Source organism: Humulus lupulus, chromosome 2 (genome assembly GCF_963169125.1).
Source record: "Humulus lupulus chromosome 2, drHumLupu1.1, whole genome shotgun sequence".
Classification (NCBI taxonomy): domain Eukaryota; kingdom Viridiplantae; phylum Streptophyta; class Magnoliopsida; order Rosales; family Cannabaceae; genus Humulus; species Humulus lupulus.
In genome coordinates, this window is record NC_084794.1 from 290,284,414 (window position 1) to 290,356,502 (window position 72,089).

Consider the following 72,089-nt stretch of genomic DNA (forward strand, 5'->3'; position numbering starts at 1 on the left):
TACCCTAGGTGATATATCGGCTCCAGTGGCCTATTTTGAATCTTCGTAGAATCCGAGCTTGAAACGACCCTTAACCTCTTAACTTGCTTTTGAACGTTTTTGACCAAGTTCTGAGCATCTGTTGAACGAATATTCAAACATTTTTCATTTAATATTCATTTATTTATTCAATCAAAAATGAGATATTTCACTCCTTGAACTCTATAAATCGGACCCTTCACTCAACCATTTTATTCATTCTTTAAGCACAGTTTAGAGCCTCCAACCTGCTTATATTATTCTAGAAAGATACACTTGGGTTTTGGCATAAAAACTTTATCATCTTAAGCTTTATCAACACTTCGGTAGTGAGATATAGTGTGATTTCGATATCGAGGTGTAGAATATTTCTAGTTCATCCAAGGTAATACTATTCATAAGTTCTATTCTTTATGATTCCTTAGTTTTCCTTAAGTTTCTTTCAGATCCTAACTTCTGTGTATGGTTTTGATGCTTAGGTGTTTAAGTTCTTAATTTAAGGTTCTTCTCGGTAAGTTTCTTCTTTGATGGTTTAGTTTTCTTTTCATCTCTTTTCTTTAGAAACTCACCAATCTTTATGTTTTGTTTTAGGAGTTCCAATCCCGCTCTTGTCTCCAATATTCCAGTTTTTGGTAAGGAAAATTAGGTAGTGTAGTATTATGATATAGTTTATGTAGTTTATGATATAGTTTATGTTTGTATGATCTAACATTTCAGGTACAATAAAGGGGTAAGTGTGTCTGGACCTAAGGGGTAAGTGTGTCTGGACCTAAGGGGTTTGTATGATCTAACATGACTTATGACTTATGACCAATGATTTATGACTTAGATTATGATTTAGAATTATGACTTAAGCTACGATATGATCTAGAGGTTTGTGTTTATATGACTCTTGTGAATTTATGTTATGTTTGATTATATTACTAACTCTTGTTTGTATTTTCCTTATTGGGTCTAGAAGCTCACTCCTTATGATGTTGTTATCTCAGGAGATTAAGGATAGAAAGGCCGCTGGCGAGTGGAACCTAAGACCTTCGTGAGGTACTCGTGGGGATCATATAGTCGAGGAAGATCAAGCGGGCCTATTTAATTATTTTTTATTAAAGCATGTTATTTTTTTTAAGTTTAATTTAGATGTTGCTCATTTTTATGTTAAAGACAATTATTTTATTTTTGTAAAACCATGGATCCTTTACTTCAAAAAAATTAACAATTAAAATAAGTAATATCTGATTATATCGAGAATTTTAATGAGATATTTGGGATATTGTTTATCATAAAATATCCTCAAAATATCTCTCAACAAATCCCAAAAATAGGGACATTAGTCATTTCATAATTGCTTATAATTACTATTATTAATCTATTTAATTAATAATAATATAATAACTCATAAACATAATAATAAAAAAACTCATACCATATTATTATTATTATTATTATTATTATTATTATAATAATAATAATAACAATAATGCTAAATAAATAAATAATGACATAGATTAAAGTTATTATTTATGCTGATTTCTAGAACTTGTTTGTTGAAAGAGAGAATGAAGCAATGACAAAATTTTCATAAAATGAAAAATATTTGTGTCAATATTAATTATTGATAAAAATTTATTGCATGAGAGACTACATATATATGCATGCACCACAATCTATGAAAAGTTCTCTTTAATGTTTTCAGAGATTGATATCTCTTCTATATAATAAGTGTGTAGAAAACAAAAATTCTTAGTTGTAACGATTTTTTTTAATGTTAACTTTAACAGAATATTCTTATATTTAAGATAACATATTCTTATATTTAACGGTAGTTTGTACACATTTAAACTTAAATAAAATAAAAGAAATAATTAAAAATTTTAAAATAGGACATTTTTGAGATATTTTGTAATGATAATTATTTAAAAATAATAAATAATTAAACAAATTAAAATAGGATATTTTTAAGATATTTTACAATAATAATTATTTTAAAATAATAAATAATTAAACAAAATAAAATATAATATGATATTTTTTAAATATTTTACAATAATAATTATTTAAAAATAATAAAATCATTCGTTTTATAACTTAAATAAAATTTAATTAAACTTAAGCTCACTTATTAGAATAATATCATATTAAACATATAATATAATCTATTGTGAATTAGCAACTGTTATACCCAAAAATTGGAGAATGCATCCTAGGAGGCTAAGGAGAATGCATCTAGGAGAGTGCCTCCTAGGAGAGCTAAGGGGAGTGGTCCTAGGAGACTCCAAGGAGGATGTGGTCCTAGGAGACCCCAAGGAGGGTGTGGTCCTAGGAGACCCCAAGGAGGGTGTGGTCCTAGGAGACCCCAAGGGTGTGTAGGAGGCAAGCCTCCCAAGGTTTTCTAAGTGTTGGCTCGAACGTGTCCAAGGTAAATAGCTAAGGAGGAGGAGTCTCATGCAAGAGAATGGAGACTTAGACTTTCATAAGGAAAGTCTATACAATGTTCGATCGGACATGTTTAGGAGATGCTAAAGAAGGTTGCCTCAATGTTGTCCAAGGTGAGGTTCCCTCAATATTGTCCAAGGTGAGGTTCCCTCAATATTGTCCAAGGTGAGGTTCCCTCAATGTTGTTCAAGGTGAGGTGCCAAGGAAGTTGCCTCGGACCACCTTGGTCCGAGGAGAAGCTAAGGAGATTGGTTCAAGGAGGGACATGGCATGCTGGAGGAGAGTACATGTTCGAGGAGAACCATGCACGTTCAGCCCACCCAAAGCATGTCCTACCACCATGCATATCCTACCACCATGCATGTTTAACCAGCACTTGCATGGGTAGTGAGTAGGAGGTGGACCAACTAGCTAGAGGAGACTAAGTCAGATACAACTTCAACAACATGCGCGGGAATCTCTCATTCTTCCCACAAATAGGGAGTTTGTTACATTTTGAATGTTGAATGTTTATTTGTAATATAAATATAATAAATATAGTAAAATATCCCTATTATAAGGGGATATCAGTTGAGGATCCCATCTCTATAAATAGAGAGCTGATGGGATGAGAAGAGGGTCCCTTCTGCTTATTCTTTCTAGAGAGATAAAATTGGGTCTGTCTATTCTAGAGAGAGAAAGTGCTGAAATTAGAGAGAATTCTTGTATTTTCACAATTTATACTGAAGAAACTCAGTTGGCATAGTCCATCTGATCTTGAGTATAGATTTATAAATCACAACTCTAAGTGGATTAGGCTATTACCGACAATCGGGGCTGAACCACTATAAAAATTCTGTGTTATTTACTTTTCTTGTTTATACCGTCTGTTGTCGTTTACATTCTCTTGAAGGTTCGTCGTATTTGACGTTCTCACGTCGTTGGCTAAAAACGCAGTCAACAGCAACAAATTGCTTTTTTTTTTAAAAAAACTAGCAAGAAATTTAAATTTAAAATCTACTTATAATATTTAATATTACATTAAACATATAATATATAATCTCTTGTTGTCACTCCCAAGTTCAAAAACTAGAACAAACATAAACTTAAAAAAAAAATTATTTAATTAAAATAGGATATTTATTTCAAAATTTATATGACATTAATATAAATTTAATAAAATTAAGTAATAAATTCTATAAATAAAACTAACTAAAGTGCATATTGCACGTTACTTGTTGCTTGTTGCTTGTTGCTTGTTTCTAGTATATATATAATAGTGTTTATATGGATAATAAAAGTTGTATATAGTTGCTTGTTTCTAGTATATATATAATAGTGTTTATATGGATAATAAAAGTTTTATATATATATATAGTTAGAATAAATCTAAAAGGGTAAAAATCGATTTTCATACTAAAAAAAACATATTTATTGAAATATACTCTACTAGAAAATTTTACAAGAAGAGACAATGAAATATACTTTAGTGGAATAAATGCATTTGTTTTATTGGAGGCATAAATATTTATATATTAAGTAGAATTGGTGAAGCAAGAATCGATCACATAAGGTGAAGTTGTTAAGACCATTTGTAAATAATATCAGCAGTTGTTTGATTTGAACCCTCTTTGAAGCCATAAATTCCATCATTATGAGCCCTCCAAACACACTTTGAGGCGCATCTGAATGAATCTCTACTTGCTCTAAAAATGTCATACGATCCTGTTCCACCAACCCAGGTAAGACCACAGAAATACAAAGTAGTACCTGCAAAATTGATTCGGAATTTAAACTCGTAATCTTGATTGTTGGCCACAACATGAGCACCTAAATCATCATCAGCGGACTTGCAATGAACTGTAAGTTGGTTTTGATTGTCCAAATTGTTGAAGATTTGAACCGTCGTTTTATATACGAATACGCCTCCGATTTTTTCATCACCGCTAGAATTTTCATTGTTGTCATTTTTTGTAGAGGGAAGATTCGCTCTCGCTTCTCCTTCTATTGCTAATGATGAAATCATAATCAGTAGTAGTAAGGAAATCAATGACATAGCTTTTTTCTCAAACAGCTCCATCTTTCCTGTATTTGGCAGTAATCAATATTTTGAAATGTACACAAGAATATATTATTTGTGAGTTCTTTTCTGTACATATATATACACAATATCTTGGTATTATGACGTGATGAGGTGGTTTTAAAATGATAAGAAGATAATCACAAAATGATTATTGGTTGAGTCTTTATAAATGTATTGACAATTAGGATATGGAATAACCGGGGTGGTTTTTCTCCACAGTTGCAACAAATTTTTAATTTATATATAGTATGTATGTTAAGTATATGCAAACTATATATTTATGATTAGGTACTTTTTCGGTTTTTACTTTTATTTTTATAATTATTTAAATTAGTTATTTATGATGTAATTATCTAAATTTTAAGAGATAATTATTTTCAGTTATTGTTTTTTATAATTTATTAAAAGTAATTTTATTTTATCAAGCAATATTTATGGGAAAGTTTATGATACTACTTTTATTATTATTTTACCAATGCAATTTTATTTTATTTAATAGTATAAGTTATGTGGGGATATCTATATAAATATATATATATATAAATCTAGGGAACTTTTTAAAAATATAGCTTTCTAGCCATCAATGTGCAAAAATATGAGAATTAAACTTTCCTTAATTTGTATGGGAAAATTTAATTAACAAAATCTTAGTTTATGGGAAAACTAATCCCATATTGGAAATCAAAATTAAACAAAAAAAATCTGCAAAATGAGGGGTACTATGGTAATTAACATAGGAAAAACTCCTTCAGCCAAGCCACACCTTCTCTTTTATTTTGCTCTAGCCACCACCTCCATGTCCTCCACCCGCCTGCCTCACCATCTCCACCTTCATCTCCGGCCACCCACCCTCACCACCTGTGATTCACCTTAGGCGCGCACCTCCATAAAACCCAGCCAAGAACAGCCAGCCGCACCATCGACGAGCACAGCCTCAATTCCCACATCTCTGCGTGATTCCATTCACGAGCCCCCAAATCCAAAACAACGGGTATAGGCTGAGGTGAGGGATGTGCTGGTCGTGGTCGGAGGCGAGGGAGAAGGGTGGCGCATGGGCTGAGTGCGATTCGTGGTGCTCGGAGCTGCACAAAACGATGGGGGTGGCTGGGGATGCAACGAGGTTTTGCGCGCAGGGGATGGGGATTTTTGGTTGTGGTCGGGGACGAAGGAGGATGTATCACCCACATTATTTTGATATAATATAGCCAATAATCGCATGATTGCATTGCATTACATATCATACAATATGTATAATTTGAGCATATGCATATTCTTATAAGTGTTTTCATGTATAAGTATAAAAGTTGTGTATGTGATGTCTATATGTATGCTCAATATTATTAACCTTGTGGCATTTGAGTTGTATTTTATGGGTGTTTGATGTGCTCAAGATATAAGAAAGTATGAAAAATATGGACAAGGCATGGAATTAAGTGAGGAAAGTGAGATATAGAAGGCAAAAGATGTTAAGTGGTGAAAAATAGTACAATGTCGATTACTAGTATTTCGGTGTAAAATTGAGTATTAGTGGATTTACCAAATATAATTGAGTTATTATTAAGGTCTCATTGATGAGAAAAAAATTGTTTTAGAACCATTAGATCAAGTCTTGATGGGAGGTATACATAATCAGTGGTATTGATGCAAAGTCAAAACGAGCTTAGCATAAGTGCGCTATGCTCGATCGGGTAAGCATAACTATTGGGTATGAACTCATATGGACCTAAGGTTTGGTGTGAGTGTTTTACACATAAGGATAATAGGCCTATGATATTATTAAGTCGAAATTATTGAAGTGATAAGGTTTTCATAAGTCAAAAGGTGAAATGATGAGGTGAAAGGTGTCAAATTTTGATACAATAAGGCCAAATCATTAAAAATAAAGAATTTTCATCAACCTTATCACTTTGCACGACCATTACTCTGAAAAACAGAGAGAAAAGAAAAGAAAACCAAAAACCATTTCTTGGCTGGTTTGAAGAAATTCTAAGGAGATCCAAGTGAAATCAAAGCCAAAGAAGTGGATTAAGCTTAGTTCTAGCCTTTTTATGGTAAGTTCTTGTACTTGGAAGTTAAACTATGTTTTTGAATTTTGCTGAAATCTTTATCTATGGTGCTTTATCTCTTGTTAAGATATTTCTTGGTGATTTGCAAGTGGTTTGAGGTTTAGAAAAGCTAGAAGAGATTGTTTTCGCCGAAAAGTTGCTCGGTAAGTGAAATTTTGTGTTTGATGAGGTTTTGGGGTTCTTGGAGTACAAACTGATTTTTGGTTATTTGATTGAGTTTATAAGAGAGGATATATGTCTGTAAATGTTTGAATATATGTGGAGACTCATTTAATTTGGGTGATGATCTAGGAGATTAGAATTTTATCAAAATTGGTATATGATAACTTTTTGATGAATCATGTTGGTATTTGGGATATATGGTTATGGCAGGTTATTTGATGTTGATTATTGGTTGATTTTGATATTTGAGGATAGCTAAAATTAAGGGGAAACTCTGTCAAAATTTCTCCAAATGTCTAAGATAAATTTAACGCTCGATCTAGGTGGTTTAAGGCATTTTAGGCATGAATTGGAAATGAAATTTGATATGATGTTTTATGGGTATTTTTAAATGAGAGTTCAATGTATTACTGCCATCATTATGATGAGAAATCCATGTCATTTTCAGGATAAGCACATCAACACCTAAGACACCACTTGTTACACGGTGAATTATATTTTGGACAGAATGTAAGTGAAGTACTCAACTGCATTACAAGAATTACATGTTATGTGAAAGTATGCATTATATGAATATTTTGTGAGTAAGTGGTATTAACATACATTGACACTTCATCATAAATTTGTAGGCATGGCCTAATAGTGATATGGTAAATTATTATATGATATAAGACCATGCATGATATTATGATGATTAATTTTATGATGCCTTTGCAAGTTTTGTGCAACATAAAAGAAAGTTGTAATAAGAAGTTTAAGTTCAGTGCCACTATTTTGAAAAGGAAAATGAAAGTGTTAATAAGTGTAAATGGAGGCCTATAGTAGGCTTATAGTGGCTGCCCAATAATTTGGGCTAGGTTTTAGTGAACCAATTATATTGTTTGCCATGTTTCCGTTTTTATTTCTCCTCCATATGAGTTATTGTTATATGTATTGACACCACAGTGTGTGGCCGCCTTAACTCTTAAGCCCGACGGGGCAACGATGGCATAAGGTTTTTAATGTGCCCTACTATGGTGATGGCTAGCCGGAGGAGAAACCATGGGATTTTATATGATATGTGTAACAAGCCCTGCAGACATTGGCCTAATCAAACAGTGTGCACAATTTTAAGGGGCCCAAAATTTAAAAAGAAGTTGTATATGTCCTTTGACATTGAGTAATCATTAGCATTGCATGCATTACTTTGCTTACTGAGTTTTAGATATGAATTTCATAAAGCCATATGTGATATGGTTGTTAGAGATATGATTTTAACCCCAATAATGTGTTTTGGGAGTTACAAAATCATTTGGGAGGGTGTGGAACCGTTTGGAAAAATAGCACATTTTTTAGTGTTGAAAATGGTCGGTGGCCGCGGCCATTGAATGTTGGTGGCCACGGCCTGTGGGACAGAGGCTAGTGGCCATGGCCACTAATGTCTCTAGTCGCGGCCACAGGCCAAAAACTGACCAATTTTTCAGTTTTTTCAATCTTTGTTGAACGGCTCAAAAAACCCAAATAACTCCCAAACCTCCTTTTTAATTCCATATTAATCCAATTAAACATTGGTAATAGCCATGGGGGTTGGTGGAATTTGAAATTCAAAGGGTGTCTCTAAACTCTATAAATAGGAGCCTATAGCTCACTTGTTAGACACAACATTTCTATCCATTAGAGCACTTGGCTAGAAACACCTTGAGGCTTGATAATTCCATAAAGAACTTCCTATAATCTGTGAGAGATCCCTTAATGCTTGAGTTAGGAGAAAATAAGCTTTTGGACAAAGGTTTCAAACCTTGTTCAAGTTGGTGATCCCCAACACTCTTCACTTTGGTAGTGTGAGTGTGAGTTGTTTATCTTTTGTTTCTTGTTCCTTTCTTTCATTCTATTGCTTTTCATCTTTATATTGTTCTTCTCTATTTACTTGTATTTCTTGTTCAAGAGTTGTAATCTTTTCTTTTCTTTTGTTTCAAACACTTTACTTTATTTGTAACATTTTCCTTAGAGTTGTATTTTACTATTCTCTTCTTCTTTATCATCTTCTTCATTTTCTTTGTTTATTTGTAATTTTCAGTTATAGAGTTGTAACTCTTTTTAATCAATCATTATTTATTTGTAATATATTGCATAGAGTTGTAATTTATTATTATTTTCATTGAGGCAAAATACATATTTTCCTAACAGTAGCAGTAGGTAGTAGTAGTAGTAGCAGTAGCAGAAGAAGCAGTAGTAGCAATAGCAGTAGTAGTAACAGTAGCAGTAACAGTAACAGTAGCAGTAGCAGTAGCAGCAACAGTAGCAGTAGCAGTAGCAACAACAGTAGAAGTAGCAGTAGCAGCAGCAGTAGTTTTCGTGGATATTAGTCTAAGACAGGGTTTTGTTGGAAACTCATAGAAATAGTTATGGATTTTATAAGTTTAACCTATGGTTTAGAAATATTAATTTTATCGTAAGGTTTGATTTATGAATATAGTCCTAAGAATATTTTTATTATAACCTAAGGTTTAGATAGTTTAAATAAGAGCGTGACACTTGTCACATATTTATTTATTAAGGATTTAAGTATTTTTTATGAATAGTTTAATTAAAAGAAAGATCTAGAAGCTCTAGAACCTTCCATTATCTGTTAGGATCACGTTTTACTCAGTCAAAATAGATTTAATCAATTTCAAATTATGCTGAAGTGTGGAAAACGTGTTTGCAATATTAGTGTATGTCACTATATTGCAGCTATAGGGGCCAATATATCGCCTATGATTGATAAGGAAAACACATCAACTTCACACGAATGAAACCACAGACTCTCGAAAACATGGTAGGGGCGATATATCGCCTACCCTAGGCGATATATCGGCTCCAGTAGCCAATTTTTTAATTTTGTAGAACTCTGAACTAGAAACAATCCTCAATAACCTTTACTCATTCCTGAACGTTTTTGACAGAGTTCTGGGCGTTTGTTGAACATGTTATTCAAATTTATTCATTTTTTTAATCATTTATTTATTCATTTTAAAAGGAGTTAGTTTCACTCCTTGAACTCTATAAATAGGACCATCCACTCAGCCATTTTTCTTCATCTTCAAGCACAGTTCAGAGCCTCCAAGCTGCTAAGTTCATTCTAGATAGAAACACTAGGGTTTTGGGGTCAAAGCTTTCAAATCCAAAGCTTTAATAAACACTTGGGAAGTAATTTTTTGTGTGATTTCGATGTTCGAGGTATAGATCGAGGTTTTAAGCTATTTAAGGTATTTCTTTATCTTTGGGTTTAGATCATTTTAGTTTCTATTATTCTTTCAAATCCTAACTTATGATAGTGACTTTTGGTTAGGTGTTCAATTCCTTTTAAACATGAAGATTTCGGTAAGTTCTTATTTCGATGGTTTAGATCTTCTCTTCAACTTCATTTCTTTAGAAACTTATGGTTTCTTATGTTTGGTTTTAGGAGTTCCAAATCCCACTCTTGTCTCCAATATTACAATTTTTGGTAAGGAAAATTAGGTAGTTTAGTATTATGATATAGTTTATATTTGTATGACCTAACATTTCAGGTACAATGAAGGGGTAAATGTGTCTGGACCTAAGGTGTCCAATGATGTATGTTGGACTATGTCCAGTAGGCTCAGTTGCCAAAACTTTATGATGGACCTAAGTGATGTCCAGTGTATGACGGACATATGTCCGAGGCTTAATTTCCACCCCATTATAAACACTTATCTTTTTATTATATCTAACTTGTTATTTTTAGTTATGATTATGATTTATGACCTATAGTTATGATCTATGATTTATGACTTATGATCGATGACTTATGACCTCTTATGACTTGTGACTTATGACTTAGAGTATGATTTAAGATTTATGATTTAGAATTGTGACTTAAGTTATGATATGACCTAGAGTTTTGTGTTTGTGTGACTCTTGTGAATTTATGTTATGTTTGATTATATGACTAACTCTTGTTTGTATTTTCCTTACTAAGCTTAGAAGCTCACTCTTTATGATGTTGTTATTTCAGGAAATTAAGGATAGAAAGGCTGGTGGCGAGTGGGACCTAAGAGCTTCATGATGTACTCGTGGGGACCATATAGTCAAGGAAGATCAAGCGGGCCTATTTTTATTAAAGAAAGTTTATTTTAAAGTTTTATTTTAAATGTTGCTCATTTTTATGTTAAAGGAAATTAATTTATTTTTTAAAAAACCATGAATCCGTGAATTTATTTATTTTCAAGTTTTATTCAATAAAAGAGCAATATTTATGAATTATGATCCAATGATTTATTCTCAGTAAACTATGAGAAATTGGGGCGTTACATCGCTTATCCTCTCGAGCTCGGGAGTTACTGTTTTGGGCAGATGGTGCAGCCACTGCCCTTTGGTTGGTGGAAGCCTGGTTGGGGTTTCGGTTTCTTATGTATTGTTTGAAATAACCCCTCAAGCCTTCGATCTTGTCTTTTAACTGTCGACACTCATCGATTCTATGTCCGGTATCTCGGTGATATCTATAGTATTTACTAGAATCTCTTTTTTCTTTTTGGTTCCTCATGGGGTCAGGTCGTCTGAATGGAACTGGGTTTTCATTAACTAGGTAGATGTTCTCCCGAGACTCATTGAGCTCGGTATACACTTTGTATACAGAGAAATATCTTTCCCCTTTCTTCTTCTTTCCCCCATCTGCCTCGGGGATATTCCCTTCGTTTTTCTTTCTTTTGGAAGGGTTGTACCCGGGGGGTTTCGAAGTAAAGGGGTCCGCCGAGGTCGAAGCAGATTTCGTGTTTGTCATTGTAGTCATGGGCTGGCAGGTCATGTTTAGCGCTGACCTCGCCTTTTCTACATTGACAAACCTCTGGGCTCTTCGATTGAACTTGGTTAAAGACCTGACAGGTTTCCTTTGCAAGTCTTCCCAGAGGGACTTCCTGGAATTACACCAACTCAAACTGCCATCAAGTGGCTGCTATCGTCGACATCTAGAGCTCGAGCTACTTCTACGTTAAACCTTGTGAGGTAACTCTTTAGTGACTCGTTTTGTAGTTGTCAGAAAATTGTCAAGGCTAAGGCCTCTGGCCTAATGCCAACCATAGCTTTAAATATTTTTTGAAATCCCTAGACAATTAATCCCAAGATGCGATCGAATGCCTTTTGAACTTTTCAAACCAATTTTTTGCTAGTCCCGTGAGTGTGGCTGGGAACAGCATGCTCGCATAATAGTGTTGAACATGCTCATCGGGCTAAATGGATCTTAATTTTCATCAAATGGCGAGACATGAGGAATTCTAAACCCTTGAGGAAACAGGGTGTTGGAAATATGTGGGGCAGATGGCTTGAGCTCCTCATCGAACTCTTCATCCCGCTCCCAGCTACACTCGTTCTGCAAGAGCCCAAATGCTCTCTCCAACTGTTCAATCCTTTATTGGAATAGATCTACGGGAGGCCTAGCTTGGACATGAGGGGGCTAGTTATTGTTAATAACCACTCCAGCTCTCTGTCTCGGTGCAGTATTGTAAATCGGATATTTGCGGCCATTTTGATGATCTCGTAGATCTGGGTTCGGGGGATTTCCACATCCCCGATTATGGTTTAAATGTTCCCGCAGATCAGGGTGGTCTCCTCGGTTCCCGACATTCCTTGGATCCGTGTTGTAAATGCTCACGGACCTAGTGTAATCCGAGCTTTCACTTACATTGCTCGTTGCTCAGTTATTACGAGATGGATCTACGGCTGGTCTTTTAGTCCCAGCAGTTTGTGATCGTGACATTTGGCTTCTCGTAGGTCGCGGAGTCCTGCGATCTCAGGAAGCTTCTCCTTCATTTCCTTGTCTGTGCCTAGCCCATCGATTTCTGTCTTAATGGGCTGGTCGCAAAACTTCCTGGACTGGCGAGAGATGCCTTATTGATGATGGTGGGTGTCTTATGGGAGATGGTGGCTACCTCCCATTGTTGGGCCTAGATGGTCCCAAATTTTCCCGGTCAAGATTCGGGACGTTCTGTGCAGCATCAGGATTTGGGGTCCAAGCCACTAAGGGGGCTCGGTTATTCCCTGTTCTTGTTTGTGCTTCTGCAATTGAGTTGGCGGTACCCTCAGCCTAGCTATTCCTTCGGGGTCTTGGCTGAACAAGCTGGGACGCTGGTGGCGGCATCTGCTCTGCCCTTCTGGCAGTCGTGGTCTTACGAGGATGTCCCCTAGGCCTTCGAGGAGGGGCCTAGGCGTCAGCAGCCAGTCTAGATAACTCTTCATTGTGTTTTATTGCTTCTGCCAACTGTTTACACAATTGGCAATTTTCAAGTTCCACAATTGGAACATACCTTTCAGGATTGTAATACATATCCTTGTCGGGCCTAGGGGCAGGTGGTCCTCGAGAGTTGGATGAGTCACTCCTTTCATCAGGATGGGGATCCACCATAAGTTGCTTTCAGGCCATTGCGGGTAATCCTCTTCATGAGGAATTTCCTCCTCAGGTATATTGGGGTTATTTGCAGCAACCATTGATGATCCGAGAGGCTCTCTAACTAAACCAGATCACGTCTTGTTTAATAGCTCTCAATGAAAGCACCAAACTGTTGATGCCATTTTTCGTCAACTTAAAAAATAAGAGCAATTAAACAAAAATATACCAGAGGAAGTAAATAAAAAGAATGTAGATAGGATCTTTTACGTGGTTCAGCAGTTAAAATCTGCCTAGTCCACGAGTCTATATTATTGACTCTTTTGGAATTCCTTGGAACTTTCAAAAAGCAGCTGCTCAGAGTCTTCTCTCCAAATCTCAATGTTTCGGTCCTTTACAAATGAATTATCCCACTCTATTTATAGAGGGGTATTCTGAATTGCTTCCCACATATCTCAAGAAGTTATTATTCAAATCAAATACAATAAAATTTGTCAATGCATAAAGTTATCACGTATGCGGTAATATCCCATAAAATGTAGGATTTAATAACAAATTACATCAGATCCCTTAAACTTAGGGAATTTATAACAATAAATACGTTCACACATGGCTGACGGGTTGGGACACCAGGATCACGTGCCTTCGAGACCATTTGCCAATTACGAGCTCATCGTCATGGTTTTCTTATGTTCCAATCAAGTAATTATTGATGAAACCATCTCGTTCGATCATATACCTCTTAAGCTCGAACCATCTTGTCTGAGAGCAGGAAATGAATCTAGAAGTTTATACAAGTGTTGATCCATTGTTATCGTAAGTAGCGAGCCTAACTTATAAGCTCGGCGCACCTTCGAGGCTACACAATCCTCGAGCTTACGAGGTTGTATCTTACAGCTTTAGCGAGAGTGTCTCTGACCTACTAACCACATGACGACTGTGCTGGTCTTGACCTTACACATTACGAGCCTGAGCTTCAAGAGCAAAGATTCCTATTCTCGAAATCTGGGTGTAACATAAATGATCATTTGTTTTATACTTAATGTATCAATTTCTTCTATGACAGGAAAGTGTGATGCATGCAACAATTAGAAAAAATGTAGTGCCTAAGTTTAGGCACCTTTTGAGTGAAGGTTCCCTATATAGTGTGAAGAATTTTAAAGTTGTTGCAAATTCAGGTCAGTATATACCTGTTTCAAATCAGTACAAGATTATTTTTTTTATTACAAATTCACTTAAGAAGTTAGAAGAAGGAATGGTTAAGATACCAATCAATGGATTCCAGTTTATATCTCCCGAATTAGTTGATTCACGTGTGAATGATAACACAATTCTATCCAGTATGTATATTTATTTTAATGTTTGTTAATCTTATAGTTTGTATGTGATATTCTTAATTTTGATATTCTAACATATCTAAATAATTTATCTTTCAAATATTAGATGTTATCGGATGTTTACGTGGTGTGGGTGACATTGACATTGTTGGATATGGCTAGCGAAAAAGGGATATAAAAGTCATAACAAATTAGTAAGTTCAAATAATTAACAATGCTAAAACTATTTTTATATATATGTGTGTGTTTCTTATTGTACATTTATTTTTTGGTAAATCTTTCATTAGTTTTTTTCCTTCCCTTTTTCACTTCCATTTTTAATTTTTTTTAAATAGTTCTGTGACATCCAAGATTACTTTGTGGGGAATGCTGGGAGAAATGTTTGATCCAAACTTGTACAAGAAAGATGATAGTCCCTTCATTATTAAGTGACTTCTACAACAATTAAGAAAATTCAAGGTGATTATTTTATTTATTACAAAATAATTTAAGAGTTAATGAATGAATATAATCAGTATAATATTATTAATAATTTGCATTTACTCTAAATAGGTGAAGTGAGTTTCTCTACCACAAGTGCAAGCAAAATATACATAAATATTCAAACAGACTATGTAGCCTCTTTAATTGAAAGATTTTCCATTATCTACAATAAGGTGCAAGCTATTGAAAGTTCTAATGTCAATAAAATTAGTCTTGATGAAGAGATGTTCCTCAATAGGATGAGTATTAAAAAACTATTAGAGGCTGATTGGAGTAACGAACTGAAGGTGATTTGTGACCAATGATTCATATTGTAGGCATATATTGTTACTGTGAGAGGGAAGATCACTATCGAATAGAGGTTAATTCCATTTCTAACAAATTCATCCAATATTTTATTGTAGATTGCATTTGTTTATGTTGTAGAAGTCTATCATGCATATCAAGGTTTTTTTTTGGCTTCTTTGTTGTTTTTTTTAAAAGAAACCTACCATGTCAAGTGGATTACAAAAATATAGTATTAAATACAAAAATGAGGAATCTTTCATAGTTTCAACCTTATTTCTTAACCTATTTATTTTCATATGCATCAAATACATTATTTAAGTGATCAACTCATATATGTATGTATGTATATATATATATATAGAATTTCAGGCAAAATCACATCATTAAACAAAAATATAGGAATTCAAAATACATATACATATATTCCTCACTCCAATTATTATTTTTTTTAAATCAAAAAATAAATAAATACACAAAAATTCTTTAAAAATATATAATTTTTTATTATTACATAATCGTGATTTCCTAGTATTTATATAAAAGAGAGCACCCAAGAGATGATGTGACACTCTAAAATTGCTCTGAATCACTCTATTTATTTTCTTATTTTTTTTCATTTTTTTAATTCTACTTTTTCTAAATCTATATATCTATGTCTATATATATATATATATATATATATATATATATAAGAGCTTCAAGGAGATTATGTGGCACTCTAAAATCTCTTATTTATATAAAGGAGAGAACCTAAGAAATGATGTAGCGCTCTAAAATTGCTCTAAATGACTCCATCTATTTTTTATTTTTTTAATTCTATTTTTTCTAAATCTATATATCTATATATATATATAAGAGCTTCAAGAAGATTATGTGGCACTCTAAAATCTCTTCAATGCACTATTTGTATTTTCTCCTTTGATCAAAATTTTTAATTCATTTACAAAATCAAAACATATACTAATAAACTAACAAAATTTTAAATAAAATATTTAAATAAGATATTTTTTGAATTTATATTTATATTTATATTTATTTTTATTTTTATTATTAGATCACCGATAGTTAGTTTTATAAGATATTTTTTGAGTTTATATTTATTTTTAATTAGATTTAATAATTTAAGATATTTAACAATTTAATAAATATATATATGAATAACCATAATAAAGATTGGTATGAATGGTGCTAATTAATAATTTGATAATGTCATACTAAATTATATTCACATAATCATGCATTAAGTGTATATATATACTAAGTCATATATCACCTAAAAGAGCATGCATAATTTTTTTTTTTTTTAATTTTTGACCTCGATAGTTTATAATACGTTTGGTGTATGGAAGTAAATAGAATTATTATATTAGATTATTATAATATATTGAATATAAACTTTATATTAACTTTTATATGGTGCATTATTATCTTACGAAGCTAATGGGTTAGTGATTGAAAAAAATATATCTTTAAAATGATTGATTCTAAAATAAGAATCTAAATTTTATGTATTAAAAATATTTTAAAATAACAAATAACTTAAGAATAAAATAAAATTTTAAATAAGTTGTATAGTTGATTTTAAGACTAATGTTCATATATAAATATATAATATAATTTATATATCAGATGTATAGATTTGTTTTTAGGATATATGAATAAATGTTTATATATGAATAAACAAATCAGATGGTAGTTTCATTTAATTCATTTTTTTTATTCATTATTAACCATATACGATATGTTGTAACCATATATATTCATTTTATTCATTTTTTACCATTTAATTATTATTTAAATTAATAATATTATATATAAATATATCTTCATGATTTTATATATATTTTAAATCTTCTCTATAAATATCTCTTCAAGATTTTATATATATTCTAAAAGGGTAAAATCGATTTTCATACTGATAGAAACATATTTATTGAAATATATTCTACTAGAAAATTTTACATAAGAAGAGACAATGAAATATACTTTAGTGGAATAAATGCATTTATTTTATTGAAGGCATAAATATTTATATATTCTGTAGAATTGGTGATGCAAGAATCGATCACATAAGGTGAACTGTTAATACCATTTGTAAATAATATCAGTAGTCGTTTGATTTGAACCCTCTTTGAAGCCACAAATTCCATCATTATGAGCCCTCCAAACACACTTTGAGGCGCATCTGAATGAATCCCTGCTTGCTCTAAAAATCTCGTACGATCCTGTTCCACCAACCCACGTAAGACCACAAAAATACAAAGTAGTACCCGCAAAATTGATTCGGAATTTAAACTCATAATTTTGATTGTTGGCCACAACATGAGCACCTAAATCATCATCAGCAGACTTGCAATGAACTGTAAGTTGGTTTTGATTGTCCAAATTGTTAAAGATTTGAACCGTCGTATTATAAACAAATACACCTCCAATTTTTTCATTACCGCTAGAATTTTCATTGTTGTCATTTTTTGTAGAGGGAAGATTCGCTCACGCTACTGCTTCTATTGCTGATGATGAAATCATAATCAGTAGTAATAAGGAAATCAATGACATAGCTTTTTTCTCAAATAACTCCATCTTTCCTGTATTTGGCAGTGTTGGGGCAACAATTTGTCTTTCTATATCTGGAAGTAAAACCCAACGATGAATGATGACTTGTTACTATTCCGGTGATGTGGTTTTCCTTTGAATCGTCGGGATCACCTGCAAGAAAGAAACTTCGATGCTTAAGTCAGTTCAAAGTTCGATCCATTTTGTAACGACCCAAATTCGCTAATAAGGCTTAAGGGCCTTGATTAGTATGCCAGGAGGGCACTGCTGGAATAATTGTGATTTAATGAGTAATTATGTGTTTAATATTGTTTATATGATAATTGATTGTATTATGTGGTAATATGATATGTGATATATGTGAGAACCACATTATTATGTGGACAGGTTCGTTGAGCACGACTCAAGACGATTCTAGGGTCAGATAGTAGGAAAAGACACAATGGGGTTTAAGATTTGACTTTCGACAAGTCGGGGGTACTTTTAGATGGTGGATAGTGATTTGGGTTACCGGGACATGAAAATAAATATATGGAGATGTATTTGAGGTTAGGATGTCTAGGTGGGAGTAATGGGGGATTTTACCACTTTGGCCTCGGGGACGGTTCCGGCACCCCGAGCCTCAGAATTAACTTAATAGATAAGTTAGACTTAAGGAAGCCTTTAGAAAAAACACAAACCGACTAAGCATTTTGTCTCAGCTCACTTACACGTTCAATGGAAGCTAAGGAGAGAAAAACACAGAAAACTTAAGGGAGAAACAAGCTGGAATTCTAAGATTTGAGGTGAGGAATTGAAGGTCTAGCTCAGGGATTTATCAAGCACTAGAACAGGGATTAAGGTAAGCATCTAAACATCTTTCCTGTGGTTGAATTCTGTGTTACAGCTGGATTTTGGTTAAGTGTTGAAACCAGTATAGCTTTGGTGTTTTAAGGCAGAATTAAAGATGGGAACTTGGGGATCTAGCTTGGTGAAGTGATTCTACAGCAAAGGTGAGTCTCTACTCCTGGTTTAGAGATTTTCATTGGGTTTGATGGCTGGTTTGTGGTGTTTTAGCACTTGGGTTTCAGAAATTGGAAGGAAGAGATTGGAGTGTGTTAGGCTGTGTTTTCTTGGGAGTTATGTTGTTTAGATCATGCTAAAGAGGTTGGGAATTAATTGGTTAAGTGTTGGGGAGTTTTGGGATGGTTTAAGGTAAGGTTTTGAGCTTTAAAATGGTATAAAATCTGGGTTCGAAGGGGAGGGCCGCGGCTCTGTTCTAGAGCGCTGCGGCCCTAGCATGCAAAGAAGCCAAGGGGGTTCGACCAAGGGGGCGCGCCGCAGCACCCAAGGCAAGGGTCGCGGCGCGTGTGTGGTTTAGTGAGGGAGTGGGCTCTGTTTTGAGGAAGGGCCGCGGATAGGCTTAGGGGGCCGCAGCCCTTGGTTGTACACTTGAGATTTTGAGGGTTTTAAGCATGGGGAAGTGGTCTAGTGTGCTCGGGTTTGGTTTCATCACCGTGCTTGGTGGAATTAGGAGTCCCGGGAGTTAGTTTTGTAACTGGAAACCTATATTTGATTATTTATGAAACCCTATGCTTTGGTTGTGGCTAGGTGATAAAAGCTTAGGCTCAGGAACGGATCGTGCTTGAGGGGCGTTGCTCGTAATTCGATAATCGTACAGACTAAAGGTAAGAAAACTGCACCCGGTTGAATATATGTGACGGGACTAAGGGCTCCCTATTGTAGAAGCTTGAAAAGATGGTATTATGCCATGCAAGCCATTTAGTGAACCAACGGCCTAAGGGTGCCAAGGGTTTCACTAGCGCACAAGGCACGGCTCAGACACTGGTATCCGAGGACAGCTTATTATGCACTGAGCTTGGTTTAAGCGGGCCAGATTCAGTGGGTTAAACAGAGGGTGCGGCCTAAGTCGTCGGCCCTGAATATTATGTGATATGAATGTTATGTGTGATAGAATGTATCATGGATTGGATTGTATATGTTGATTATCTGTTGTGGATTATCTGATAAGTATACATGCTTACTGAGCTATTTGTCTGTTGTTATTGTTTGAGTTACCTGTGATGTTTTCTTGCTGGGCCTTGGCTCACGGGTGCTACGTAGTTCAGGTAAAGGCAAGGGCAAGTTAGATCAGCCCTGACTTGAGAGCTCAGCGAGCGGAATGTACATAGCCAGGTCTCGGCTGCCACGGTTGAGGGCTAGGCAAGGACATGGAACCTAAAGACCGTCTGTTTTGCCTTAGTATGGCTAGCAGTTATTTATGTACTTTTGGGAGTCTGTAAACTTATCTTAACTTTGTTTTGTATGGTATCCCATGTTTACCACAGTTTAAATATATGAAATGAGTCTTTTGAGACCAAAACCTTTTTAACCTTAGATCTCACATGTTTAGAAACACGTTTTCAATTTAAAGACTTGATTAGCAAGTCCTGCACTTTTATAAGTACACAGTGTAACGGTCTTGGCTATCCAGGGCGTTACAACTTGGTATCAGAGCGTCCTAGGTTTAAGGGTTCCTAAAGACAGCCTGGATATGTACATTCGCTGCTGGAGACAAGCTCAAGTCAGGGTTTTGTAATGTGTATGTGTGTGCTTATGTGCTTATGTGCCTGAGATGAGCTATGCATGTTAATATTCATTGAATTGTTAGGAAGCATGAGATACTGATAGGGCCTGGCCCTTGACTATTATGTGACGATATTGAGGCATGTTTATCAACATTGTCGTGCATGTAAATGATTATATGGATGATTAATTGTTGGAGAAGCTTTTACGCTGTCATTGTGGTCTAACTGCCGAATCGATGTTTGTAGATTGACTTGGATAGTTATGCATCCAAGGAAATCTTTACGACTAGCCGGCACTGGGTCTGGGACCAGGGGCAATGACCAGGGCCAGACACCTCCGCCAGTCCCTGAGAACTGGCAGCAATTAATGGCTGAGATGCAGGCTCGATTACAGAGCCAAGATGAACTGATTCGTATTCTGCAGCAGTAGGTTCCATCAGGGAGTGCTGCCCCTTCTTTACCACCTGTGGTGGTACCAGCTGTGCAGCCTCGGGAGGTTGTTAATAGGTGGGAACCGTTATATGAGCGGTTCAGGAAGCAGCAACCCCCAGTCTTTGAGGGAGGATCGGATCCGTTGAAAGTCGAGCAGTGGCTAACTATGATTACAGTTGTTATACCCAAAAATTGGAGATTAATGGCGTGGCAATAGATGTGACAAATGGAAGTACATGGTCCGTAAAAGACACGTTAAATAGTCAATAAATACATTGACTCCTCAGAGTTGTGATAAAGGAACCCGGTAGACTGACAAAGAATTTGGACTGCTTGAAAGATGTCATAACCAAGCCAAGTGCACCTTGGTCCTAGGAGGCTAAGGAGAATGCATCCTAGGAGAGCTAAGGAGAGTGCATCCTAGGAGAGCTAGGGAAAATGCATCCTAGGAGAGCTAAGGAGATGCATCCGAGGAGAAACATGGCATGTTAGAGGGGAGTGCCATGTTAGAGGAGTTCCATGCAAGCCAAGAATTGAGACTTAGATCGGACATGTTAGAGCATACACAATGTCCGATCGGACATAGTTGAGAGATGCTAGAGGAGAGTGCCTCGAACTTGTCCAAGGTGAGATGCCAAGGAGGATGCTTCGGACCACCTTGGTCCGAGGAGAAGGCAAGAGAAGGTTGGCTCGAACCACCTTGGTCCGAGGAGAAGGCTACAAGGTCCGATCGAACCTTGATTGAAGGAGGTAGGCTCGGACTTACCCGAGGAGAGAGGACAAGGGAGTTGGCTCAAACCACCTTGGTCCGAGGAGAGCCAAGCATCCATGACCTTTGGTCCGAGGAGAGCCATGCATATATCACCTTGGTCCAAGGAAAGCTTGAAGGAGTATTCAACATACATGTGAGACTACGTCAAAATCCCCAGAACGACTTTGGCTAGAATTGGTCTAAACACCCGGGAATCTCTCACTCCTCACTCAAATTGAGGAATCAGTTGTATTTTAAATATTTCTTGTAATATAAATATAAGATGAATAATAAAATATCCCTATCTAAAGGGGATATCAGTTGAGGATCCTAGGCCTATAAATAGAGGGTTGGTGGGATCGTAAAGGGCTTCTGCTGCTTCTTCTTTCTAGAGAGAGAAAATTAGGTCTGAGTATTCTAGAGAGAGAAAGTGCTGAAATTTGAGAGGACTCTTGTATTTTTGCAATCTGTATTGAAGAAACTCAGTTGGCTCAGTCCATCTGATCTTGAGTACAGATCTATAAACCACAACTCTAAGTGGATTAGGCTATTACCGACAATCGGGGCTGAACCACTATAAAATCTCTCGTGGTATTTACTTTTCTTGTTTATACCGTCTGTTGTCGTTTACATTCTCTTGAAGGTTTGTCGTATTTGACGTTCTCACGTCGTTGGCTAAAAACGCAGTCAACAACAGTGATTCTGGATTTCATGAGAATTGAGGGATAGGATAGAGTGGCATGTGCCACTTATATGTTGAGGGAGGATGCCCGTATTTGGTGGGAGGTGGCATCGCAGACCAGAGAGGTTGCTACACTGACTTGGGAAGGTTTCAAGGATTTGTTTGGCCAGAAGTACTACAACATTGCTGTTAGGGCGGCAAAGGTCAATGAGTTTCTGAGTTTGGTACAGAGCAGTATGACTGTTACTGAGTATGCCCTGAAATTTGATAGGCTAGCGAAGTTTGCACCAGATCTTGTGCCTACTGATTCTGCTAGGCAAGATCGTTTTGTCAGAGGGCTTAATGCTATGATAGCCCAGGATGTTAGGATTACCACGGTACCTAGAGGAATAACTTATGCCCAGGTTGTTGAGAGGGCTCTTACTGCTGAGGAAGCGGAGAACAAGATATGGAAGGAGAGCGCAGTGAGGCGTGAGGGCCGCAGGGCGGTGCCTCCTTATTCTGGGACAGGTAGGGGCGGAGGCCCCAGTGACTTCAAGAGGATGACTCCTGACACGTCGCCCGCTCCTGGTTCTGATAAGAGAGGTCGGGATGGTTAGGGTGGCCGTCAAGGTGGCGGTGAGGCATGGCGGACCTATCCAGAGTGTCTGAGGTGTAGAAGACACCATCTGGGCGAGTGTCGGGCCAAGGCATGTTTTGTTTGTGGAGCAATGGGGCATCTCAAGAAAGACTGCCCAGCGGTGAAGAAAGGTGAAGCGGGAAAGGTGGATAGCTTGACTCTAGCTCGAGTATTCACCTTGACTCAGGCGGAGGTTGAGGCTAGTCCCTCAGTAGTGACAGGTCAGCTTTCCAGTGCTGGCTTTCCTTTTATAGTATTAATTGATTCTGGTGCTACACATTCTTTTGTTTCTAGTAGAGTGATTGATAGATTGTGTAGACCTAGTGAGTATCGGACTGCGGGGTTTGGGACTTTGTTGCCTACAGGGGAGTTGGTAGTCTCTAGGAGGAGGATTAGGGCACTTCCAGTGATGGTTGATGGTAGGGAACTTTTGGTGGATTTGATTGAATTAGATTTGGGAGACTTCGATATGATTCTAGGAATGGATTGGCTGGCTAGGTATGGGGCTACGATTGATTGTAGGAAGAAGATGGTTACTTTTTAGCCGGAGGGCGAGGACCCTTTTGTCTTTGTGGGTGCGATGTCTGGACCCCGCATAACTATGATTTCAGTATTGTGAGCCAGGGACTTGTTGCAAGGGGGATGCGTAGGTTTTCTGGCTAGTGTGGTGGATACCACCAGAGTTATGCCGGTAGGGCCGGGTGAGACCAGATTGGTGTGTGAGTTTCTGGATGTTTTCCCTGAGGATTTTCCAGGGTTGCCACCGCGTAGGGAGATACAGTTTGAGATTGAGTTGGTACCGGGGACAGAACCATTATCCAAGACACCATACAGAATGGCACCAGCAGAACTGAAAGAGTTGAAGATACAGCTGCAAGAACTTTTGGATTTGGGGTTTATCAGGCCTAGCTACTCTCCATGGGGCGCACCAGTACTGTTTGTTAAGAAGAAGGACGGGACCTTGAGGATGTGCATCGATTACAGAGAATTGAACAAGTTGACTATTAAGAATAAGTATCCTCTGCCAAGGATTGACGACTTGTTCGATCAGCTGCAGGGTAAGACGGTATTCTCAAAGATTGATCTTCGATCTGGTTATCACCAGTTGAGGATCAAGGATGAGGATATACCAAAGACGGCTTTCCGGACGCGTTATGGGCATTGTAGGAAGAAGATGGTTACTTTTTAGCCAGAGGGCGAGGACCCTTTTGTCTTTGTGGGTGCGGTGTCTGGACCCCGCATAACTATGATTTCAGTATTGTGAGCCAGGGACTTGTTGCAAGGGGGATGCGTAGGTTTTCTGGCTAGTGTGGTGGATACCACCAGAGTTATGCCGGTAGGGCCGGGTGAGACCAGATTGGTGTGTGAGTTTCTGGATGTTTTCCCTGAGGATTTTCCAGGGTTGCCACTGCGTAGGGAGATACAGTTTGAGATTGAGTTGGTACCGGGGACAGAACCAGTATCCAAGACACCATACAGAATGGCACCAGCAGAACTGAAAGAGTTGAAGATACAGCTGCAAGAACTTTTGGATTTGGGGTTTATCAGGCCTAGCTACTCTCCATGGGGCGCACCAGTACTGTTTGTTAAGAAGAAGGACGGGACCTTGAGGATGTGCATCGATTACAGAGAATTGAACAAGTTGACTATTAAGAATAAGTATCCTCTGCCAAGGATTGACGACTTGTTCGATCAGCTGCAGGGTAAGACGGTATTCTCAAAGATTGATCTTCGATCTGGTTATCACCAGTTGAGGATCAAGGATGAGGATATACCAAAGACGGCTTTCCGGACGCGTTATGGGCATTGTAGGAAGAAGATGGTTACTTTTTAGCCGGACGGCGAGGACCCTTTTGTCTTTGTGGGTGCGGTGTCTGGACCCCACATAACTATGATTTCAGTATTGTGAGCCAGGGACTTGTTGCAAGGGGGATGCGTAGGTTTTCTGGCTAGTGTGGTGGATACCACCAGAGTTATGCCGGTAGGGCCGGGTGAGACCAGATTGGTGTGTGAGTTTCTGGATGTTTTCCCTGAGGATTTGTCAGGGTTGCCACCGCGTAGGGAGATACAGTTTGAGATTGAGTTGGTACTGGGGATAGAACCAGTATCCAAGACACCATACAGGATGGCACCAGCAGAACTGAAAGAGTTGAAGATACAGCTGCAAGAACTTTTGGATTTGGGGTTTATCAGGCCTAGCTACTCTCCATGGGGCGCACCAGTACTGTTTGTTAAGAAGAAGGACGGGACCTTGAGGATGTGCATCGATTACAGAGAATTGAACAAGTTGACTATTAAGAATAAGTATCCTCTGCCAAGGATTGACGACTTGTTCGATCAGCTGCAGGGTAAGACGGTATTCTCAAAGATTGATCTTCGATCTGGTTATCACCAGCTGAGGATCAAGGATGAGGATATACCAAAGACGGCTTTCCGGACGCGTTATGTGCATTATGAGTTCTTGGTCATGTCTTTTGGTCTGACCAACGCCCCAGCAGCTTTTATGGATCTGATGAACAGGGTGTTCAAGGACTTTTTGGACCAGTTCTTCATTGTCTTCATCAACGATATCTTAGTATACTCCAGTTCAGAGATGGAGCATGAGCAGCATCTCCGACAGGTCTTACAGAGGTTGAGGGAGCATCAGTTGTACGCTAAGTTTAAGAAGTGTGAGTTCTGGCTACCAGAGGTGACCTTTCTTGGGCATATAGTTGGGGCAGAAGGGATTAAGGTGGATCCGTCAATGGTAGAAGCGGTTAGAGATTGGCCGAGGCCAAGGAATGCCTCGGAGGTACAGAGTTTCCTTGGGTTGGCTGGCTACTACAGACGGTTTTTAGAGGGGTTTTTGAAGATCTCTTCGCTGATGACAGAGTTGACAAGAAAGAATCAGAAGTTCGTCTGGTCAGAGAAGTGTGAGAACAGCTTTCAGGAGTTGAAGCGACGACTTATCTCTGCGCCTGTGTTGAGTCTTCCTTCGGAGGAAGGGAAGTTCGTGGTTTACTGTGATGCATCGAGGTTGGGTTTAGGTTGTGTACTGATGCAGAATGAGAAAGTTATAGCCTATGCTTCTCGACAGCTGAAGGAGTATGAGCAGAGGTACCCGACTCATGATTTGGAGTTAGCGGCGGTTGTGTTTGCACTGAAGGTATGGCGTCATTACTTGTATGGAGAGAAGTGCGAGATCTACACTGATCATAAGAGTCTAAAGTACTTTTTCACTCAAAAGGATCTGAATATGAGGCAGAGACGACGGTTAGAGTTGATTAAGGATTATGATTGTGATATTCTTTACCACCCTGGGAAAGCCAACGTGGTGGCAGATGCGTTGAGCCGGAGGGGCCCAGGACAGTTGTATAGTTCTACTCAGATCTCAAGAGAATTGGCTGATGAGATGATCAGGGCAAAGATAGAACTGGTGGTGGGCCAGTTAGCCAATATCACTTTGCAGTCGACTCTGTTAGAGTGGATCGAGGAGGGTCAGTTGGCAGATGTGCAGTTGCAGGATAGTGGACAGCATGCCTTAGCGGGGACAGCTAAGGATTATTCAGTTTCAGAGACAGGTTTGCTCCGGTATCAGGGACAGATATGTGTTCCAGCAGATGAGGGGGTTAGGCGTGAGATATTGGATGCGTCCCACACTACGCCATACTCACTCCATCTGGGTACCACGAAGATTTATTAGGATCTACGGACGTTATACTGGTGGCCCGGGATGAAGAAGGATGTAGTTGAGTATGTATCTAGATGTTTAACGTGTCAGCAGGTTAAGGCTGAGCATCAGTGCCCAGCGGGATTACTGCAGCCTTTGGGTATCCCAGAATGGAAGTGGGAGGATATTACGATGGATTTCATGGGGGGATTACCCAGGACGGTTGGACTTCATGACTCGGTGTGGGTGATAGTGGATAGATACACCAAGTCAGCTCATTTCCTACCAGTTAGGTCAACTTATACTGTGGAGCAGTATGCGGAGCTGTATGTGAGGGAGATAGTTCATCTCCATGGGGTTCCAAAGTCTATTGTATCTGATCGAGAACATATCTTTACCTCTAAGTTCTGGGGAGCTCTGCAGAGAGCCATGGGGACTCAGTTGAAGTTTAGCACAGCTTTTCATCCTCAGACTGATGGACAGTCTGAGAGAACAATCCAGGTACTAGAGGACATGCTTAGGGCATGTGTGATTGACTTTGAGGGTTCGTGGAGTAAGTATCTTTCATTGATTGAGTTTTTATATAACAACAGTTATCAGTCCACGATTGGAGTGGCTCCTTATGAGATGTTATATGGAAGGAAGTGCAGATCACCTATTCACTGGGATGAGATGGGTGAGAAAAGGTATTTGGGACCAGATATGGTTCAGAAGACTAATGAGGCCATTGAAAAGATTCGAGCTAAAATGCTTGCCTCGCAGAGTAGACAGAAAAGCTGCGCTGATCCTAAGCGTAGGAACGTGGAGTTCCAGGTTGGGGACCATGTGTTTCTGCGAGTTTCACCATTGAGAGGAGTGAGGAGGTTTGGAGTGAAAGGAAAACTGAGCCCTCGGTTCGTTGGACCTTTTGAGATTCTAGAGAGGGTAGGGCAGGTGGCTTATAGGCTAGCCTTGCCACCGTCCTTATCGGGAGTTCATAACGTGTTTCACGTCTCTATGTTGCAGAAGTATGTTTCTGATACTACACATGTGTTGAGGCATGAGGACTTAGCGCAGTAGGCAGATTTTTCCTATGAGGAGAGACCAGTTCAGACTCTAGATCGGAAGGATAAGGTTTTGCGGAATAAGACAATTCCGTTAGTGAAAGTACTATGAAGGAATAGCAAGGTCGAGGAAGAGACCTTGGAGTTAGAGACGGCGATGCGGGATCAATACCCCGAGCTATTCAGGTAAATTTCGAGGATGAAATTCTCATTAGGAGGGGATAGTTGTAACGACCCAAATTCGCTAATAAGGCTTAAGGGCCTTGATTAGTATGCCAGGAGGGCACTGCTGGAATAATTGTGATTTAATGAGTAATTATGTGTTTAATATTTTTTATATGATAATTGATTGTATTATGTGGTAATATGATATGTGATATAGTGAGAACCACATTATTATGTGGACAGGTTCGTTGAGCACGACTCAAGACGATTCTAGGGTCAGATAGCAGGAAAAGACACAATGGGGTTTAAGATTTGACTTTCGACAAGTCGGGGGTACTTTTAGATGGTGGATAGTGATTTGGGTTACCGGGACATGAAAATAAATATATGGAGATGTATTTGAGGTTAGGATGTCTAGGTGGGAGTAATGGGGGATTTTACCACTTTGGCCTCGGGGACGGTTCCGGCACCCCGAGCCTCAGAATTAACTTAATAGATAAGTTAGACTTAAGGAAGCCTTTAGAAAAAACACAAACCGACTAAGCATTTTGTCTCAGCTCACTTACACGTTCAATGGAAGCTAAGGAGAGAAAAACACAGAAAACTTAAGGGAGAAACAAGCTGGAATTCTAAGATTTGAGGTGAGGAATTGAAGGTCTAGCTCAGGGATTTATCAAGCACTAGAACAGGGATTAAGGTAAGCATCTAAACATCTTTCCTGTGGTTGAATTCTGTGTTACAGCTGGATTTTGGTTAAGTGTTGAAACCAGTATAGCTTTGGTGTTTTAAGGCAGAATTAAAGATGGGAACTTGGGGATCTAGCTTGGTGAAGTGATTCTACAGCAAAGGTGAGTCTCTACTCCTGGTTTAGAGATTTTCATTGGGTTTGATGGCTGGTTTGTGGTGTTTTAGCACTTGGGTTTCAGAAATTGGAAGGAAGAGATTGGAGTGTGTTAGGCTGTGTTTTCTTGGGAGTTATGTTGTTTAGATCATGCTAAAGAGGTTGGGAATTAATTGGTTAAGTGTTGGGGAGTTTTGGGATGGTTTAAGGTAAGGTTTTGAGCTTTAAAATGGTATAAAATCTGGGTTCGAAGGGGAGGGCCGCGGCTCTGTTCTAGAGCGCTGCGGCCCTAGCATGCAAAGAAGCCAAGGGGGCTCGACCAAGGGGGCGCGCCGCAGCACCCAAGGCAAGGGTCGCGGCGCGTGTGTGGTTTAGTGAGGGAGTGGGCTCTGTTTTGAGGAAGGGCCGCGGATAGGCTTAGGGGGCCGCAGCCCTTGGTTGTACACTTGAGATTTTGAGGGTTTTAAGCATGGGGAAGTGGTCTAGTGTGCTCGGGTTTGGTTTCATCACCGTGCTTGGTGGAATTAGGAGTCCCGGGAGTTAGTTTTGTAACTGGAAACCTATATTTGATTATTTATGAAACCCTATGCTTTGGTTGTGGCTAGGTGATAAAAGCTTAGGCTCAGGAACGGATCGTGCTTGAGGGGCGTTGCTCGTAATTCGATAATCGTACAGACTAAAGGTAAGAAAACTGCACCCGGTTGAATATATGTGACGGGACTAAGGGCTCCCTATTGTAGAAGCTTGAAAAGATGGTATTATGCCATGCAAGCCATTTAGTGAACCAACGGCCTAAGGGTGCCAAGGGTTTCACTAGCGCACAAGGCACGGCTCAGACACTGGTATCCGAGGACAGCTTATTATGCACTGAGCTTGGTTTAAGCGGGCCAGATTCAGTGGGTTAAACAGAGGGTGCGGCCTAAGTCGTCGGCCCTGAATATTATGTGATATGAATGTTATGTGTGATAGAATGTATCATGGATTGGATTGTATATGTTGATTATCTGTTGTGGATTATCTGATAAGTATACATGCTTACTGAGCTATTTGTCTGTTGTTATTGTTTGAGTTACCTGTGATGTTTTCTTGCTGGGCCTTGGCTCACGGGTGCTACGTAGCGCAGGTAAAGGCAAGGGCAAGTTAGATCAGCCCTGACTGGAGAGCTCAGCGAGCGGAATGTACATAGCCAGGTGCTCGGCCCCCACGGTTGAGGTCTAGGCAAGGACGCGGAACCTAAAGACCGTCTGTTTTGCCTTAGTATGGCTAGCAGTTATTTATGTACTTTTGGGAGTCTGTAAACTTATCTTAACTTTGTTTTGTATGGGATCCCATGTTTACCACTGTTTAAATATATGAAATGAGTCTTTTGATACCAAAACCTTTTTAACCATAGATCTCACATGTTTAGAAACACGTTTTCAATTTAAAGACTTGATTAGCAAGTCTTGCACTTTTATAAGTATACAGTGTAACGGTCTTGGCTATCAAGGGCATTACACATTTCCCTTCTAAGAATCTTATATTTATAGTTTGTATGTTAAGTATGAAAACTATATATTTATGATTAGGTACTTTTTCGGTTTTTACTTTTATTTTTATAATTATTTAAATTAGTTATTTATGATGTAATTATCTAAATTTTAAGAGATCGTTATTTACAGTTATTTTTTTATTATTTATTATAAGTAATTTTATTTTTTCAAGCAATATTTATGGGACAGTTACTGATACTATTTTTATTATTATTTTACCAATGTAATTTTATTTTATTTAATAGTATAAGTTATGTGGGGATATATATATATGGAAGACTTTTCAATGGTTACTACCCATAGATGGGTACTAATAATTATGGTGATGTGTCAATATGGTGATTTGGTATAACAAGTCATCAATAGGTAATTTTTATTAATTTAGTTTTTTTTATCATAATTAATCTTTATATAGAAATTAACATAAATTTAATTAGCCAAGATGTAAGTCCATACTGCTTTTTTAATCTCTGATGTGTGATCAAATGTAATACTAATATTGAGACCATTATATCATGTTTATATTGAGAGACCATTTTTTTTATTTCTTCATTTGTTATTTTTATTTTTTTCTCATATCTACATTTACATTTTTCCTTGTTTTCTAAATGTCTTTTCAGAGACTCTAATTTATTTCTCATCTCTTTGAAATCACGATCGATTCGTTTCCTCCATTCGATATCGGATTCCATCAAGAATTTCTATTAGAAAGAAGAAGAAGATTATCACTTAAAAAAAGGTTATAATTTTTTTTTACAATTAAAACATTTCAAAATTCTATAAGAAAGAAAAACAAAGAACAAAAAATGATTGAATATCTTACAAGAAACACTTTGAAATTGAAGCTTCCTCGCATAGATAGTATAAAAAAAAAATTGGACCTTTTTCACTAAACAAGATTTTCATGAAGATGAATGGTTAAAAAGATAATAAAAATAAATATATAAATAAAAAATTTGGAAATTTTTATAGTGTCAATTAATTTCGAAATTGTGGATATATTTATATAAAGGAAATAAAAAAATAATACTAAATAGGCAAGTGATAAAGATGATAAAACAATTAAAAAATAAATAAATACAAAGAATTTCAAAATTTAGTTTAATTAGGTAATAAATATTAGTTTGAATGATAATTGTCACATTAATTATTCTTGCCAAAAAAATTAGGTGATAGTTTATTTCAAATAAACATTTATGTAAATTTTATTATTTAATGTTTTATTATAGAAAAAACCTATTATTAAAAATATATTGATTTTTTGTAGTGCACCAAATTTTTTTTTTAGATTATTAAAATTTTTGTGATTTATTTGATTTAAATGTTAAGTGTGATGAATTGTTTTATTTAAGTGTTGTTATTTTTATTTGGATAATTATTTGTTTTATTTGATTGGTTATTATTTTATTTAATTGTTAGAATTGTTTGGTTAATTAATTTAATAAGTGAATAATTGTGTAACATGTTTGTTTTACTATTAGTGTTACATTTTAATTAAGTGTGACAATTGAGGTAATTATGTGAGCTATGGTGGAATGCACTAAGGTGCATGATAGATAGTAATGCACCCTAGTGATTTAGTGTGTGCTAGTGCATGGTAGCATGGTGCACATGTGTAGATTTCCTACACATTTTATATTTCCTTATTTTTAGATTTTATTTGAGTTAATTTATTTATTTATAAAAAAAAAGGGAAAAGAAAGGGAAGAAGAGTGTTTGGGCGTGTGACCTAGTGGGAAAGGAATGATTTCTTTTAAGTAATAAAAAATCAAAAATTGAAGACAATAGTTATTTTGGGGATAGGCATGATCATTTTTATTCCTTTATATCTATTTAAATAAAGAGAAAATAAATGGAAAAAGGAAACTTAGCTTATTGTGTTGGGGAGGCTTTATGAGAGGATTATGATAAAGGGGAAATGAAAGAGGAGAAGAGCCATTTGCTCTTGTGTGGCTGCCGTGACCTAGAGAGAGAGAGAGGGAGAGAGAGGCGTGTACAGAGAGAGAGAGAGAGAGGAAGAAAGAAAGAAAGAAAGAAGGAAGGAGAAGGTGAAGAGGAACCCCTCTTAGAGTATGTCCTCTTGTTTTTCTTATTTGTATAATCTCTTTTATTGATAATATGTTATTGACTTGTGTTATTGTTGTGTGTTTGGGTTCTTTCTTCTCCTCATGGTGGTTTTCCAATAAAAACCCTAGGCTTGAACAAGGGTGTGGAGTTTGGGTATTGATCTTATTGTGTTCTTGATTTTACAATCAAGAGAGGTAATGGTCTTTTCTTAGCCTTTATATTGTTTTTGGTGGGTTTTCTATGAGGTTTTGATGATGATGCTAATGGTTGATTTTGGTAGGATTGGTGAATATGATTTGTATATTTTGAGAGTATGATTTGTTTTAAAAGGGTTGTGATGTTGATTTTGCTATGCACAAAAATTGGTGATAATCTATGAATGCATGTATGGAGATTTCGGCCTAGGCATACCTAAGTATGTTCTTGATATTTTTGTTAATGTTGTATGATTTTCAATATCTTAGATCCATGTTTTAGGACCTATGTGATATGGGTAAGATGATAATTGGCAAATCTTGATATTTGGATCCATGAAATTTTGATAGGATGCATGTTATATTGTGAATGATTAAATTATAAGATGCATGAAAATAATGATAGAAACATGTTAGGTTAATATAAGGCATATATGAATATGGTGCTTATGAACTAATATATGTTATTGTTATGGTTAGTGTTTTGTTAGTTTTCAATGGAATAGAAAAAAATGGTTTTAAAAGAATTCATGTGAATATGTTAGTGATATTAGAATCATGCATATTATAAGAGTATGATGAGATTTTAAACATGTATGATTTTATGTAATTTTTGGGACAAAAGTTGAGTTTCATGAGGAATTAAGCTTGCTGTTTTTTTTTGTGAATAATTGGGTAAAAGTTGATAAAAAGATGATTTGCATGCATTAGTAATGTCTTTGATGTTATGTTAAATTTTATGAAATTAAAAAGGGGATTTTAAGTCCCATTAAAATGATATTTTACTCAAATAATTACCTACAGAATTTTTATTGAATTTTGAGAAAATATGAGTTTTTAAATTGAATATGGTGATTTTTAATGATAAAAATAGTTGCTGGAATGTTTGTAATAAAATATGAAGTAAGTTTCACTAAAATGGATTTGATTAATTTTTTGAATAAATTATTTTTCCTAAGTTATGGTAATATTGAAAAAAGATATTTTTAATGGTATGAATGCATATTTTGATAAGTAATGATTTTTCTTTATTTTGATTGAGAAAAATATTTAGATTCTATTTATTTGTGATTTTTGAAGAAAATAAATGGTGGCTGAAAGTTTGTTTTAAAAAGGTTAAAAAATGTTATTTAATTGTCACATATGGATTTTGTTACATAAAACTAAGTCTTAAATAATTTGAATAAAAAATATATTTTTCCACACTTAAAAAATATATTTTCTCACCTCATTTAAGTAACACAATGATAAAATTTATTTTTCTAAAGGGACATATTAAAAATAGGCATTTTAATTAAATCCAAGCTTTTTGGTTAATTCTTTGTAATTTGAGATTAATTAATGGAGATGTCACATATTTTATTTTTGAGCTAAAATAAAATAATTTTATAAAATAAAATAAAGTTTTGAGAAATTTAATCAACTTAGAAATTTTAAGAAAAATAAAGCATGTAATATGTCTATTGATTTTAAAATAATAAAAGTAAGAAATGTAGAATTATCGTTTTTGAAAACGTCTTTATTACGCAACGTTCCCACGTATGCATGTTACATGCAAATCAACTTTTACGTCCAAAATCATGATTATTATTCAACTATGTGATTTTTATAAAACAATCATGCTAGTAAAATGGGTAGAACGAGCATTATTCTTTTTGGCGATAATTGCATGTTTAGTGTAACTGTTATCATGAGTGCATGGCCCATGCACACATGAGTTGTATGGAAGGGCAAAATAGTAATTTTATGAACCTAAGAAATGTTATTTTGATTATGATATAGGCTCGTTGAAAGATTGTGAAATTCTTAGCTTGGACCTGAGGTAAGGAAGTTAGATAGATTCTATGTTTTTATGCTATGAATGGTAAGGTTGTTATATGAATGAACTGTTATGAAATTATGAATGCCATAATGTGATGATATGTTGAATGTGATATGTGTATGGATGTTAGATACATCAAACAGAATACGATGTTAGATACATCAAACAGATTTCGATGTCAGATACATCGAACGAGTTACTAAGGACATTGAGACGTGACTCCTAGGGCGGACGCGTCGTGGTTATTCAAGGACCAGTGATCTCCTGTTTACCTCATAGGGTGACATGGACAACTAGCGTTCCATGCTCATCATGTATGCTGTATGTTTGTGATATGATGATATGTCACATTTATGTTATGATATGATGATATGTTACGTTTATGTTATGATATGATGATATGTACGATTATGTTATGGTATGATGATATGTACGATTATGTTATGATATGATGATATGTTACGATTACGTTATGACGTACCATGATGTCTTAGATGAACGTTAGTGTTTGGTTTTGTTGTTTTCTTACTTACTTATTTGTTTGTACTTCCTTACTGGGCTTTTAGCTCACCCCGCTTACTTTCCTTCCAGGTAGCAAATAGGATTTCTCTATGGCACGCGTGGTGACGTGAGGAGTTCTTTCATCATGGGGTGTATGGCGTGGGGTAATCCTATGGACGATAAAACGATCAACGTAGAACGCCATTTAAATTATGTTTTGTTTTTAAGATACTTCCCTAAATTATCAGTGGGACTCTGTTATTTAAATTATTTGGTTTTCTTTGAACTTTGCATAAAAACCTATGTTTTATTTTAAACTTGTGGCGCCAACTTGCATGGTTTTAAATAAGTCCCCCTGAGACTTTAATAATGGATAGTATTCTTTTATAAACTATATTATGCGAATGTTTTGTAAGTATTAGTTTAGGGCGTTCTTTACATTTTTTTAATAAAAACTCAAAATAACAAAAAGATGTTTTAACAAATACTATATTTATTTACGATATGTTAATGAATAAACTTTTTTAAATGTATATTACAGGTTATTAAATATATCAATCACCATTTTTATTTTTGGAAACAAATAAAATAATAATTTTTCATTAACTACCGAAGGGTATTGAATAAACCAATAGAATTATAATTTTCATTAATTAAAATTTTAAAATAATAAATATACACACACTAATGTTAAAATTATTAATTATATGTAGAAACTAAAATATGTTACAAAACTATATTCTTTTTAGTGGCATTTGAAAAAATATAACTAAAAATAATTAAATATCATTTTCAAATATTACAAATTTTTTAATAATAATGAATTACATACTTGTTTTTTAATTAAAAAATCATTTTAGTGACATTCTATAAAAATGTTAGTAAATGATATTTCAGAAAATAATTTCCCTTTTAATGTATATTTGTAGACATTTTGATATAATAAAATTTTATAAATACTTTCTAATAACAATTTAACATTACAAGATTAGTTTATGTATAAAAAACAAATAGGTAATACACATAACATATAAAACGTATGTAATTATATTTACAAAATACATAATTGTAGTATAGAGCTTTCCTTCTTCTTCTTCGATTTCTTTCAATTTCTTAAAAAAAAAAAAAGTCTTCTAAGCTCTTAGTTTTCTTGCACAGGTAATTCAGACCCCTCCCAATTCTCACAGAATGATATCTAGATATGCTCCCTCCATCAAACCATTTCTTGCTAACAATGTTATCTCTGCATCACTAAATTGAAATAATGCCTGCAAATCCAATGAAAATGATGATGATGGTGAAGATTAAAATCATACACTCAAAGAAATTTCATTATCAATATTCAATATCTTCGACATATCATAAGAAAATTATCTAGAAAAAAAAAAGATAAAATGAAAAAAATATATGGATAGTAGATCAAGAAAACTATATCACGAAACTTGCTAAACAAAATCAAATTCAAACTAGGAGTCCAAAATAACAAACACAAACATATATATAGATAAAAAAAAAAATCAAATATGACAAAAGTATATGAGAGCATTATCACACAATGACAAGTATGGGAGGTGCGAGACACTGGGCTTTGAAGTCTTAACCCTAAGGTGTCCTACGATAGTGGCACTGACTTTCATATTTGTCTATAGAGCAAGATCGGAGCCGAGAATCCCAGAAATGTCGGCGACATTCAAAGCCAATTTTTTTGAAAACCCAAAAAATAACCAGTTTTTCTTTTTGAAAACTAGAATATAACAGTTATAACATTCTTGACTTATTTTTTTTATTAATATATAATGCTTATTTATAATGAAAATTTCCTTTATAATGTTTAGATAAGATTTTATTTAATTCTTTAATTTAATAATTATACGACCGACATGTCATCAAGTCACTCTTCTAAAAATTTGAAAAAATCACAATGTATTTTTAGAAATTTTAATTAAAAACTATAAATGTAGACCATTAATCTTAATCCAATTGTTAATATCAAAGTAACCATCTATGGGTAGTAACCATTAAGAGTGCACTCATATATATATATATATATATAAGTTAGTTTATATGTATATATATATATAAAGGAGAGCTTCAATGAGATGATATGGCACTCTAAAATCTCTTCAAAATACTCTTTTTATTTTCTCCTTTAATTTAATTTTTTTTTTCATTTTATAAATTTTAGTTGCATATTAGTTTAAATTTTAATAAGATATTTACAAATTATTTATTTAAATTAATAATATTATATATAAATATCTCATATTATATATAATATAATAACATGAGTCTTTATCTCATCTTCCTCACACTCAACAGATTTAACAACATTAAATACATTCAATTCAACAGTCATATTTCCAAAAGATAATTTCAAAACACCATTACGACAATTTATGATCGCATTAGATGTAGCTAAGAATGGTCTACCTAAAATGATAGGAATTTGAGCATGCATATTTTCCACAGGTTGAGTATCAAGAACAATGAAGTCAACAGGAAAATAAAATTTATCAACTTTTATCAAAACATCCTCTATAATGCCTCTAGGAATTTTCACAGAATGATCGGCTAATTGAAGAGTTATAGAGGTAGGTTTTAGCTCACCAAGACCAAGTTTCTTATAAACAGAATAATGCAATAAATTCACACTAGCACCCAAATCAAGTAAAGCCTTGTTAATAAAATGATCACCAATAATGCATGAAATTGTGGGACACTCAGGATCTTTATATTTAACAAGACTCTTATATTGAATAATGGAACTAGCTTGTTCAGTTAAAAACGCATTTTTAGGAACATTAGTGTTTCTTTTAACAATACAAAGATCCCTTAAAAATTTAGAGTAGGCAGGAATTTTTTTAATGGCATCTAAGAAAGGGATATTGATACTAACTTGTTTAAAAACTTCTAAAATGTCATTATATTGGCCGCCTTTTTTAATTGGAAGTAATCTTTGTGGGAATGGGGCTTTTGGAATAAAAGGATGGATTGGAATTTCCTTGTTTGAAGAGTCATTGGCATTAGAAATAGAAGGTTGACTCTTTTCTTTTTCTTTTTCGTTTTCAACCTCGGGTATGTAATCGGGTTTGACAATGTTCTTTCCGGACCTAAGAGTTGAAATTGATTTGACTTCTCCATTATGACTAGACTTTCCTATCTCATATTGACCTTTTGGATTAGGGATAGGTTGACTAGGGAATGTTCCTTTTTCTCTATCAGCTAAAGCAGTGCCGAGTTGTCCAACTTGTGTCTCGAGTTTGGTAATTGATTGAGATTGATTTTGTAGGATTTGTTGAGTGTATTGCATAAATTGTTGTAAGGTATCTTCTAAGGAAGGTTTCCTTTGTTGAGGATATGGTTGATTTTGTGGGGAATGAGTTTGGTTTTGTGTGTTGTATTGGTGCCCTTGATTCATTTGGGGTTGGTTTTGTCTCCATGAAAAGTTCGGATGGTTTCTCCAATTTGGATTATAGGTGAATGAAAATGGGCTATCATTTGGTTTCCCATAAGAATGAAGAGCATTGGCCTCCTCAGAAAAGGCTTCTTGGTAGGAAGGACATGATTGGGCATTATGGCAAGGACTAGAACATATAGAACAAACATCTTTTCTTGGTTGTATTGGAGAGTTTATAGTTTGGCTTATGGCTAAAGCTTCTAGTTTTCTCGTTAATTTGTCTAAGGATGTTCTTAAGTCTAATTCTTCTTTTACTTCATACCTTCCTCCTCTTTTTGGTGAATTAGTTGACCTAGACCTAGGATCAAAATAATTCCATTGTTGTGAATTGACAGATAAATCTTCAAGGGCGTCCCACGCCTCTTGTCCTTGAAATTTTAAAAAAAATTCCAGTATGCATAGATTGAATCATTTGACAATTAGAGGGAGTCAAACCATCATAGAAATATTTTACAAGTCTCCATTTTTCAAAACCATGATGAGGACATTTTAATAATAAATCTTTAAATCTTTCCCAACATTCATAAAACTCTTCATTATCTTTTTGAAAAAACTCGGAGATTTCTCTCCTTAGACTATTAGTTTTAGACATAGGAAAAAATTTCAAGAATTTATTATAAAGTCGATCCCATGTAGTTATAGACCCTGTTGGAAGGGAATTTAACCAAGCTTTTGATTTGTCTTTTTAATGAAAAAGGAAACAATCTTAGTTTTACCGACTCATCAGAAATTTTTTGAAATTTAAATGTTGAGAAAATTTCTAAGAAATCTTTGACATGCATGTAAGGATCTTCTCTATCTAACCCATAAAAAGATGGCAACAATTGAATGATTGCTTGTTTAAGCTCAGAATGAGTAGCGGAAGTTGTAGGAAAAACAATGCATGAAGGAGCATTAGATGAAATAGGTGCAAAATATTCAAGCAAAGTTTTTTCAGGCACAATATTCTCATCAACAGGATTAGCAATTGGTTCCATGATGCTCAAATTTTTACTAACACTTTCAATTTCAAACAAAGATAAACGTCTTTTTACTAATCACTTTTTAGAGTTACATTTCCAATGATGCATACAATTTTAACAAAAAAAACAACAAATATAATCTCAAACAAACAATTTTCTGATGTGGAATATCAGTTAAAACCACAACCACAGAGCATACTTATAATTTTTAGAGATTTCACAACAATATAATTCTTATGGTTTACTTGTCCCCCGGTCTATTTGATTCTACTTACTCGCGTACTACTAACAACTCCCCGAGGTTAATTAGTAGAGGCTTGGGAATTTTGTTCAAATTTCCTTTAAGCAAAAATTGCTTATGGTGAAAGGACAATATTTAGGTTTATTTTTTTTTCAAGTATTTTTCACAATATTACACTAAAATTTATAAAAGACAAAGAAAAATAAGGCAAAAATTAAATAAGACTAAAATTTAGGCAAGAGTAAGGAGGCATAGCATGCCATCAACCATAACAAAATTAAGATAAAAATTAGGAGGCGCAAGTGCCATTAACTAAAACATAAGATAAAAGACTAGGAGGCAAAATTGCCATCAACTAGCTAGGAGGCAAAATTGCCATCAACTAGTAATTTGCGGAAATTAAATAAAATAAAAATTACAACAAAATAAATATAGAAAATTACAACAAATGTTAGGAGGCACAAGTGCCGTCAACTAACAAAGAAATACAAGAAATAAAAATTACAACAAAATTATAACAAAATTAGGAGGCACAAGTGTCATCGACTAAAAAAATAAAAAGATAGAAAGGAGGCACAAGTGTCGTCAACTAAAAAAAATCAATAAATATAAATATATAAGTAAGTTTTTTTTTATGGGTGGTAGAACCGTCCCAAATTTTTTTTTTTTTTTTTTTAGTTGTTATAGATATATATATTTATATTTTTGTATATATAGTTTTTTTTTCTTTATTTTAAGAGCAAAAATTAAAATAACTAGTAGAAGAATTTACTAACCTTGAGATAAATTTCGTTTCTTTTTTCTTGCAACTCCCCGGCAACGACGCCATAAACTTGATGGACCCAAAACGGGTATGTTTTAAAAATTTATACTCACAAGCGCACGAATCGTATATGGAATATAGTGTTCGTGTAAGCACAAGATCGAACCCAAAGGAGTTGTCTAAAATCAAAAAGAAAACTATTTTAAATCATAAGTAATAAATTCTAACCTAGCTCCAAAGATTGATGAGTTTTAATGTTATGAACATAAAATAAAAGATTGAAAAATAAAGCTATTTAAGAGAATAAAAATAAACCAATAATGTTTTGAAAATAAGTGTTAAAAGAAAATTTATTAAGATACTAGAATCCACAAAATGTAAGTTTAATAATATTTATTAGTATATTGATTCCGAAGTTTTAATGATAGTTAAAATAATTCAAACTATCATAGATTTATAATTTTAAGCACAAATTACTTCTAAAAAGATAGGATTTTTCTTCACTTTTCAAAATTATAATTTCAAAGCATTTAGTGTAAATCAATCTAATTAAATAACAAATAAATCAATGAACATTATTTATAAGGCAAAACATAATATTTTTGTTCTAAGCATGGATGTGTACAATTTAATGACACATCTTACACAAAGAATATTATGTTTTTGCAAAATGAAGAATAAAGTGCATATTATCTAACAATCCAAAATATGAGATATTAAAGATGAAAGACATATATGAAGAAGAAAAATCCATAAACTTTGTTGCAATACAAGGGAAATCAACATCCAACATAAATATTACTTAGTTACAAGTTGCTTCATCATGATCTTAATAATCTTATGAAAAAGATTAGAAGTACATAACTATAGTAGAAATTACAAAATATATGACATACATACTTGCAAAATGCTCTTGAAAAACCCAAAATGGAAGAGAGAATGGTAGAGAGAAAATGGGAGAAAAGAAGATGGTAACCAAAAATTAAGCACCACCAAAAATGGTCTTGAAATTCCATATTTATAGCCAAAATTAGATTATTAAAATAATCAATTTAAATTAATTAAATTCATTAGATTAATTAAATAAAATAAATATGGTATGTAGAGGTAAATTATAGGGTGTAATGATGATGTTGTGGTGAAAAATGTGTAGAAAAATGGGTAAAAAGTTGACATTTTGGACATAGGGGACATTGTGGGCTCAAGATGATTGTTGGTGGCTGGGCAGGCGGCTGTGCCGTGTCTTGGGCTGGGGTGGCAGGCGTGTGCCTGTTTTGGCAGCTGAAGGCTTCCTAGGCCTGGTGGCATTGGTGGGCTCGGCTAGTAGATGTGGGCAGGCCCACGGTTGGGGGAGTTCGGCTGGGCAGAATGGGTGATGGAATTGCTTTGCTGAGGAAGGTTGATGCTGCTGAGTTGAGGAGGAGAAAGTCACGGTTGGAGGCAGCAAAGGAGGCTGAACATGGGCCTGGGCTGAGGTATTGGGCCTTGGCTGAGGCAGGAGGAAAAATGCCACAATCTCTTTGCTTTTTCCATAAAAATGCCACTTTTATTTCATTTTCTCTTCTTTTTCAAGCATAAAAAAATGCAAAGTACATCCTACAAAATAAGTAAATATTAAATTAGAATAAAATATTTTCAATAATAAAATAACTCATATTAAGTCCATGAAAATACTAATTGAAATTTAATTTACTTTGGCAATTAAGTTCAATAAAATCACATTTTTTAACTTATAATCTAACAACACAAATTTCAAATAATTAAACTACAACATATTATAATAAAATATCTATAAAAACATATAAAAATCTAGAAAACTACAATAAGACTAATAAATTAAAAATTACATAAAAACTTAATAAGTTAATTAAAAACTCAAGAACTAAGCAACAATTAGCATATAAAATATGGTAAAATAACTCTATTTTGTAGAGTTATCACTTGACTAGCATGTCATCAACATAAACTTCCATGCTATTACCTATCTGCTCAAAGAACATTTTATTCACAAGTCTTTGGTATGCTACTCCAGGGTTTTTAAGCCCGAAAGGCATTACATTGTAGCAGTATAGTCCCTTATCAGTTACAAAGCTCGTATGTTCTTTGTTTGGTGCGTGCATAGCGTTCTGGTTGTATCCAGAATAGGCATCCATGAATGACCTAAGACTGTGACCTGTCATGGCATCTACGAGCTGATCAATCCGTGGTAAGGGAAAACAATCTTTGGGGCATACCTTGTTAAGGTCGGAATAGTCGATACAAGTTTGCCACGTTCCATTGGGTTTCAGAACAACGCCGGATTGACAATCCAATCAGGATAGAAGGCATCTCGTATGAATCGATTTGCCTTTAACCTGTCGACTTCCTCCTTGAGGGCCTTCTTTCTGTCATCGTCCAGGAGTCTTCGCTTTTGTTGCTTCGGGGGGAAGCTCTTGTCGATGTTAAGTGCATGACTCATGACATTTGGATTGATTCCCACCATGTCTGATTATGACCATGCAAATACATACATCCTGGTTTTCTTTTAGGAAGCAAATTAATTGCAATTTCGCTTCTTCAGAAAGATTCTTGCCCATATTTACAATCTTTGTGGGGTCTTCGAGCTTGACCTCCTCGAGCTCTTCTAAAGGTTTGAGGTCACTCATTTCCTTTATTCTATGGTCGATATCTTCGTCTTTCTCAAAAATTGTCCCATCCTTGATCTGTATTATCACAAGTGCCTGTGTATTGGTTTTCTTATTTCCTCCAACGGAGATGCTATAGCACTCCCTCCCCGCAAGCTGGTCCCCTTTCAGAGTCCCGATGCCACTAGAAGTCGGGAACTTGATGGTCAAATGTCTAACAGATGATACTGCCCCCAGCCTAACTAGGTCGGATCTTCTAAGCAGTACATTGTAGGCAGATGGAAGATCCACCATGACGAACTCCATCATCTTGGTTACAAAGACTAGATAGTCTCCCAAGGTCACAGGGAGTTCAATGGATCCCATACAGGCAATTCCTTCTCCTGAAAAACCGTACAGTATGGTTGCACAGGCCTTTAGGTCGCGAAGCATGAGTCCCATCTTTTCTAGAATGGCTTTATAGAGGATATTTACCGAGCTCCCATTATCTATCAGGACTCGATGCACCCTCTTGTTTGCAAGCTGGAGGGTAATGACCAGAGGGTCGTTATGGGGGAACTGGGCGTGTGATGCGTCCTCTTCAGTAAAGGTTATTGGTTGAGTTTCAACCCTTTGTTGTTTTGGAGCTCTTGGTTTGGGTTCATAGGGAGAACCATCACCTGTCTTGAGCTCATTTACATATCTCTTTTGGGCATTCATGCCTGATCCTGCAATATGGGGTCCCCTCAATATGGTTATTACATCTTCTCCATCAATCGGAGGGAGTCGCTCTTCCTCTCGAGCTCGGGAGTTATTGTTTTGGGCAGGTGGTGTAGCCACGACCCTTTGGCTGGTGGAAGCCTGGTTGGGGTTTCGGTTTCTTACGTATTGTCTGAAATAACCCCTCGAGATCAAACCTTCAATATCGTCTTTTAACTATCAACATTCATCGATTGTATGTCTGATATCTCGGTGAAATCTACATCATTTACTAGAATCTCTTTTTTCTTTTCGGTTCCTCATGGGGTCAGGTCGTTTGAATGGAACCTGGTTTTCATTAGCCAAGTAGATGTTCTCCTGAGACTCATTGAAATATCTTCCCCCTTTCTTCTTCTTTCCCCCATTTTCCTCGGGGTTATTCCCTTCGTTTTTATTTCTTTTGGAAGGGTTGTCCCCAGGGGGTTTCGAAGTTGAGGATTCCGCTGAGGTCGAAGCAGAGTTCGTGTTTTTCATTGTAGTCATGGGCTGGGAGGTCATGTTCAGCGCTAACCTCGCCTCTTCTACATTGACAAACCTCTGGGCTCTTCGATTGAACTCGGTTAAAGTCCTGACAAGTTTCCTTTGTAAGTCTTCCCAGAGGGGACTTCCTGACATTACACCAGCTTGAACTGCCATCAAGTGACCACTATCATCGACATCTCGAGCTCGAGACACTTCTAAGTTAAACCTTGTGAGGTAACCTTTGAGAGACTCATTTGGTTGTTGTCGGACATTGGTCAAGGCTGAAGCCTCGGGTCTAATACCAACCATAGCTTTAAATTGTTTTTTGAAGTCCTTAGACAATTGATCCCAAGATGTGATTGAATGTCTTTTGAACTTCTCAAACCGGTTTTTTGCTGGTCCTGTGAGTGTGGCTGGGAACAACATACATCAAAGCTCATAACCCACATTGATGGCTCGCATGATAGTGTTGAACGTGCTCAGATGGGTAAATGGATCTGAATTTCCGTCAAATGGCGGGACATGAGGAATTCTAAACCCTTGCGGAAACGGGGTGTTGGAAATATGCGGGGAAAATGGCTCGAACTCTTCATCCTGCTCCCGGCTACGCTCGTTCTGCAAGAGCCTGAATGCTCTCTCCAACTGTTCAATCCTTTCTTGGACTAGATCTATGGGAGGCCTAGCCTAAACCTAAGGGGGTTGGTTATCGTTAATAACCACTCCAGCTCCCTGTCTCAGTGCAGGATTGTAAATTGGTTGTTTGTGGCCATTTAGATGATCTCATAGGTTTGGGTTCGAGGGATCACCACGTCCCCGATTATGGTTTAAATGTTCCTGCAGATCAGGGTGGTCTCCTTGGTTCGCGGCATTCCTTGGTTCCTTATTGTAAATGCTCACGAACCTAGTGTAATCCAAGCTTTCACTTACATAGCTCGTTGCTCGGTTATTAAGAGATGGATCTCCTGCTGGTCTTCTTGTCCCAACAGTTTGTGATCATGACATTTGGCTTCTCGTAGGCCGCAGGGTCCTGTGATCTCGGGCAGCTTCTCCTTCATTTCCTTGTCCGTGCCTAGCCCGTCGATTTCTATCTTGATGGGCAGGTAGCAAAACTTTCTGGACTGGCGAGGGATGCCTTATCGGTGATGGTGGGTGTCTTATGGGAAATGGTGGCTGCCTCCCATTGTTGGGCCTAGATGGTCCCGAATTTTCCCGGTTAGGATCCGAGACATTCTGTGCAGCATCAGGATTTGGGGTCCGAGCCACTGAGGGGGCTCAGTTATTCCCTATTCCTATTTGTACTTCTACAGTCGGGTTGGCGGTACCCTCAGCCCAGTTATTCCTCCGGAGTCTTGGCTGAACAGCCTAGGATGTTGGTGTTGGCGCCTGCTCTGCCCTTCTGGCGGTTGTGCCCTTACGAGGACGTCCCCTAGGCCTTCGAGGAGGGTCCTAGGCGTCAGCAGCTAGTCTGGCTAACTCTTCATTGCGTTTCTTTGCTTCTACCAACTATTTGCGCAGTTGGCGATTTTCAAGTTCCACAATTGGAACATACCTTTCGGGATTGTAATACATATCCTCGTTGGACCTGGGGGTAGGTGGTCCTCGAGAGTTGGATGAGTCACCCATTTCATCGGGATCGGGATCCACCATATGTTGCTTTCCAGGTCGTTGCGGGTATTCCTCATCATGAGGAACTTCCTCCTCAGGTATATTGGGGTTATTTGCAGCAGCCATTAATGATCCGAGAGGCTCTCTAACTAAATAGGCTCACGTCTTGTTTAATAGCTCTCAATGAAAGCACCAAACTATTGACGCCATTTTTTGTCAACATGAAAAAAAAAGAGCAATTAAACAAAAAATATACCAAAGGAAATAGAAAATGTGTAGACAAGATCTTTTACGTGGTTCAGCAGTTAAAATCTGCCTAGTCCCCGAGTCTATATTATTGACTCTTTTGGAATTCCTTGGAACTTTCAAGAAGCAATTGCCGAGAGTTTTCTTTCCAAATCTCAATATTTCGGTCCTTTACAAATGAAATATCCCACTCTATTTATAAAGTGGTTTTCTGAATTGCTTCCCACATATCTCGGGAAGTTATTATTCAAATCAAATACAATAAAATCATTCAATGCATACAGTTATCACGTACGCAGTAATATCCCCTAAAATGTGGGATTTAATAACAAATTACATCAGATCCCTTAAACATAGGGAATTTATAACAATAAATACGTTCACACATGGCTGATGAGCTAGGTCACCACGATTTCGAAACCGTTTTCCAATTACGAGCTCGTCTTCATGGTTTGCTTATGTTCCAATCAAGTAATTATCGACGAAACTATCCCGTTCGAGCATACATCTCTTGAGCTCGAACCATCTTGTCTAAGAGCAGGAAATGAATCTAGAAGTTTATTCAAGTGTTGATCCATTATTACAGTGAGTAGTGAGCCTAACTTATAAGCTCGGCACACCTTCAAGGCTACACAATCCTCGATCTCACGAGGTTGTCACTTACAACTTTAGCGAGACTTTCTCTGACCTACTAACCACATGACAACTGTGCTGGTCTCGACTTTACACATTATGAGCTTGAGCTTCGAGAGCAAAGATTCCTATTCTCGAAATATGGGTGTAACAGATCACTACTACAAAAAAAACTTTTTAGGACTAGCATTGCGAGTCCTGAAAAAGTTTTTAGGACTCGCGGGGTGCGAGTCCTCTATTTGAGAGCCTTAAAAACTGAGGTTTTTTAGGACTCGCATTGAGAGTCCTAAAAGAATGTTTTTAGGACGAGCATTGTGAGTCCTAAAAACTCCTGTTGAGTGCCTTTAAGTAAGATTTTAGGACTCGCAATGATAGTCCTAAAAACCCAGATTAAGTGCCTTTAAATAATTTTTTAGGACTCGCAATGCAAGTCCTAAAATATCCCATTGAGTGTCTTTAAATTAAGATTTTAGGACTCACTTTGCATGCCCTTAAAAGTAATTTTTTTTTTAAATATAGCTACAATTTTTATTTTTATTTTAAAAAAAAATATTTCCCTTTGAGAATTCAAAATATATTATATATATTAGATTTCTGAAATTTTAGTTTTAAAAAAATTAATATATATTTATTTTAAATTAAAAATTATGATTTAAATGAAAAGTCCAAATTTTAATACAAATCAAAGTTCATAACAAACCACAACACACAACATGCATTCAAAGCTTGACAAATTAGATTAGCAAGAACATGAACGATATTAATATTATAGTATCACAGTAATAGACAAACAACAGCATGAAGACACAAATTTCATACATACCATAAACAAATTATAATTTGTTTTTCTCCAAAACCTATAAACTAAACAGGTGGATTATGAAGCAGGGTTGTCTTAGCAACTACAAGTAAAGGGTAATACTTCAACATCCTCCAACAAATAATCAAGTAGACTAAAACTTCTACCCCTTACATGTGAGAATATTGCACTGTCAAATAAAACAAATAATTAAAATCAGAATGCCACAATAACATGAACCTTAAACTACAACCCCGAGCCAAGATTGCCAAAGAAACATTTTTTTTCTTTTCACTCTCTCCTTCGTCTTCTCCATGCGTACTCCCTCTTTGTCAATCAACAAACCTGCGAAAAGAAACGAAAAAAAAAAAGAATGAAACTGAATAGTTTTAATTATTGTCATTTTCTTAACAAATATCAATGTATATTGCAGTAAGTATATACCAATTTAGTTAATCTATTGTCACCATTATCACCTCAAACAAGTGGTTTGAATCTACCATCCCAGGCATTGGCATATACTCAAAACAAAAATATCACAATATCCTTTCAAATCTATAATAGCCCTTGCCCATCGCAATTGCAGACTCGGTCACTCTGCCTCACGTAGCAAACCCCAGTCAAACCATTGCAAATAATTTAATACCATAAATGAACTCAAACAAACATATAAACTTTATACAAACCATTCAAGTTGTGATGGTCTCCAGTCATACTAATTATTAATAGTGTATTATACTCTTCAAAACAGTGACACCTAGTTTCTAATTGTATATTGATTTATATTTAGGCTAATGCTACCAAATGCATGTACTCCCAATCAAGTTATCAAAAAACATTGTTATATATATTAAGGATATATGTCTGTATATAATCCAACGCAACCAGCAAGAGGTATATATATATAACACAGATGTGCATGGCATGCATATGTATCCAAATTAATGATATCATTTTATGGACTATATTAGAGATCAGTATGACATTAATGCAATTCTGCAAATATAACTTATTTTTTCACAAACCAATGCCTGAGAACACAACTTCTACCATTCAAACCTTCCCATAAAGAGAAAAAAAAAATATAAATTAATCAAAGTAAAACAACAGAACAGTTGGAGAGAAACCTGAAGCTCATATCTCAGTTTCTACAACATTGGACCCCACACAAATGATGGTGGTTACATAGTCTATTTTATATTCAAGTAATAATGTTAATATAAATGTCTGCCAAATAGAGATGTAACATTTCGATTGACTATATAAAACATGCTTAAAGGTGTCTCAAACCTTTAGATTTTGGAGCCTAATATTAAGATTATAGGATAAAACTTGGGACTTTCATCAAACATGTGCTGTGCAACAAAATTGTAGAACATGCATAAATTCTCATATCCCCTAATTTACTAGCCTAGCCATCTATAACATTCAACACCAACATGTCAAACAAATCAAACAGCAACATGTCGATCTATATATATGAACTAAGCAGTCATACTATGGTCAGTCTCAGTCTCAAAGCAATATAAATTGGAATACAACATATATGGCAGCACAAAAAACTCCTAAATCTAATATCAATATCATTACGAGTCTATTTAGTATTTAGATCTTCATGATCTTGGACTGAGCATTGGCCCATTTGGCCAAGTTTCGATCAAAATTCACTAAGGTGTGGTCTATTTCACCAATTGTCCCTGCCTCTATGTGGCATCTTCATAAAATTAATGCTTGAAATATTATAACATGGAATATATTGTACTCAAAAGTAATACAAGTACGAATGGGAACCAAAAAAAGTGTTGTGCTCAAATAAATGCTAGTCCAAAAGAATGAAACTTAGAGTCCAATATAACTATGAATTATCAACCAATATGCTAATAATGTCAAACTTTTGTATAACACTTTATACTATTGAACTTGAACGTGATCACAAGAACCAAAAGTGATGCTCAATGTTATAAATCACATCAAAAAAGACATTAGACAAGGAACAAGAAGAAAACTAACATATATAAAACAAGTACAAAATGTTACGCTATATGTGTATGCCAACACACAATAAGTATATTCATACAAGTATATGTTATAATCAAACCAATCAAACAAATACAATTCAATTATAGGATAATAATAGACAAGTCTGAATCCACCACCCTAAGTAGAAGAGAATCAACAAAATTAATAAATGTAAATCCAATATGAATTCTAAAACTATCAGAACATGAAAGAATACATCTATGAAGAAAAACACAATAGAATTAAGAACATGTAATAACAAACCACAACCACACACTAGCCTAAATAGACTAGAACAACTTATCACTTATGTCTAATACAAATAAGCTGGAGGAAAAATCCAATATCCTGAAGTCCAATTAATAGAAAAGACATGTTAAATTAAACTAGCAACAAACATCGTGACAAAGCATCAAATAGCTCTCTTCTAATAATAACTCAAACTGTTACGCTTTTCTTTCTGGAAAAATATTTTAATTACAAACTAAATAGCCATTATCTAAGGTCAACTGTCATGATATCCAGAGAATAGAAAAAATAGCAGTATTATTACTAACCAAAAGTTCCAAAGGATGACCTTTCCTCGTGATCCTTATTGTACGCTTCAAATTCAACATAATATCAGCTGCAAGTATCCATATCATGCCTTAAAAAGTATCTTAAATGAATTTTGTAAAATTACTGTTATTTCACAAAGTAACCCCACAAATAATAAGCAATTCCAATCACATATTCAAATGAATATTAAAATCATATATAACAATCGATCACAACAAATAAAGAAAGAAACATAATTTTGAGATTACATTGTAAAGTAGTAGTCATTGACTCCTATGCATATTCCCCTTAATGAATATAATATTTCCATATAATCCCACTTCCACCCAACTATGAGCTATATTTGCATGTTATATCACTATGTAGTATTTCATACATGTCCTTAAGCCGTGATGTAAGTTTCTGTAGCTGACCCTTTATGGTACTATGATATACATTTTTAAATAACAAAAATTTTAAAAGCAAAATAAATGTAATTAGAAATAAATTATGTATTTAAACATGGATGATAACTACATCTGCATCTCATTCATTTGGTGAATGCTCAAAAGAACCACCTGGGTGTTGAATCATTATTTAAAAACTTTGCTTGTTCCCATGTTTATATTGATTACCCTCTATATTCGAACTCTTTTTAGATAGGTATTGATTCAAGTCATTTCAAGTTAATATATAAAGGGGATCTAACTTGGTGACATCTCACGGAGGACAAGAACTTCATTTATCAATAAATAGATCATAAAGAGAAAATATACACTGCAAAGACACACCACAATCAAAGCTATGTGCTTCACTTCAAGACTCATCAATTACTTCTCATAATAAGGCATTGATTATAAAAGTATATAAACTAGTGAGACTCCAAAAAAGACACTATCTACAATAACTTGTGATTATATATATTCATATAGCACCGTTTAAGGAAACGTTAAATTATCCCTATCATTTTCTTAATTATTTCGAAATGATGAAACTAATCACAAGAAATGAACCAAACAATCCTTACAGCACAACTTCAAAATAAAATCGGTGAAGACAGTAAAGACTTCAGAATATGCACACACATATATAAAAATCAATTCGGGGAAGTTCAACCAAAAGGGAGTTGATTGAAAAAGGTCCTTATTATTTTATCTCACTCTACCTCCAAAACCAAGTACGATCAACAATAATAAAGACAAACGAAAATGCCTAGTAGAAGAACCATTAAAACACCAGCAGAAAAAACAAAAGAAAAAATCAAAAACCCTAAATAGAGACCTTACCATAATGGGAGCAAAGAGAGTGTTTAGAACGTAATGGGAAGGCTGCCAAAATACAAAAGTGACTATCCAAAGTTAGACAAAAGTGACCAAACGCCGCCGGAACTGGAGAAGACATCGCAACTGAAGGGAGAAAACGTCGTCGGAGGTGGAGCAGGTGCCCAGCCGTCGCTGCTTCTTTGTGTGCTGAAATGAGTTCATTTTTGGAGTCCCAAATGTGTCGAGAGCTTGGCATGAAATGAAACCCTTTTCATTAATAACCTGATTTTTTTTAATAATGCAAGAAAACCTAATTTTATATATAAATTAATCTTAGTTTATAGAAAAATGAAATTATGATAATCTTAATAAATAATATTAACACTTAATATAAATTATGATAAAATTATAATAAAAACATATAAATATAAAAGTTAATAATATTAAAATTTTAGAAAGAAAAGAAAATCTAGTTTTTTTATGATTTTTTAATTAATAATTTTAAGGACTTGCTTCGAGAGTCCTTAATACTCTTTCACAACAACAAATATTAATATTACCGGCGGAGGATCCCGCCGGTAATACATGGTGCACCCGCCGGTATTTTCTATTACCGGCGGAAGTCCGCCGGTAATAATCGGTCGGTATTACCACCATTACCGACCGACTGACACCACCCGCCGATATTGTATTATTACCGGCAGATTAATAGAGGCGGGACTCCATCGGTGATGTGCAACGCTGTGACCCGTTTGACTCGTTTATTACCGGCGGGTTCCGCCTCTATTAATCCGCCGGTATTAAAATACTAATATTAAAATATAATAATTAATTTTATTTTATTTCTTAATAAATATACATATAATACTTATTTAAAAATAATAATATTTAACATAAATTATAATTAATAACACAATTAATATTCATCAAACAAAAATAACATTGTAATTAATCATAAAATTAACTTAATAAAATACAAATTGTCTCATTTTAATTACATATGAACGAATTATAAAATAAACATAATAAAATTTCAATTGTCTTAATATAATTAAAAAGCATAATCTAATTATTATTGTTTTGATCGGGCCAACTTGGTGTAAAATATTCATTAAGATCAATATCTTGATCACTAATATTAGGGCGCGGCAACGGTGGTGAAGCAAATTGTGGTGCATGTGTAGAGTGATGCTGCGAAGATGATCTAAATTGTCGAGCATGTGGTCGCGGCGAGGGAGACTGATGCAAAAAACTCTCAAACTGACCATACCTCTGCTGCTGCGACGAACTCACAAATTGACCATACATCTGTTGTGCCGATATTCCTGTAGTTGATGGTTGTAGTAAACAACCATCAATCACAAGCATACCGGGACAGAAAAAATAAATTAATATAAGATATGTAGTAATTTTAATTAATCATTATTAATTGTAAAAACTTTTATTAAATAAATTTTTTATTTTCTATATTAAAATAATTTAATAATAGTTAATATTTTAATATCATATGTTATTTTATGATGTTTTATTAGAAAATGTTATTCAAATTAAAAAAACAATTCATTCATTATTTTATTTTTAATACTTTAAACTTATCATTTCTGTGCCGATATCCCTATAATCGATGGTTGTAGTCAACAACCATCAATCACAAGCATACCGGGACAAAAAAAATAAATTATTATAAGATATGAAAAAATAAATTATTATAAGATATGTAGTAATTTTTAATTAATCATTATTAATTGTAAAAACTTTTATTAAATAAAATTTTTAATTTCTATATTAAAATAATGTAATAATAGTCAATATTATTAATTATATAACATTAACTATTAAATTAAATAATTAATAATATTAAATATTTAATTAATCATTATTAATTTTTAAGATTTGTATTAAATTAAATTAAATTATTCAATTAGATAATGTTATTTAATAAAAAATTAATTATTATAAGATATGTAGAAATTTTAAATTAATCATTATTAATTGTAAAAACTTTTATTAAATAAATTTTTTAATTTCTATATTAAAATAATTTAATAATAGTTAATATTATTAATTATATAACATTAACTATTAAATTAAATAATTAATAATATTAACTATTTAATTAATCATTATTAATTTTTAAGATTTGTATTAAATTAAATTAAATTATTCAATTAGATAATTTTATTTAATAAAAAATTAAATTAAAATATTTAATTAAATAATGTTGAACCAAACTTTTATTATTTAATTAATTAAAAAATTAAAAAAAATTATTATAAGATATGTAGTAATTTTAAATTAATCATTATTAATTGTAAAAACTTTTATTAAATAAAATTTCCAATTTCTATATTCAAATAATTTAATATTAGTTAATATTAGATAATAATATTTAATAAGTAAATTAAAATAATTTCTTATAATAATTTATTATTTATTTATGTTATACCCAGATTTCGAGCTATGTTAAATATGACCTCAAAAGTTGGATTCGCAGCAAATGAACTCGTATAGTTGGAAGTATGTTCTAGGATTAAGTATCGAGCCTGCAAGACATAGACGACCTCGAGCATGGTGACCTCGGAGTGTTCATGATCTCGAAAGGTGGCTCCGGAGACGCATCCATCTTCAGGGATGACCTCGGATCAGGGGTCCCGAGCTCGACGCACATATGATCTCGCAAGCCATGTGACCTCGGGAGATATCTCTAGCTCGGGAGCTGACGAGAAACCTGGGAAGCTAAGGCCTTGGAGATATATGATAACCACCTTGAATATCTATAAGTGTTGTAAATACGAGATGTAATCCTAATTTATTACTGTAAATCCCCTAGAATCGTGGGATATTATTTGGTCAGTTATGTCACGACCCGAGCCCTAGGCCGTGGCAGATTTGTAATATCCATAACTTGGGTGGTCAAAGGTCAAACTTTGACCCTCAGTGGAAAATAGTCTTTATAAATGATCCTTTAATTTATATTAAATATTACTATAATTATAAGTCGAACAATGGAGTAACTCCTATAATTATATATGAAAATATCACGGATAAAAGTAGGATCATTTATCTTAATACATAGAATAATAATATCCCCACAGTTATGTAGTCACCAAACAGTTAAATTTAATAAGTCATAAAATACCCAAAATAATACTTAGCATCCACTATTCCTCATTTCTAACTAAGACATAGCTAATTTATATGTACAGACCGATAGGTTCCAAATTAAATACATACAATGCTCAAAAGATAGGACTATGGCACTAAACACAGTGGCTTCAGCAATAATTCACATTTTTCCACGTTCGCGTCACTAGGCTCCTGGAATGGGAGAGATAGGGGTGAGCTTATAGAGCCCAGTAGGAAAGCAACTAACAACATAGGACTCAAAAGTTCAATAAAAACCCCTGCATGGTTAGATTTTTTAAAACAAAACATACATCATCATGTATAAACCAAAATAGAGAGACCACAAATAATCATAAGAGCATAGCTACAAGTGCACATCACACCGTCCACTAGATCCCTAGTTCTCGTTACCCACCATAGAAAATCCGACATCCTAAACCGGGTAGCCGGACCTGATAACCACCACAAGGGGGAGGCTCAGAACACTTCCTGTATACAGATGCTAGGTCTTTACACCTACAGGTGAGTGGACACCTGATCTACCTATGATGACACAGAGACTAGGTCGTGAAACAACAACGTGCACCAATCATGATCACTATGGCTCTCATCGGTATAACCAAATGCAGGTAAACATGAAAAGAAAGAAACATATTCCCTTTATATTTTAGAAAATTGGGCAGCATAACAGCTACATTTGAACAAACCCAAAAATCATAACCTGCATAAATAAGTGAACAAAAATATATATTTGGCACTCAGTGCCCTCATAACAGATCAGAAAACATGCAGGTTAAGTTTTCAATTTTTCAAACATTTTATAAATATCGAAATTGGAATATGCTGAATGCAATTTGATAGGAGTAAAATAAGTCCAATAGTCTAGTTGAGTCCCGACCTCTTTAGATACCTCCTTAGAATTTAATCCGAGCCCAAAGCAACGCTCCTAAGCTTATCGATGATCTTACAATGATTTAGTCCGATTTTAATATCACGTTTTTCCTACGTGCACCAAATGAGCAAACGATTATCATCATAGCATTCCTTATTCAAAATCGTGTCCAATGACATATAATATGACCATATTTAAAATTTCAAGTTCTGAAACCTTACCCAAGCGGTGCACGATAGCGGTTGGTGGCGGTACCGAAAACGTCGACGAATATATGCATAACATATATCAAAACGATCCTCTCGATGAGTACATCACGAAAGTACATCTCCTTCGCCCAAATGACCTCCGGTGTCGCCGGAAAACGCTTCCAAAGGGCGAAGATACCCAAAATCTTGCCAGAGAAAAACGGCGAGTTGACCATAATGAATTAGTGGGTTTTGTTCCTCTCTTCACGCTGGTTCCAAAGGTACCAACCACTTGCCGAGTGGTGGTCGGAGTTGGCCGGAAAACACAGTCAAAGTTGACGGACCAAAACTTTGACTGGCGATTCCGAACGATTAACGGCGAGTTGGGCGGTGCCGCTTGGCAGTTGAGGTCGGCGGAGCAAGGCGAAACCGATGAGCTGCCGCGCGTCAAAAATGGTGGCCGGTGGTGGTTGGGTCTGGTGTCTTGCCACCGGTTGCTGAGAGAAGAAGAAGAAGAAGAAGAAGATAGTGCTCGGGAAGGAAAAGGAAAAAGAAAGAAAAAGAAAAAAAAATCTTATTTTTAAAACAAGTGGGTCCCACCACTTATATAATATATATATATTCTTTTTTTTTTCTTTTATGAGACTTCACAAGTTATACGTCCCCTGGTCTTCAGGGGACGTTTCCTTTTATATTTGATTATAGGCATTTAAAGCCATTAATTTTATTCACAAAAAGAGTAACTATCCAAAATATGTGGGATTGTACTCTGCAGCCTTCTCTATAAATAGAGAGGCCGTGTACCATTGTAAATGACCGAAATTCTGAACCTTGAGAGTAAACTCTGAAGAATTCATGCTTGAGAATTTTCAGAGATAATCTTGAGTTTAATAACAGAGACTCGTGGACTAGGCAGATTTAACTGCTGAACCACGTAAAACCGTGTGTTTTTGTTGTCATATTTAAATTGGCCATTATCAGTTATTGTTTACGTGCTCTTCTTTCACTGCTGACGAAAAATGGCGTCAACAATTTAATTAATCATTATTAATTTTAAAGACTTATTAAATTAAATTATTTAATTAAATAATGTTGAATCAAAATTTTATTATTTAATTAATTAAGAAATTAAAAAAAATTATAAGATATGTAGTAATTTTTAATTAATCATTATTAATTGTAAAAAAAATTATTACTATAAAATTTTCAATTTCTATATTAAAATAATTTAATAATAGTTAATATTATTAATTAGATAACATTAACTATTAAATTAAATAATTAATAATATTAACTATTTAATTAATCATTATTAATTTTTAAGATTTGTATTAAATTAAATTATTCAATTAGATAATGTTATTTAATAAAAAATAAATTATTATAAGATATGTAGTCATTTTTAATTAATAATTATTAATTGTAAAAACTTTTATTAAATAAAATTTTCAATTTCTATATTCAAATAATTTAATATTAGTTAATATTAGATAATAATATTTGAACATGATCATGGATTTGGTTTCTAGATAGTGAACTAGTGTTTACAAAAATCAATAATAGTTACATTAATATGATATTGATTAGATAATTTATTATTTAAAGAAAATTTTATATACCACCTTTTTCAAAATTGTGTTGTTAACTTCGAGAATTTTAGTTTTATTTTTTGTTGATATCAATTTTGAGTTATTTCCTACAAAATTTTAAATTATTTGTACATTATTAAAAAAAAAAAAGCTTTATTCTACAAGTTAGGCTATCTCAAATGGTTGAGTGTGTGAGAATATTATCAAGCTTATAAATGCAGATCTAAAAGACTAAAACATCGGCAAAGCACCCATTAATAATTAACCATTAATATATACATGTCATTATCAAGCTTAGCAAAATAAACAGCGGACAAAACACCTAATGCTTTTTTTTATATATAAAAATAGCCAGTCAAATACTATAAAATAATTTATTGTATAAAAAACAGTAAACAAACAAACAGAGTAAACAAAAAGAGTAAATAGACAAACAGACAAAAAGCTATTTATCCAAACAAACAGAGTAAACAAAGATAAAGAATCATACTTGCCAAAAACCCCAAAGAACCTTCAAACCCCAATACTGTAAACGATCCAAGTTTGAAATAAAAATACATACACAATCAATTTCAGACATACTTTCCCAAAATTAAGCAAATATATATATATATATGTGTGTGTATAGAACATACCGATAAGATAAAACAATGAAGTTTATGTAAAAATCAACAAGCCACCATAAACAGCGAAGTTGTCACAAGCCACCTGAAACAAAGTATATATATATATAAACGACATCGAAGTGAAAAAAAATAAAGACATATATATATATAAATATGGCGAAAGAGAGAAAGAGAGAACGAACTGGTAAACTGATAATGAAAATGGCAGTCGGGAGGGAGAGAAAACGGGTGAGGGAGACGAATGGGGGGGGGGGGGGGGGGAAATGTTAACAGACATTATATGATAGTATTACCGGCGGGTCTCCGCCGGTAATATAACATCACCGGCGGGTCCGCCGGTATTAATTCGCCAGTAATACAACATCACTGGCAGGTCCGCCGGTATTAACCCGCCGATAATACAACATCACCGGCGGGTCCGCCGGTATTAACCCGCCGGTATTATACTATTACCGGCGGGTCCCGCCGCTATATCCATTATCCCGCCGGTAAAATCCCCGCCGGTATTAAATTTGAAACCGGCCTCCGGGCATTTGTATTAGCGGCGGATAATCCGCCTCTAATAATGCGAAAATCCGCCGCTAATAAAAAATTTAGTTTTTTATTTTGATTTCCTAATTATTAGCGGCAGACCCAGTACTTCGCCACTAATATACTGCACATTACCGGCGGAGTTAGTCCGCCGGTAATATTTCCGCCTCTAAAAACTATTTTTCTTGTAGTGTTTTATAACTCACAAAGCGAGTCTTTAAAAGTCATCATTCTAAATTTTTCAGCCCAGGTGTTTTTAGGACTCACAAAGTGAGTCCTTAAAGAGTATTAAGGACTCTCAAAGCAAGTCCTTAAAATTGTTAAGTAAAACACTCATTTCTTAGCCCATATTTTTTTAGGACACTCATTGCGAGTCATAAATTATGTTTTTTCAAGATTCTCAATGAGTGTCTTAAAAACTCCATAAATATTTTTAAAGACTTGCATTTATGTGTGTGTCCTAAAAATGTGTCTCGTAAAGGGTATTTTGTAGTAGTGGATGGAAAGGGTAAAAGGGAAAGGAGTGGGTGGAGAATCAAAATCATTTGTTTGGCAAAAGAGAAAGTAGGAAAGAGAAGAGAAATGGAGGGAAGAAGTCTCTCCAAATCCTTCAAAATCAATCCTTCCAAAAATGAAAGATAGAATATGACGATTTTTTTAGAAAAATTACATACATGCCCTTCAATTAAAATTAAATATATATTATATAATAGATAATTATGTAATTGTGCGTTCAAATTTTAAATCCATCCTTACCCATCCCCCTCAATACCAAATAATAATGAGGAAAGTAATCATGCTCTCCATCTATCACCCTCTCCATCCTTCCAACACTCCTTCCTTCTCCCAAACATAGTCTAACCGAAAAAAGAAAATAATATTTTCCATTTAAGTTGTTTGGTATTGAATTGAAAAATGAAAGAAAAGAAAGTTGCGTATTTATGTTTTTTACTATTTTACCCACATACTATTAATTTTGTTTAGTTTTAAATGAAAGTTATTTTAGTAAACTTTCACTTTTTTACTTTTATACAAACTTTTTCATTCACTTTTCTCTCAATTTTTTGGGAAAAATAAAATTTTAGTGGAACCCACCTATATTCTTCTCTCCTTTCTCCCTTACCAAATAACCTCAAATTTGGCCATATTCACTTTTTTTCCCTAAATTTTCTTTTCCCTCATTTTTCTCATCTACCAAACATAATATGATGACAATTGTGAGTAAAGCAACTTGTAGGCAAAGAGATGATGTCAATGATTGATGTATATACATTTGGCCTCCAAGCATATTTTCCATTATATAAAGGAGGTCTCACGCATAGCACAAAAGGGAGAAACAAGAAAAAGAAAGAGCCAATGAACCAAGAGGAATAACAAGAGCAAGGTTGAGTTTAATTCAAACCAATTACAAATCCCTACTAATTCGTTGGCTGCTACAATCTTTGCAAGCTACCAAATACTTTTGGTGGAAGCTACCTACCAAACCTTTGTAACTCTCTTCAATCTACCAACCTTGCAACCTTGATTTAGATTATATATGTGAAGAGTTTTCTTCTAAAAATATATAGCTACCATTTTTCTTTGTAATCTTTCTACAATAATACAAAGGAAGAAATTCTGCTACTATCAAATATATTTGGCCGAATCACATTTATATATATATATATATCTTATATTGCATATATATTTCTATTCAGAATATCATTTGTATCAAATTCGAAGCTGAACAATTTTCAATCTAGTAAAAAGAAATTAAATTTAAATGCAACCCCATATTGGTTTTCTATATAAATATATATATTAATATATCATCATCGACCTACAATAGATTGTGATTCGTCTTGGTCCCATTTGAAATGAATATCATCATCCTTTTGATCAATATCATGATAGCCATGTACTCCATCATTTCGAATTCTCCAAATGCAGGTTGAGGCACATCTGTTTGAATCCCTTGGTGCATCAAAAATGTCAAACGTTCTTGATGCACCTTCCCATGTCAAACCACAATAAAACAAAGTAGTCCCTGCGAAATTGATTCGAAATTTCCACTCGAAAACTTCTTTGTTACCCAAAATATGAGACCCTAAATCGTCATCTTTAGACTTGCAATGAACCGTAAGTTTGGTCCCATTGTCTAGTTCATTGTGGATTTGGACCGTCGTTTTGAATATGTATATGTCTCCAATACCTTGTGTTGTAATGGTACTCTTGCTCTTTGCCATGCCAAAAATGGCTGCCTCTAGTACTACTGCTAATAAAATCATGAAGGAGAAAGTTTGTTTTTGAGTATGAACCATATTTTTTTTTTTTTTTTGATGTTTTTGGGAAGTACTCTAGAGGAAATTTATTTTGTGTATAGTTTTTAAAATTGTGTCATTATTACAGTATGTTATATATGTTCTCGTAATGCAAATTAAGTAAATGATCTAAGGTTGTTATTGACTTAATTTTTTGTTTCATATAATTAGAACTTATAAAATGTTGTGAGGTTAAATATAGCATAATAACAAAGTAAAAAATTAAGGAGATACCAACAATCATGAATGGCTCAATATATCTTGTTGATCAATTATTCAGCTTTTTCTACTATTTTTACAATAAGGATTACAAGCTGGAGAAATGTAGAAAATTCTATTTTTAATGATTTCCAACTAATATAAAATGTGTTAGTTAATATATTATGGTATGCATGGATATTAATATTAGTTTTGTTATCTGAACGAATTAATTTAAATATTTAATTAATGTATAATTGTTATTGTTTTTATGAATTAAAAAAATTAATATAATATTTTTTTTATTATAAAAAATCTAGTCGCCTCTAACAATATAACATTGGGGGCGATTACTAATTATTAGCGGCGAAACAAGATTCTGGTACTGCTAAAATGGTCACCATTTTGCGGCGATTATGGAAGTATTAGCGGCAGTTGTGTCCCTGCAAATGTTTGCTTATTAGTGGTTACACATATTGCGGCGATATATATTGTTATCAATAATAATGCATATTAGCATTTGTGTACTAGCGACGACTTTTTAGGGGCGACAAATTGCCCCAAATTGTATCAGGAACGACTTTTGGGGTTATTATAGGGACGACATTCGTCACCCTAAAGAGACTATTTGTTGTAGTGGTTATCACATTATAAAATATATTGTTTAATAGCTAATTATATATGGTATCATGATATTATATAGTTTTAGATTGACAACGGGTTATTTTGAATACCAATTAGTACTGAATTGTTTATGATACATAGCATGGACGAACTTACATACTAGCTAGTGTGGGCAATTACCCACCCACAATTTTTTTTTCTTATATATATACATTTATTTAGATATACATATAGTAAATATTTTTTATAATACACATATTGTTACGTGGCCCAATTAGTTTGACATGAATAAATGCCCAAAAATAAAAAATGAAAACTAAAAGTGTTTGAAAGCAAAGAAAAAAATGTCCAACTAAAAATACCAATTTACCTTTCCATTTTTACTATGAAGATAAACTATACATGAATAAAAACAATCAAGTACAATCTCTCTTGCTTTGCTCCTTTTCTCCAACTTTAAGTATGCAATTTGTAAGTAAATTATTCAAATTTAAATATATATTTTGTCATTATTATTTTCTTTTTATTATATAAAAAATTTCTTAATTAGATAATTGATTCTCTTGTTCTTAATTAAGCATTTCAATTTTCAATTTTAGGATTTTGCACAAATTTTTTTAATTTCCCATGATTTTAGAAAAAAAAAATATACTTAGTTGAATAATTTCTTGATTATTCTTTTAACTTTTTATATAAGTATTATATCATATACTTGAATATATTAATTTTTTTTTTAGTTATTTGTGTACTTTTAAAAAATATATATATACATGGATAAATATTTTCTTGAAATAAAATTATTCCTAAAGGGGAGACGACAAAGAAAACCTAAAATTATAAAGTGTGGAAGTCAATCTTGAAAAACTTCTTAAAAAACTTCCTACAGAGATTGAGAACTGCAATTTCAAAATATAAATAATATTGTTATGAAATTATTTTAAAATATTATATTTTTTATGCTTAAATTAATTAATATAAAATTTATCGAATTATATACTATCTCGTATAGTACTATATATACCACCAATAAGTAGTACTAAATAGTATTAAATGTGTAGTAGCATACGTACTACAACGAAAAGTGGGTGATGAGGACAATGGAGCAAAAATGATTATGAAGGGAATAATATTTTTGATACCAACATAGAAAAAAATAGGATAGTACCAAATATATTATTCAAATAATTCAATAATATATACTTGTTCCTGCAATCTTCAATCACACCCAATAATAAATGGGATACTTTCATTAATACCTTTATCAAATTATTTTATTTCATTTATGCGGTAATTAAAAATTTAGTTTATAAATATATCACTTAAAGTTTTTTTTTCTAAAATTACGGTTTGTACTAGACAAGTCATCAGAGAAAACTACAATATCAATCCACAAAGAATCTCATTAGTCTCTCACTATTCATTAAATAATATACATGTAAATACTCTCTTTTTCTCTCCATTAAGAAACTTCATGACATAAATATCAGATCTTATATCAACATGTATATATATATATAATATATATATATTTATATGATTCATATATAGTTTTTGGTACTGTGTGCTACAACTACGTGAATCATTTTAGATTTATGTGACATTAGCATTCAAATATAAGCTTAAATTTATACAAGCATCATTTTGTTGTAATTTAGTATATCTTGAATATTATTTCATCTAGTTAGCTAAAATATTAAAAATATAAAACCATAAAATAATAAACATTAGCTAATATTATTTTACGTTGCTTTAGTTGCAAATAAGATGTTTTATACTGTGTTAGTTTTATATTACGTTGCTTAAAATTTGTATGAGTTTTTTTAGTTGTTGGACTAGCCATGCGTTGCTTTAGGTTGCATGTGGTTGCATTCGTAATTCATTTGGATAACTCACATTAGGAGTTGCAGTGGGTTGCACTTGGACTAACTATGGGTTGCTTTAGGTTGCATTCGTAATTCATATAGATAACTCACATTAGGAGTTGCAGTGGGTTGCACTTGGACTAGCCATGTGTTGCTTTAGGTTGCATGTGGTTGCATTCGTAATTCATTTGGATAATTCACATTAGGAGTTGCAGTGGGTTGCACTTGGACTAGCCATGGGTTGCTTTAGGTTGCATGTGGTTGCATTTGTAATTCATATGGATAACTCACATTAGGAGTTGCAGTGAGTTGCAGTGGGTTGCACTTGGACTAGTCATGTGTTGCTTTATTAGGTTGCATGTGGTTGCATTCGTAATTTATTTGGATAACTCACATTAGGAGTTGCAGTGGGTTGCACTTGGACTAGCCATGGGTTGCTTTAGGTTGCATGTGGTTACATTCGTAATTCATATGGATAACTCACTTTAGGAGTTGCAGTGGATTGCACTTGGACTAGCCATGTGTTGCTTTAGGTTGCATGTGGTTGCACTCGTAATTTATTTGGATAACTCACATTAGGAGTTGCAGTGAGTTGCAGTGGGTTGCACTTGGACTAGCCATGGGTTGTTTTAGGTTGCATGTGGTTGCATTCGTAATTCATATGTATAATTCACATTAGCAGTTGCAGTGGGTTGCACTTCGACTAGCCATGGGTTGCTTTGGGTTGCATGTGGTTGCATTCGTAATTCATATGGATAACTCACATTAGGAGTTGCAGTGGGTTGCACTTGGACTAGCCATATGTTGCTTTAGGTTGCATGTGGTTGCACTCGTAATTTATTTGGATAACTCACATTAGGAGTTGCAGTGGGTTACACTTGGACTAACCATGGGTTGCTTTGGGTTGCATGTGGTTGCATTCGTAATTTATATGGATAACTTACATTAGGAGTTGCAGTGAGTTTCAGTGGGTTGGACTAGCCATGTGTTGCTTTAGGTTGCATGTGGTTGCGTTCGTAATTCATTTGGATAACTCACATTAGGAGTTGCAGTGGGTTTCACTTGGACTAGCCATGGGTTTCTTTAGGTTGCATGTGGTTGCATTCGTAATTCATATGTATAACTCACATTAGAAGTTGCAGTGGGTTGCACCGGGACTAGCCATGGGTTGCTTTAGGTTCTATGTAGTTGCATTCGTAATTCATATTTATAACTCACATAAGGAGTTGCAGTTGGTTGCACTTGGACTAGCCATAGGTTGCTTTAGGTTGCGTGTGGTTGCATTCGTAATTCATTTGTATAACTCACATTAGGAGTTGCAGTGGGTTGCACTTGGACTAGCCATGGGTTGTTTTAGGTTGCATTCGTAATTCATATGTATAATTCACATTAGCAGTTGCAGTGGGTTGCACTTCGACTAGCCATGGGTTGCATGTGGTTGCATTCGTAATTCATATGGATAACTCACATTAGGAGTTGCAGTGGGTTGCACTTGGACTAGCCATATGTTGCTTTAGGTTGCATGTGGTTGCACTCGTAATTTATTTGGATAACTCACATTAGGAGTTGCAGTGGGTTACACTTGGACTAACCATGGGTTGCTTTAGGTTGCATGTGGTTGCATTCGTAATTCATATGGATAACTTAAATTAGGAGTTGCAGTGAGTTGCAGTGGGTTGCACTTGGACTAGCCATGTGTTGCTTTAGGTTGCATGTGGTTGCATTCGTAATTCATTTGGATAACTCACATTAGGAGTTGCAGTGGGTTGCACTTGGACTAGCCATGGGTTGCTTTAGGTTGCATGTGGTTGCATTCGTAATTCACATGTATAATTCACATTAGGAGTTGCAGTGGGTTGCACCTGGACTAGCCATGGGTTGCTTTAGTTTCTATGTAGTTGCATTCGTAATTCATATTTATAACTCACAGAAGGAGTTGCAGTTGGTTGCACTTGGACTAGCCATAGGTTGCTTTAGGTTGCGTGTGGTTGCATTCGTAATTCATATGTATAACTCACATTAGAAGTTGCAGTGGGTTGCACTTGGACTAGCCATGGGTTGTTTTAGGTTGCATGTGGTTGCATTCGTAATTCATATGTATAATTCACATTAGCAGTTGCATTGGGTTGCACTTGGACTAGCCATGGGTTACTTTGGGTTGCATGTGGTTGCATTCGTAATTCATATGTATAACTCACGTTAGCAGTTGCAGTGGGTTGCACTTGGACTAGCCATGGGTTGCTTAATATTTACAGACACTTAAAGACCATTTCCTTAATACTTACATATTTATAAACAAATTTATAATGTTTCTACCGTATTTTTCTCTCTCACTCTCACTTGTTCTGTTTATATAATTTTCTTTCCACTCTTTGTTTATTTCATATGAACAAGATCTACTTGCAATTCCATTAATCTATTTTTGCAGCTTTTGATGTTCTCAGACCCAACACTACAGCTCTCTATTTTCTTCTTCTTTTTCTCTCCTTATAATAAATCCCCTCTTTGATCTGTTACTAGGCTACTACACTAAGACTTAAGTATGGATAAGTGGGAGAAAGAAACGAACCCATGAAAGAGAAGAACTCCATCTTTCTCTTCCTCTCTTCTAGACGTTATCTACCGTTCAATTGACGAATCAAAGGGTGGTGGTGATCACGAACAAGAGGAAGAGGAAGGTAGGAGTGGTTATGCTACTACTACTACTACTAGAGTAGTTGTGAAGAAGAAACAGAAATAAGAGAAGGAGAAAAACAATCTCAGGTTAGCTATGATGATCGAGAATTGGGTCGAGAAACAGAGCGTTCAAAGTTCTGCGCTTTCGACTTCGGCCTGGAGCTCTTCGGCCGACTCAAGCTCCGGTGCTCTGTGGTTTTCCTCTGAAATAGAGTCAACCCAAAAGTGAAGCAACCCATTTCTCCAGAGAGTCGTATAACGACCTTTATTAACTCCATTTTAAATTCGGGCAACGTTAAAAAGGCCAAAATTAAGTAAAAACTTAGTATGAAAAAAGAAGGAAAAAACAAATGAACAAAACGTAAAACTGAAAATATAAATTAAGTAAGTAGTATTAATGATAAAAAATTCTTTATAAAAGTAAGAAGCTTTTTCAGGATAGTAAAAATGAAAAAAAAAATGCAAAATGTAGTAACTGTGGTAATTTCCCATAATAAATTAGGGATTTGACGCTATTTTCTCTATTGAATAATAACCCCTTTTAGAAAGAAAAAAAAAAGGCAAAGTAAATAAGGAAGCAAATAAGGTCTAAATTGCTTTTATAAAAAAGCTATATATGTAAGAGAAATGTATTTTAATTAAAATAAAACGGGTATAATTAAATGGACAATATATATAAGTGATACATGTTTGTTATTTATGTTATTTATTTTACTAATATAATGGTATTATAACAAGGTGTAATTAATGCCTTTATAATGTGTGTGGATGTAAATTTCCTTAATTATTATTATTATTATTATTAAGAAGAAGAAGAAAGAAGATGAATTTCAACTTTAATTTAAACTATAAAATATTAATTATTAAACATCGAAAAAAATTATAATGAAAAATTAATGTATTAATAAGTAGGATAAAGAATAAAAGATATTCTGCTGTGACATTTGAACGAAAGTTTTTGTTTTTTTTTTTAACTTGATATATACCCATCACACATAAATTTTTATAATACTACGTATATATTTTTTATTTATGTGTTTAAACTTTATAAATAAACATATGCTATATATTAAAAGACTTGCTAATGTGTAATATTTTGGCACACATTTTATGTACACATATATCATTACTCAAATATATATATATGATGCAATTCAATAAAATTGAATATATTGTATATTCACGAATTAGAAACCACTTGTACAAATCTTGGGAGGAAGTAATTACATGTATAGCGTTTAAGAGAAAAAGAATATAAACGGATATAAAATTACAAATTGAGAAAGTCAATAGCATTTAATAAAATTTATGATATGTTATATCGAAGGAGAATCATGAGAATATGAACTAAAGAAATAAATTATTATTAATAATTATAATAATAATAGAATTAATTATCCGAAAGGAAAAACAGATCAACAATGGATCATGAACAATATATCTTTTAAAGCAATGAAAGGATAATATGAGTGGAATCCAACGTGTATATATATATATATATATATGCATGCACTCTTAATCTTATTATATATAGTTCTATACGAACCCTTTTATCATTTAGCAGTAGAAATAAAATTAATGGGAAGATTAAGAAAGTTTAATTATTGAGTACGGCACTACTGTTTGGCCAACGGAAGGTAATGAAGGGTACAAAAGGGTAAGGAGCAAGCTGTGCATAGCCATGGACGCCATCTTTGTCGACTCTCCAAGAGCACTGTGACGAGCATAATTTGGGGTCATCTCTCTTATAACTATAGATGTCAAATGATCCTGATGCGTTTTTCCAACTTAACCTACAGAAGAATAAAGTACTGCCCCGAAAATTAACTCTGAATCTCCATGAGTAGACACCGGAAGTGGGAATAACATGAAACCCTAAGTCGTCATCCTTGGACTTACAGTGAATTGACAGGTCAAGATTATGACCTAAGTCGTTGTGTATTTCAACTGTGGTTTTGTACATAACATAACCCCACTTCACTCCAACACCATGACCATCGTCATCATCATGAGTAGTAGTAGCAGTAGTGGCAGTAAGGTCGGTTGATGGCTCACATGAAGAAACTACTACTAATGAAATGTACAATAACATCATCAAAGCTGGTTTTGATGACCTAAACATCATGTTTGGAAATTATTAGGGTTTTAATATTTAGAATATATAGGAAGAGGTTTATTATGAAGAATATATGCTGAGAAAATTGTATTTATATGATCATGGTGTAAGAAAGATAAGTACAGCCCAGTTTACAGCTGTAGTATTGTCTTTTATCCTACTCATTAATATATATATAATATTTATGGAAATTATTACTATATGTAGAAATTTATTTATTGACTTTATTAAAACTTTAAGGAAATTTATAAAAAAAAAACATTATATAATATTATTATTAGTGATAAATGTACTAAAAATAGATAATCTATCTCTTTTAATATAATTTTAAAATATAAAACAATTAGAATTCAAGATACACTGATAAAAAATTGAATATTAGAATATTTACATTTTTAATTTATGATTTCATCATATCTTAAAAATTGTGCATTATTTATAATTTCACTATCAAGTGTGTATGATTTTTTTCCTCTTGCCACGTATTGTATGGTTGTATATATAAGGGTGTTATTTTGGGGTCTCTGTTTTCGGTTAATGGAGAATTTATAACTCACTTTTTTTTTATGATTATGTACATTATAGTTATAGTAGACTGCCCTCACCAAATTTTAAAAAATTCTAAATAATTTACTATACTAAAATATGATTCAATTTTCCCGCCTCTTAGCTTTTGCAGCTCTCTCGTGGGCTGGTGCCATGGCGAAAACAAGAGCCAAGTTGCAGGGGAAGATGAAGGGTTCTGCTAAGAAGATGAAGAAAAGAGGTCCTAATTCTACGGCGGACGTGAAAAAGACTAAATCTATGGAGGAAGTTTTAGGAATTGAGCCCATTGTGTTCACAGATGAGGATGAAGATACGGAGGATCAAGGTGATGACCCTGCATTACAGGATGTGTTTCAGGCCCCGTTGTCCCCGAAATCATCTCTGAAGGTTCTACAACAGCAAGATGAGGTTCGGTCTGAGTTTGCTGCTTTCCTTGAAGCTACTCAGAAGTGTTCGAATGCTCTATCGAAAGGTATCTCTGCCAATCCTCCAGTTCTTAGATCTGGGAATGTGGTTCGGAATCTGGAAAACTCTTTTCAGGAAAAGGCTAACAAGATTAAAATCACTATGGAAGACATTGAAGAGGAGATTTCCTTCTGGAATTCTTCAATCGTCTGTTATGTTCTGGGAGCCAATCCGCCTCTTTCCGTGATTGAAGGATTTTCCAGAAGATTATGGAATGAAAGAGTGGATAAAGTGGGTATGCTTTCCTATGGCATTTTCCTTATTAGATTTGATAGTATTGAATTTAGAGATGATATACTCACGGGGGGATACATATTCTTCAATAAGAGGCCTGTTGTTATGAAAGCTTGGGATCCAAACACTAATTTCAAGAAAGAGGATATACGAACAGTTCCAATTTGGATTCAATTGGAGGATTTGGAATTGAAATATTGGGGTCAAAAGTCTCTATTCAAGATTGTAAGTCAAGTGGGGAAGCCTTTGATGGTAGATGCGATTACACAAGAGAGAGAGACAAACTCAATTTTCCTCGCGTTCTGGTTGAAGTTAGTCTTCAGGAGGAATTCCCAAGCTGTATTGAATTTGAGGATAAATTTGAATCTAATGTTACAGTAGGTGTCACATATGAATGGAAACCAATCATTTGTGGGCATTGCAAGGGTATGGGGCATGCTACTAAAGAATGCAGAAGGAAAGAAAGTAGGAAGCAACAATGGATAGCTAAAGAGGTGTATCAGAAACCAGAGGAAAAAGAAACGGAGGTACTTAAAAAAACAGATGATGGGTTTCAGGCTGTTACGAAAGGGTGGAGGGTCAAAGACAAGGCTTCTATAGCTAGTCCATCCACATTGAACTCTTTCAGGCATTAGCAGAGGCTGCTGCTTCATCAAGTGTTCCGAATGGGGAGAGCCAGAATGACATTATGCAAGAGAACCACCAGAGAATGGAGGAATTGCGAATAACGGGAGAAGGGGGAGGGCCTCCTCTTTCCAATGGATAGGGTTATATGCTGGAACGTCCGAGGGATCAATACCCAGCATAAGCAAAAGGTAGTAAGGCAATTTATTGCTCATCAGAGAGCTGGGTTAGTTGGTCTACTTGAGACGAGAGTGAAGGCTCCAAAGCTTGGAGCCTTGTATGTTCACATGTTCTCAGGTTGGTGTTCCACGTCCAATAGTGCGTGGCATAAGGGGGGACGGATTATAATTGCTTGGAACCCTTTGAGATACAATGTAAGTATACTAAGTTGTTCAAACCAGTTTATTGATTTGTCTGTTACTACTGTGGACAATAAGCATAGTTTTTTTGCCACTTTTGTATATGGATTTAATGATGAGGAGGGGAGAAAAAGCTTATGGAAAGGATTACAGGAGATGGCTAGAATGGACCCATGGGTTGTGCTTGGGGACTTTAATGATATCTTGAACAGAGATGAGAGAATTGGGGATAAAGCAAGACACAGCTTGAATAATGATTTTCTGAATTGTGTTTCTAGCTGTCAGTTGGATGATGTTAAATACAGTGGGAACTTCTACACTTGGAGTAATAAGCAGAAAGGACCAGATAAAATCTACTCCAAGATTGATAGAGTTATGGCGAATCAAGCTTGGATGGACAAATTTCCAAATGCTGAAGCTATTTTCCATAATGAAGGCATATTTGATCACACACCAGCAGTTCTTACAGTGCATTCTGACATTCCTAGTGGAAAGAAACCATTCAAGTACTTTAGAATGTGGTCTTCTCATCCTCAATATCATCAAGAAGTGTGTAGGGGGTGGAATCAAATGGTTAAAGGGACTAAAATGTACCAAATTGTGTCTAAAGTAAAGAATCTTAAGTCCATCTTTAAAGAGCTGAACAAGAGGGGTTATTCAGAGATTCATATGACCTATGTGCAAGCTAAAGAGAAGTTAAGTGATTGTCAGAATAAAATGCATCGTGACCCTTTGAATGTGGTTCTACAGAATCAAGCATTGGAAGCCAGACAACATTATGCAGCAGTACAGAAAAACTATAACTCATATTTGTCCCAAAAAGCTAAGGTTACTTGGGTCAAAGAAGGTGACGAAAACTCTGCATTTTTTCATTCTAGTATCAAAGAAAGACGGTGCTTGAATAGGATATGTTCTATTATTAATGCAAAAGGGATTAGGGTGGAAACTCCTGATGAGATTACTGAAGCCTTTCTCTCCTATTATCAGTCCTTGCTGGGCACCCAAATGCACAAGAGGCATCAAGTTAAAAACTCTGTTATGGCTCACGAACCTGTGCTATCTAGGCAGCAAGCAAATTTTCTTTCAGCTGAGTTTACTAAGGAAGACATTAAAGTTGTTGTGTTTAGCATCCCTGGTATGAAAGCTCCAGGACCTGATGGTTATTGCAGCTACTTCTTTCAAGACAATTGGGAGTTAGTTGGTGATGAGATAAGTGAAGCTATATTATTATTCCTTCATACAGGGCAGCTGTTAAAAGAGATTAATTCTACAGTGATTACTCTTATCCCTAAGTGCAAATGTCCTAATTCTGTAAGTGATTACCGTCCTATATCTTGCTGCAATGTTCTATACAAAGTGGCTACAAAATTGATTTGCAGTAGGCTGAAAGTCATCCTTCCTGATCTAGTGGCTCAAAACCAAGGGGGGTTTATTCAAGGCAGAATAATTTCTCATAATATTATGATTTGTCAGGATCTCATTAGACATTATGGATGGAAATCAAGTAGGCCCAATTGCATGATAAAGCTGGATTTACAAAAGGCTTATGATACCATGGAATGGGGATTCATAGAAGAGATGCTACAAGCCTTTAAATTCCCTGACAAATTCATTAGGCTTATATTGGCTTGCATATCTACACCTAAGTATTCTCTCATGTTTAATGGATCTATGCATGGTTTCTTTTGCAGTGAAAAGAGGTTTGAGGCAAGGGGACCCAATGTCCCCTTTGCTTTTGTACTTGGAATGGAATACTTGAGTAGGATCATGCAAAAACTTGGGGAGAAGGAGGGGTTTCAGTTTCATGACAGATGCAGAGGCTTAAAGTTAAATCATCTCAGCTTTGCCGATGATGTGTTATTATTCTGCAAGGGTGATTTCAAGAGCATATATCTAATGTTGCAGGGGCTAAAGTTGTTCTCAAAGTCCTCTGGATTGATCCCAAACATCAAAAAATCAGCCATCTACTGTAGTGGTATGAGTGAGGAGGAAATTAGAAGAGTAACTGATATGTCAAGATTCAGTAGAAGTACTATACCATTTAAGTATCTTGGTATCCCCATCTGTGCCAAGAGAATCTCAGCTATTGATTGTAAACTGCTGGTTGAGAAAATGACAGCTAGGATTAAGAGTTGGAGTACCAGGAATTTATCATTTGCT

The 72,089-nt window shown here is 34.8% G+C and overlaps 2 protein-coding genes and 1 non-coding gene across 3 annotated transcripts; 1 reads left to right on the forward strand and 2 right to left on the reverse strand.

The window, feature by feature from the left end:
* Positions 1–4,009: 4,009 nt before the first annotated feature.
* Positions 4,010–4,507, reverse strand: LOC133815671 (S-protein homolog 24-like). Its single transcript, XM_062248482.1, has one exon. The coding sequence runs from the start codon at positions 4,505–4,507 to the stop codon at positions 4,010–4,012; it is 498 nt and encodes a 165-aa protein (XP_062104466.1).
* A 34,045-nt stretch (positions 4,508–38,552) lies between these two features.
* Positions 38,553–38,659, forward strand: LOC133820513 (small nucleolar RNA R71). The gene has a single exon (XR_009886921.1). It is a non-coding gene; the product is annotated as a small nucleolar RNA R71 (small nucleolar RNA).
* A 20,976-nt stretch (positions 38,660–59,635) lies between these two features.
* Positions 59,636–60,150, reverse strand: LOC133815673 (S-protein homolog 6-like). Its single transcript, XM_062248483.1, has 2 exons — positions 59,749–60,150; positions 59,636–59,647 (listed from the first exon to the last, which is right to left on the reverse strand). The coding sequence occupies exons 1-2, from the start codon at positions 60,148–60,150 to the stop codon at positions 59,636–59,638; spliced, it is 414 nt and encodes a 137-aa protein (XP_062104467.1).
* Positions 60,151–72,089: the final 11,939 nt, after the last annotated feature.

Bases quoted from the DNA above. Each gene is read 5' to 3' on its own strand.
- LOC133815671 (XM_062248482.1), bottom strand. From the start codon at position 4,507: ATGGAGCTGTTTGAGAAAAAAGCTATGTCATTGATTTCCTTACTACTA.
- LOC133815673 (XM_062248483.1), bottom strand. From the start codon at position 60,150: ATGGCAAAGAGCAAGAGTACCATTACAACACAAGGTATTGGAGACATA.